The 72,089-nt window shown below is 34.0% G+C and overlaps 1 protein-coding gene across 1 annotated transcript; it reads left to right on the top strand.

Annotated features, from left to right (window-relative positions):
* The first annotated feature begins 30,126 nt into the window (after positions 1-30,126).
* On the top strand, positions 30,127-31,744 carry LOC149528812 (protein S40-5-like). Its single transcript, XM_089810801.1, has one exon. It carries the CDS (start codon positions 30,752-30,754, stop codon positions 31,355-31,357), a length of 606 nt encoding a protein of 201 aa, XP_089666927.1. The 5' UTR covers positions 30,127-30,751; the 3' UTR covers positions 31,358-31,744.
* The last annotated feature ends 40,345 nt before the right edge of the window (positions 31,745-72,089 follow it).

Here is a 72,089-nt window from a genome sequence, read left to right as displayed (position 1 = left end):
TGGTGTCAAAAGCCTCTTCAACTTTCCTTTTCTTGGGATTCCCTGACACATCAGCAAAATCCTCCTCCTCATTTTCACTTTCCCTCCCCTTCTCCTTCTCATTCTCATCATCCTCCCCCTTCATCTCTTCCTTTGAGTATATGTCCTCATCATCATCGTTATCCTCCTCCTCCTCTTGACGCTCAAGCTTAGGGGGAATTGGGGGGTAATCCTCTGGGGCTCTTTTTGTAGGGAATGTGAGCAAAGGGCTTCTTTTCTTCCTTGGGGGCTTTACCTTTAGAGGAAACATTGCCCTCTTCTTCCAAATTTATGCTATGCACATCCTCAAAATTTGAACTCCCAATTTCCTCAAATGCATACCTAGTATCACCTAGAGATTTTCCCCTAGTTTGAGTCTTCAAATACTCATAAACCAAGAGTAATCCCTCATGAAGGGTTGGGTTAGCAGTAGGTTTCCTCTTAAAACCCTCGATACCATTGCTCATAGAGGTGAAAAGATAAAAAGGAAAAGAGATTTTGATTCCATGCCTAAAGTGGTTAAGCAAAACAAAATGATGCATTCTGATCTTGTCAAATCTAGGGTCCAGGGAAATATATTCAATGATAATCCTAAGGACATGCCTCCATAGCTTTTTAATTGGCTCCATATCATAATAGGTTTCCACCTTGACGAGCTTATCTAGCTCCTTTTCATCCTTTACAAAAACTTTGATAGCATTTGTCAACACTTTTTTGTCTCTAAAGAAGTTACTCCCTTCCAAAGGGATCTCCACAACCCAGGCTATCAAATCCACATTGACATGGTGGGTGACCCCATTGATTTGGACTCTCCCATTTTTCTAGGAGTCTACCATAATCTTGGTGATCCCCACATCAAATCCATGGAGCTTCTCTAGGAATCTAGTGATTTTTCCCTTTTCCAACTTATGCCAAACCTTCAATTTCTCCTTCCATTTCTCTGCCTCCCCTGACGGCTCCCTCCTACTCCTCTCCCCTTCCATGGTTTCCTTAGATTCAATAAGCCCCCACCTACTCGCAGTTTTCTTATAGACCTCGACCTCCTTCAAGCTACAAAACTCAAAAATGTTTTTAAATTTACTAGTTTTAATGGTTGTATTCAAAATAACCCTCAAAGCATGTCATATGTACACGCTATCATATTTTGAAAAGACTCTCACATAATTTTCATTAACTCCCACTCTGACGTGCAATCTTACAAATCTTCCCATCATTAATTTTGGATTTCTTGTGTACTTCCCTAGATGTGATCTTATAGTATTAAATTATTCACTACCGCTAGAAAGTTGTCATCATCCTCAATTTTTTATGACCACTTCATTGGTGAACTAGTCGGCAGCTAAATTGGCCTCCTTGTACACGTGGCTGATATAGGTCTTGTTGAACTTACCTAGGTCAGACTTTAACTCCTTAATTACATTTGCAATTGTCCAAGAAGGCCTAGAGTTACTATTGGGAAAATTTATGATATTTAATGAATCCCCCTCCAGCCAAAGGCTCTCAATCTCGAAAGCCAGGGCCATTTTAACAATGTGACTAATAGCACTGGCTTCTGTGAAGTGAATTTTCTAATGTCCAAGTGGGTTGGAAAAGGCCAAAAATCCTCCTCCATAATTATTTCTGATGATGCCTCCACTACTTGTAGGGCCAAGGTTCCTTTTTATAGCCACATCAAAATTGGCTTTGTACCAATTTTCAGGGGGGGAAAACCACCTGGCCTCCTATCTTTTCCTATCCCTGTCCTTTTTTCTTTTTCTATTGTTCCCGCCTTTTTCAATATTTCCTTCTTTAGTGGTGATGAAATTTTCCTTCATTAATCCTTCAATTTTCTCAGCAATAACAAAATTAGGGGATTCCCTGTCTTTGAAAATTTGATTATTCCACTCTTCCCAAATACCCTAGTAGAAGTGCAAGAGGGACCAGGAGTAGATAAGTTGAGTGATCAAACCTGAGTGTGAACTCTTCCATTAGCTAAAGAATTCTTGAATGTTGGCTAGGGGACACCAGCTGACCCCAAAGTCCCTGGTCAAGAGGTTCCAAACTTTGAAGGAAAAGGAGCATTGAATAAATAAGTGATCGACCATCTCCAAGTCATGCTTACATAGACTACACATGTTGGGGATAAACTAACCTCTCTTGGCTAAATTATCTAGAGTAAGGATTTTGTCTTGGAGCAAAAGCTAGAAGAAGGTGTTGATTTTTGGGGTAAGGCAAGAGTCCATGCCTTAGCCCAGATGGGTTTCTCCATTTTGTCCCACATTGAAAAATACCTAGAGGCAATAGAGTATTACCCATTCAGTTATCTCCCTAGATGACTTCATCCCTCTTGTTATTTATGGAAATAGCATTCAAGCCAATCATCAAATAATTAAGGTCTGGGGTTATCATAGATAGGTCATGCCAACCATTACTTGTCCTGTAATCATTGGCATTCATACCATATCTTCTTATGCATGGTTCTACCCATCTACCATAATTTGGGTGATCAATAAGGGGTCCCTAACTCGTTCAGTCATCCTACCAAAATAAGATATTCTCACCTTTCCCAATTTTCCATTTAGCCTTGGACATAGCTAGGACTTTTGTCTTTAGGATCCCATTACATATGTACGATCCTTAAGGAATCTCTATCTCATGAAGGCAAAAACCAAGAGACTATCTTCTCATGTATTTCTCAATCATAATTTCCCTTCATTCTCTAGTACTCTAAAAAATGCACCATATCTTTTTGGCTAAAAGGGCATTATTGAGATGTTTGAGTTTTCTAATACCAAGGCCCCCATAAAATTTGGGATGGAAAACAAGGTCTCATGCGACAAGATGATATCTTTTGTGCTCTTCAACCCCTATCCAAAGAAAGTTCCTCTAAATCTTCTCCATTCTGTCAGCTTGTTTAGATGGGATCCCAAAAAGGCTTAAGGCATAAGTAGGGAGATTTTGGAAAATTGACTTCACCAAAGTGCATTTTCCAGCCTGGTTGAGGGTAGCACCTTTCCAACTGGGTAATTTCTTGTTGAATCTATCAATGATGCTATTCAAAAAGATTATGGGGGTTTGGAACCCAAAGGCATTCCAAGATAACTTGTAGGAAGAGTTCCAATACCACTTCCTAGGATATAAGCAATTTTCCTCTATCTTTCCAACAGAGTATTGATGAAGTAGACTGAACTCTTATCCCAGTTAATAACCTAGCCAAAACCCCTAGTATAGGTATTCAGCAATCCCTTAAACACCCTGGCCTCCTTGACCGTAGCCTCTCCCCCCAGAATAGTATCATCCACAAATTGTTGATGGGTGAAAGAATGATGACCAGATGAAGGCTTGAGACCTTGCAGGCTCTGATCTAGTCTTTTTCTTGAAATTAGCCTTCCCAAACAATCAACCAAAATTATGAAGAGAATAGGGGAAAGGGGATCACCCTGTCTCGGCCCTCTTGAAGGGAAAAAGAAACTTGATTATTTTTTATATAACTAATGTGTTTAATTATTTTGAATTATTTGTCATTTGATCATTTTTTATTTGTGCTTGTTTAGATGTAGAAATTCCTTTAAGTGTATGTTTATCTTGACCTCTTGTGACCACATTAGAATTTTTTAATTTTTTATTCTCTTCAAACTCCTTTGAGATTAAATGTGCATGATTTCTTTTGGACTCCATTAAGAGTAATCATTTTTTATTTGTGCTTGTTTAGATGTAGAAACTCCTTATAGTGTAAATTTATCTTGACCTCTTGTGACCACATAGAATTTTTCAATTTTTTATTCTCTTCAAACTACTTTGAGAGTAAATGTGCATGATTTCTTTTGGACTCCATTAAGAGTAATCATGTTCACCTTTTATTCACTTGGTTCTATCTTTCGTATGACATTGTCATCATTTTAATAGGCATAGTTGATTTTGTTTCATTTATTCTTATATGACTCACCTTTTTCATAGTTAGACATAGGTGTTTAAAATGATTTGTGATAGTTGTTGGTAGTGTGTCTATCAATATCACCTTTCCATTATCTATCAAATATTGAATGGTGCATTTGAGTTTCATACAATTGTTAATTTTTTTAACTTTGTTTTGATGAAAGTTGTACTACTCAATGTCATTCCACCACTTGGGTTTCACTCTAGGTTCCCAAGGTTTTTCTTTAGGAGGCATTACAATATTTTTGTCAAGAAGTGATGTGAGGACCAATTCTAAGGTATCTCCCAATGGATTGAATATTACTTTGGGTTTGGATAACCAAGAATCATTTTGAGGTTTTTTGTTGTTGTTGTTCATGGGTTTAGACCAAGTTTTTGTTAAGGCATTGTTGTTGTTGCTCACACTTTTTATTTCTTGTAAGTTTGAAATCAAATTGAACACTTCATGTTTTGATTTTGAGTTATATATGTCCACAACTCCATCATTAACTATGTGCTTATTTTTGTTCCAAGGTTCCCATTTTCTTTTCTAAACTTAATCTTGGTTGAATTGTCTTTGTTTTCTTTGTAGATGGTTATTTACCCTTTCTTGACCATGATATTTTCAATCTTAACTGCACTTTCAACCGTTTTGTTAATAATTGAGGGACCTTGAAGTTGTATTTTGTAACTTAATTCAAGAATTAAGTTGTTTACAAAGATTTCCATATTTTAACTTTTAGGTGAGTCCCTTGCATAGAATAAAAATAGTTTTCTCCATGCTATAAAAACTTTAGGAATGGTTCTCCACTCTATTGTTTTAAATTGCACAAATCAAGCATAGTTATTGGATGTTGTATGTTATATGAATATTGTTGAATGAACTTCTTGACTAGTTCTTCAAATGTCTTAATTCCAGATGGAAATTTTAAGAACCATTCCATAGCTTGACCAATAAAGTTTCTATAAAATAGTCTCATTGAGTATGTTTGTTTGTGCCTAAAATCCATGCTTAGAGTGCAAGATTCTCTCACATAGTGTTGTGGATCCATGTTACCATGGTGTTTATCATATTTAAGTATTTCCACATGTGGATGAAATAGAACCATGTGTAAGTTCTTGTCAAAAGTAAATGGACATATATGTTCTACTAAGGTGTATTATTTAGTGGGTTTATCTTTCTCTTCCTTCAAGGATTTTAGTTCATCATGGAAAGAAATTTTCTTGTTAAGATTTCAAGACGCATGAGTTCCTCTTTTTTGTTATGTTGTTCAACATCAAATTATTTTAGTAATTTAACTCCCATAGATGTAAGATTTAGGAAAAATATCTCTTTGTTTTCTTCTATAGTTCTTTCAAGGATTTTTTGAAACTATTTTCTTGTTTGAAACTTGAATTAGTCTTCTTTAGTTGGTGCTTCATCACTACTCTTCGAGTGATGGCTATTATTATACCAATCATAGTAAGACATGTTGCTAGTAGATGTTGGAGTTTTACTTTAAGTAGTTGTGTCTTGATTGGTGTCTTGTGGAAAAGGATTATGTGAATATCTCCTTGAAGCCTCTCCTTGTTCAACGGAAGAGTAAATGGGTTTCTCTTCATTAAAAGGATTAGTTATCTTGAGACTATCTCTCTTGGATCTTGTAAGTAATATCGATTGTTGTATTTCCAAAACATAGGTCAAGTGTATAGTCTCCACAAATTTTAATTAAGGTTTGATCTGCCTTCAAGCATGTTTATCTTTAGGTTTTGATAAAGTTTTATGACACAAGGTATGTTTATGTGTCAAAAAGAGTTTTAGCTTTAAAAGGGTTGGTTACCTAGTTTATGACATGAGAACTAAGATGATTGGATTTAAAAATAATATGTGCATAACTTGAAAAGTTTTGTTTGATTTTTGATAACATTTTTAGGGTACACTTGAAGTTTGACCCGATAAGACTTTCAGATTTGGATTATGGCAAGATGGATTAATAGAATTGCCAAAAGGGCACTAGAATATGCTTTTTTTTGGAAAAAGAATTGTACAAGTTCTCTAGTTCTTAGAAGTGACTAACAAAAAATATGTAAATCAAAGGAAACTCTCTTTCCCAAAGGTGACTTTACAAACCAAGGGATACTTTTCCGAAAGACTTTCTTCCCAAAGGTGACTTTCCCAAACCAGGGGAGACTTTTCCCAAAGTTTACAAAATTGAGGGAGACTTTCCTCCCAAAGGCAACTCTATGGGACCAAAAATGACTCTATGTAGGAAAATGGACCAATTTTCCAAATTAAGGACATTTAGAAACATTTTTTTAAGTTGACGATCTCAATAGGTTCAATGATAATATCTCAGTATTTTGCAAATGTAAGGTATGTTAAAAATAATCCAACCAAGGACAAATAAACTTGGAAGGATGAGTGTGAGGTTTTAAAAACTTGACTTCAAAAGAGAATGCTTCAACCCTAGAAAGAAAATGGTAGAGAAGGCATAACCTTTTCCCACATATTATGTGTATATGTTCACCTCACATAGCCATGTCAACCCCTAAAGTGCACCTGTGTTTTTCGTATTTCTAAGTTTAATAGAAATATGTTCAAAGGTTACCATGAAATAGAGGCTAGTACCATACTTTCCTTCAAACGCCCAGGTGTATACCTATAGTGAGTTATTGAGGAGAAATTTGTTGATTTTTTTAGATCATTGGAAATGTAATAGCATTGTCATTCAACTTTGGTATATGTTTTCCAAATGATAGCTATATATTATTTATATTGGGAATAAGTTGTGAAGGCACATGCCCCTTCATGGGACATGTCTATTCATTAATATTATAATTAATATAATAACAAATTTAATCTCTCTCTCATATGTGTGTGTGTGTGTGTATCATTAAATATATGTATATATCATTACTATATTAATTTTCCTCATATAACAATGAACATATATAATTATATAATTATATAAGTTTATTTGACTAAAGCTATCAAACAACACTCCCTCTTAGCAAGGGAAGATAAACACAAGATAGATATTACACCATCAGTAATACTAGGAATGACTAAGGATATCTTTGATCAAAAGATATCCACCATTTTGATATCACATTTGGTATTATGAGTATTGGCCTTTAGAATATATAATATTCACTAAATACTCTGAGTAATGGTCTCTAGAAGATCAACACTTGATATTCACCATGTACTCAATAAGGTAATGGTTTGCAAAACATCAACATATGATATTCACCACTTTGATATCATAATTAAGTATTGGTCTCCAAGGTATCAACATATGATATTCACCATATACTCTTTGAATAATGGCCTCTAAAATGAGATGCAAGATAGTCACCAAGTACTATGAGTAATGGCCTCCAGAACATCAAGTCGTATGATATTCACCATGTACTTTGTGTAATGGCCTCTAGAAGATCAATTTGCAAAGCATTCACCATATAATAAAAATTATTTATAAGGTATGTGCACATGTATTCTCATAATTCTTACCATATAAATATCCACCATGCAAGGTATACTCTATCATGATCTACATCAACATTGTAAGATATCCATCTGTTAACCCTAGTTCTGAGTCACCATTGTAACTTTCTAGTTCCTCTTTACAATCCATAATCTCACATAATGCAAGTCCCTCACATTTTCTTATTTTCAAAATTCACTATGCCTTGCATATGGGAGTTGGTCTTGTGATGCCTTTTTGTGAGTATTTCTTCTAAATCGCTTCAAACCTCTTTGAACCTTGGTTCAAAGTAGTTCAAAGCAGTTCAACCAAAGTTTTTTGATACTAACCTTTTTTTTGCAGGTGGTACCTACTAAGTTCAATAGAGATGTTTATTTGAACAACTTCAAACCACTTTGAACCTTGGTTCAAAGTAGTTCAAAGCAGTTCTATTAAGGAGGATTTTGCACATGAATATTAATGATTCTTAAAAGATGGTGGTTCCCAAGAGATTAAATAAGGTGTCAAAGTAATAATTCAAAGGTCCTCTCTGATTCATCATTGCTTGATGTGAAGGTCAAGTTATCATCATAATTAATGGTAAGGAAAATCTGTCATTTGGGGGCTAGATTGGATGTCAGGAGTTTATAATTATTACAAAGACATTCACGTAAGGTGATTATTTAATGAAGGAGTCATGTCACAATTTCAAGCATACATGTGAAGTCGCAATAATCTTTCCATGAATACCTCATTATGAGGCGCTACTTTCTCTAATATGTTATCTTGCTTTTAAAACACCAGTTTCTCACTTAATTATTTTATCATATGCAAAGGTGAATTAGAAGTAGAGCAACAGTGAAAGAAGGGAAGTTTTTTGGTTTTCTTTTAGCCGGTTACAAGTGAGACTATAAGAAATCTCTTGTCCTTTCTTCTATGTTGTTACTTTGAGAAACAAGAGCAACGTTGGATGTTTCTTTCCTTTTGTTTAGAATGAAGTATGTTCTACATTTTTTTGGGAATATTTCTAGTCTTGAGTGTAAAAGACTTGTCATTTCCAACACTAATCTAGAAGGGGTCATGGTTGAGAAGCTAAAGGAGAATTTTATTGATCAAGCTAATGAGGTTAATGGTTGTTTAGAAGTTTTGATGAGTGGTTTACTCGAAGATGCTACTTTTCCCACCACCTTTTTAAGCCCTGAATTGCTTCAAGTGTGCATTGACCACTATGATGTGAGAACTAAGAGTATTTTGAATAGAGACAAGGAGCCAATATTGTCCATAACTAGGGAGACTATCTCATCAATTTTACATCTATCTGAGTGCACCTTTGCTACTTTTGACCTTACCTAGTCTCTGGTTGAATACCAAGAGAACCCAGACAAGTAACATAACATGATGGCTTGAAAATGGATAGAGACAAACTATAAAGGTTGTTTAGGGTTGCCCAAAATAATCACTAAAGATCACATGAAGCATCATGTCAATGACTTAATAATTTTCTTACACTAGGTTAAAGGGTATGTTGATGTCTTCCTCTTTGAAGACTAGATGTATTGCTACATAGATATTATTGTGACAGGAAAATAGTTTCTAGATTGGGTAGAATTAATAGCTAGTTCGCTAAGGAATCAGCTTAAACATTCTAAGGTATCAAGAGAAGACTTCCATATGTCCTCCTACTTAACCTATTGCATTGTATGTGTTAGTAATATTACTTCCCTTCCCTATGAACCTTGGAGTGAAGATATAACTATTTACCAATATTGCCCCCTACTACAAAAGAATGGAGTGTTGGAGGAATTCAGGAAAACACATGATTATGATATTGCTATCAGGATTTAACTGTGTGATTTTTGAGTCAAAATCATTGACCCATATTTCATGAGTAGTGATTCAACATGAATCCATCTCTCATGAGAATAAATGGAACACTTAGCACTCATTGGATCTAGGTGATGCTCACAAGGGTGAAGCACTAGGACTTCCCAGGAGGTCACCCATCCCAGTACTACTCCAACCTGAGCGTGCTTAACTACAGAGTTTCCTCCATAGTTAAACCCAAAGCTTGCAACCCCATGCATTGCAAGCTTTGTGTTTAACTATGGAGGAAACTCTGTAGTTAAGTGCGCTCAGGCTGGAGTAGTACTAGGATGGGTGACCTCTCGGGAAGTCCCAATGCTTCACCCTTGTGAGCATCACCTAGATCAAATGAGTGCTAAGTGTTCCATTTATTCTCATGAGAGATGGATTCATGTTGAATCACTACTCATGAAATATGGGTCAATTATTTTGACTCAAAAATCACACAGTTAAATCCTGATAGCAATATCATAATTTGACTTGCTATGGAAATTATCTCCTACTTATCAAAACACATGATGTTTTGCTAGAAAGTGAACATTTGAACCTTAGAAAAGCACCAATATTGGGGATATCCCTAGAGGCCCAAAAGCTAATTCAAATCTACTAGAGATTTTTCATCCAATTTCCTAAGTTTCCATAGTTGCGAGTGGGGGGGTTTGAAGAAGAACCTATGAAGCTACGTTGCTATGCATTAGACTGTTTTATTATAGCCGAGATATGTAGACAATTATTTTCCATGATTAAGGATAACTTACCTCAGGAGAAGTGGGAATCTATTTTTCCTATCAAACTTGGTCATTTAGCTTGCAGTAATATGATTAATGCCTCTATGGTAGGAAGTAACTTGTCCAGCTTTAACCTCAGATTCTACTAGGGAAGGATAGATTTTGATAGCAAAAATTTCACAGCAAAAGTGCTCGACCTTAAGAGTTAGTCACAACCAATTCCTCATTTAGAAGATTTGTGGGAAAATTGCAATGATGAGAGAGAGGTGGTTAAAAGAGATCATTCAAGATTAACACTTCCTCATATTAATTCCTGAAATTGAAGTTCAAATTGGAGGGAATAATTGAGGATGGTTCAGATGTTGTTGAACAAGGATGAGAAGAGGCAAGTGAACAAAAGCAACTTGAAGTGGACTACAACTGAGATGAAGAACATGATATAAACCTTAGAACTATATCTATTTTAACCTATACAGATAACTAGTTAAGGAGAAGGAATGTGAGATTAGTCAACAAGAAAAAAATTACAAAATCCCCAAAGGAAATTTCTTTCTCTAAAACATTAACTTCTAACATCTGAATTTCATCTCATGTTGCAAGTGATACTTCAACTTCCAAGAAGCAAAAAGAAGCAGCATCCCCTAAGCAAATCACAGCTCCTAGAACTAGGTCCCAAACCAAATCTGAGGAACTTGCACAAAAGAAGGTTTAGAAAGAGAAAATGATGACTCAAGAATAAGACCAAGGAGAAGAGCTCTCTTTGTTAGATAATCAAGATAGTGATGTATGATGAATAAAGGCCTCAAACTTGGAGCAATGTAGTTTCATGACTCCCCCCAAAGGAAATCAAGGGATGAAAACCACTTCTACCATTCCACCCTGGCTATCAAACATAGTGAGCAAGAAACACAATCTTTAACTTGTGCCCATATCTATTAAAGACATCATCACAAAATATGGTGCCTATGGTTCTAAGAGCAAGAAGATGAAAAGTGATGTGTGGTTTATCAAAGACCTTGTGACTGGCAAGGTGATAGTAGAGGTGGCAAGGAAGATTTTGGGGAAATTGATGCTGAAGATTTAAAAGTTACATCTGTAGAATCGAGAGCTATCACCAAAGATACCGGTAATCACTTCTTCAAATTCTTAGCAGATCATATGTTGACTCAATCTGAAAGCATCAGAAAAGAAATGAAAGAAATGAAAAGGTTGGTAATCACCATGGTTGAGTATATAGATTCTTTGATAGATTCGGCCGCTCTTCCATTGATTCAGACTCCATAATTCATCAGATAGTCAACAATTGGTCAAGAAAATGCAAAAGGGAAGATTACTCTTAGAAGAAATGCATGAATGGGTAAGTTCCATAGTCAAGGAGGGAAGTAAATTTATCTTGGATTTCACTACCATGTGTGTAGAGGGAGAAGCATTATTGAGTGAGGTTCAAACCCTCATGCTGATATGGGAGGCAGATCAAAGTTGGTGCTAAGCCATTGTGTTTCAAGTACAAAAAGTTGAAAGATATGGTGTGTCGAATTTTCTAAGTGACAATCCCATGAAAACTGTAGACTCGTGCATGAATTTCATCCTTAAAAACAATATGGGCTGGAAAGATTGGATCTACAAGGGAGCCATCAAATAGATGCAAGTAGTAGAGCTCAAGGTTGTTGGAATGCATAAAGAGCTATTGAAGGATATGTAGATTGTTAATCCTACGAGTATCTTACAATTTGATGATAGCAACATGGACTTTGAGGTTTTAAACAAGAGCTTCAATGACATCATGACTGAGATAAAGGATAGTGATACCCCTACTTCCAAAGACTTCATCACCCTAGCTAATATCGAATTGATGTTATACTTGAACAAGGATCTTATGCCAAGACAAACTCACAGGATCAAGGAGCTCAAGTGGTAGAAAGATGCCTATAGATCGAAGCTACTCAGTTCAAAGAATCCTCACTCCCATGCAATGCAAGAATTTGCAAGCACCTTTAGAAGCTAGAAGTTGGTCAAGCAAACCATGGTGGATGGATAAAATCCTAGCGAGGAAATTTAGTTACAAATAGTTATCTTTGGCATTTTGAATTTCAAAATTTCTTTAAAATTGTTTCTTTTTTTTTAACTATTTTCAACTGAAATTTTGGGTTTTGATGGAGGCATTTTTGGGTTTGTAAAAGACTATAAATACTGGAGCATTTGGTGAGAATAGGGTTAGCTTTTAGTTGCATAAAAATACTTTGATAGTTTAGTATTGATAAAGTTTCTTTGATGGAGATAGTGATAGATAGATAATAGTGATATATGTGAAGGTTGTTTCTTAATGACCTTGTGCTTGGGAAACCTTTTTGAATATATATATCTATCATATTTTACTGTGTTTTGAAACTTAGATTTTGAGTAGAATCATTTGTGGTTACTTTGAGAGCCATGATGGTTAATATTGCATGGCATCTATTGTTGTTTCTCTTGATGTTTGTATTTGTTTCTCTTTTGTGAAAATTAGTTTAAGTTGATGTAGGATTTTATTTCATATTTGAGTCTTGTTCAATTGTGGAAAGACTGTGAGTTTTTTGATTTGATGTTAAATTTTTGAAGTTGTAAAGCAATACCTCTTTACCTAAGAGTATGTGAGAGCCCCTCAAACACTTTCCATCAAAAGTGTGCAATTTTTTTTTTTTCTTTCAAATTCATTGATAATTTATTCATAAAGGGAGTTGTACCTATAAAAATTCAGAGGGAAATGATTAACACAATGCTTACCCAAATGTTGTGAACATTATTGTATAATAAAAATTACAACAAAGAATATCATCATTTCCACATGACCCATAATAGATCTAAAATAAATATGGAATTAAAATCCACATGCAAGAGAATAGACAACATACCCACAAAAAATTGTGACACAAGATATACCCTGGGAAATGCTCATTGAGGGAAAAGCCAAGCCTCCAAAAGCATCCATCACCATGTATTATTTAGAAAAAACACCATTGCAATACAACCATGGAAACCTTCAAAGCTATAGCCACAACCAAGCAATCCATGTGAACAAGCATGAATCCACACATCCCATGTCATGCTTCCAACCTTCACAAATGCTCCCTTGGCTAACTTGTTAAGCCTTGTCCCACTCAACTCTTGCATTTTCACCTTTTTGCCTTTTCACACAACAACTACCCTTGTGGTTGATTATGTAGTAGAAAGTCCCACAAAACCACCAAGTGGTATTACATAAACCATGTGCTAAAGCCATGTGTTACCTAACCCATTGACCCCACATTTAATATTGGAAATTTAATTCTTTTCCCCAATATTAAACAATTACATGAAATATTATCACAATATTACAATACATCTCATTAAGTATATTCCATGGGAATATTTTCATGTTGTACACCCATCTAGGTATAATATTACATAATAAAATAAAATAATACAATATAACAATATTATGCAATGTGTGCAACACCTATTATCTCAACATATTGGATTTTTAGTCTTGGGCATAGATTGAATTATTAAATTTTGTAGGAAAAGACAATATGTTCACTAACATCATCATAATAGAAAATTTAGTTATTGCAAGATCGTCAACTTATAATAAATTTTGCAAATAAAAGTGACATCATTTGGAAGTTGCCACTTCCTCATTTGCATAGGGGGTAGGATCATTAATATCAAATAGTCATGTCGTATCTTCATGAATCACAATCCTCTTGGCTACCACAATTTATTGATCACTGGAAAATCCATCTCAACATGATTAACTCCCTCTGAATCAATATGATGAAGATCACTAATGGTTGATGGAATCACATCCTCTATTGGCTCCCCTCTCTTTCAAGTATTCTTCTAATAAAATGTCATACTCCCTTTGAATCTCAATCTCCCTCTTTTCTTGTGACAACATCCTTGGAAAATATCAAGGAAAATAATTCTTATAGTAATAAGTATTATAATCACATATATAAGATTATCCATTAATCCAATCATGATACACAAGGCTATGGTTTTGGTCTCATGTACCAACACAATAGGATCAATATTTCATCATATAAAACTATATATAATTATATCACATAAATAATCAATAGTTCCTCATAGAAGATTATATTCAGTGTCACATTTATAAAATAAATATAAAATCAATCACATTAAATTATGGAATCTTATATTTAAATTCATTTTCATGTTAAAATAAGGAAACTTAAATGTATGAATTATATTGGGGTTAGATGCACTTCACCTATGGTGATTAATCTTGTTTCTTTAGTAATATCTCTCTTTAGTGGACTTGTCAACTGATTCAGATGGTTTGGAAATGTTGGGTATGTATATGACTTTAATAGGGATGGGACCTTATGCTTCTCTTAGGAATAACCCTCTCCAATCACAAATTAGTAAGAAGTCAATTAATGGAAAGTGGCTAAGCTTTGTTTTTCATGAAAGATTTGTACCTACATGCTAAACACTCACACAAACCCATGATATGCCTTTTTATTTGACTTTTCCTTCTATATTTGACTTTTTCCAACTAACCAACTAATCAATGTTTTTGGTTAACGCCATATGTAACAACTTTCACGTTAAGGGCCAGACTCATCTTTTGTATCATGGTGCACTTGTAGGGTGATATTTGCCAGACCTTTATAAGATACCTTCTCATTCATCTCTGACACACACATTAAGAACCAAATACTTGGCCTCTTCTCTAGAATTTTTTGTCATCTATATCTTTTATTGAACCACAGGAGCATACACCTTAGCATAAAAAAGTAGTTTTCAATCCTTGATAAGCTTACAGGTGGGAGAGTCAATCAAAAAAAAAGAAATTTACATAATAAATCATAAACTATTCAAACTAGATAATAGACACATTAAGGATACACCGCACACTATTTGATAGTAGAGGAATAACATCAAAGATAAACAATTAAACATGGGACTCAACAAATTATTGTCATCTTCATGTTCCATCACCCAATCACAATTGGAGGAATAGAGAGAGACTAGAATTATAAAGTAGAGATTCTCGACTACTAATTGTTATCCGTCTCCACGTGATCAAAGTATTACATCATATTATGTCACACACTATTATACTAATTTGTATTAAGGAGGTTCTTTTTAGTATCAATTACATAGTGCTTGGCATACTCCTCTAGGTATAGTGTAACCTAATCTACAATATTTTGAATCGTCAAAGTGATCCCCTTATCAAATCTTAAACACTCATAATGATGTGTGTAAGTGGATAGAATTATAAGTTCATCTTCCCACTCACCAATCAAACTATACATGTACATGATACCAACAATGAGTGTGTCATGGTGATTTATTTGTCTCATTGGTGATCATTGTTATGAAGTGGTTCCGATATTTGGTCATTGTGGTAATATATACTCTAGTTATACTTACCTAACGTATTGCATACTAAGGATTTTTGGTTTGACATATATGATGAGAACTCTCCAAAAATCAATTATCCTATGTCCAATCTACCATATCAAGCTTTGCACCAATCTTTCATGCTAAATAAATACATCCAACTCTTATTGCACGAATTTATAATGTAGTTGTTGTTTCTCTTTATAAAATGTATTTGAACACTTTCATACATTTGTAGCCTAGCTCTAATACCATGTTGAGTTTTCAAGATCATTGCAAATGTAATAGCATTTCCATTTAATTTTGGTATATGTTTTCCAAATGAAAATGATATATTATTTATATTGAGAATAAGTCGGGAAGAGATGTGTCCCTTATTCGTTAATCTTATAATTAATAAAATAAAAAATCTAACCCCTCTCACATATACATACATGTATACATACATACATACATACATACATATGTATGTATATATGTATGCATGTATGCATGTATGTATATGTGTATTTGTATATGTATATGTATATATCATTATTATATTAATTTTTTCTCTAATAACAATAAACATATATCTCAAATATATGAATGTGCACACGCGCACACACACACACACACATTATATCTCATATATAATTATATATAAGTTTATCAGAATGAAGCTATCAAGCATCAACAATATTCTTCCCCCTCCTTATACAAATATTATGCCCCATTTCAGAGGTATACTGGGTATCAACTATCTAATTTTTTTTAATAGGATTCTATTCACATTAACCCTCGATGGTCTTGCAAGAAATATTAAGGCCTCTCAGCCCCACCAACACTTGAAAGTGTGCCCCCTTAGCAAGAAAGGAGAGGAGTGGCACCACTTAGTACAATAGATATGCATCCTCAAGATATGTGATAATCTTTAATCAAGAGGATGAAGTTAACATGGCTTTAGAGTCTTAGAACTCTACAAAAAATTATATTATAGTGGGGTAAAATCACTAACAAAAGGTGTGCTCCCACTTGGTTCATTCTTGGATGTTGTTCCTGTTGGAAATATAAGAGGAGTTACCAAGAGGGGAGGGGTGAATCAGTAACTACTAAAATAAATCCTAAATCCCTTAGATGTCAAAACAAAACTCTGATTAAATTGTAATCTAATGTAACTTGGTAAATACACATTCACTCAACATACACTAGCAAATGTTGTAACTCAATAAAAACTAAAGTAACTTGGTAACTGTTGAACATGAAAATCTTTAAGATATTATTTGTGATTAATCTTACTTTAACTTAGTTACATACACATAAAAGAAATAGCATGAACACAATTGACACCAAGATTTAACGTGGAAACCCAATTTGGGAAAAACCACCAATTGCAACTAGTTACTGATTTTCATTCTTTTGAAGTGAGCCCTATTAGGAGCCAACCCTGTTATAGGTTACAAAGCACATTGTTAGGTGTGACCCTATTAGAGGATTTAATCACCTTGTTAGGAGTGGCCTTGTTAGAGTCTTTAGACACTTCAATAGAAATGAAACCTTGTTAGAGGATTTACAAATGGTTGTTAAGCCAACTTTGTTAAGAGATTTAGATCACTATTTAGATCACTGCTACAATGGTTAGAAGGTAACAATGAGATGAATTGATTTCTTATACAACTAAATTGTTGATTATAGATCTCAATTTTGGCTTGTATACTTGATTCTTCCTAATTGAATGTATCTTTGCAGCTCAACAAGGATATTCTACTTATCCTTTTAATTCACTTCTTCTAAGCATTATCAAATCTTCAATTATGTTCCACACATTCAATCCTCAACTTGACCTTATATTTATATCTTACACATTGTCAAGTCATATTGAGTACTAGTTAGAATAATTAATATTCATCTTCTTAGTCAGCTAGAACCAACAAACAAATCAATTGAACTCAATATGCCAAAATAAGAAAATCCTTTGTTAGCCGACCCTACTCGGTAGATACTAACTCAAAAGAGATTTTCTTGTGTTAACCAAGAGAACTCAGTTAACACTGTATATTCAAAAATTTTCTTTGGTAACTGAGTGAGCTCGGTTAACACTAGTTCCATCCAACATTTCCTTCATTAACCTAGTGAGCTCGGTTAACACTCAACTTCTGCAAACTTTCCTTTGTTGCCAGAGTGAACTCGGTAGACACTATCTTTTGAACTCAACAAACTATTGAATACTCGATAGACATAGGAAATTGTCTTCAATTCTCAAGTGATCTTAGCATACACTGACTAGAAATAATACGAAATTTTGTGTAACATCAAAGACAATACACAATTAATCAATTGTTTCCAACAATCTCCCTCTTTAGCATTGATAGCAACACAACATGTCATAATGCAATAAAATTTTAGAGCAAGAATAACCTAAGGAACATATCCTTAGTTTCATTCTGATTCTCATCCATGAGAACTCCCTCTATCAGTGTGAACTCCCTCTGCCTTTAGTTCCTCCCTCTGTTAGCAAAACTCTATCTTCAACATCTTCTTTTGATAGAAAACTTCCCTTCTTTGACATCTCTTTCTCTTTATCTTTATAAAATTTCTATGAGATATGATAGTAAACTTCTCCCTCTTTGAAATCTCATGTAAAGACAATATTCAGTGAATACCAATGTACCTTATGTACTAATTCATTTGCAATGTGCCCTTATCAATACTGCATCAACTAACTAATCTTCAACATGCTCTAGTTGATGCATCACTAAACTTCATCTAGTGAGATTTAGATAGGGGAATGACCCATAACTTACCTCTTAGATATAGAAATGCATCCTTAGATAATGGCTTAGTGAATATATCTATAATTTGTTCTTTAGTATTCACATATTCCAATCTTACCTCTTTATCTTGTACCAATTCTCTCAAAAAATGATATAACAATGTGCTTGGTTTTGGTATGAATCACATGATTCTTTGGTATATTAATTGTACAGGTGTTATCATAGTATATAACCACTAGATCCTTGATTTCTATCTTCATACCTACCAATAGTTGCTTGAACCAAACAACATTTGAACATTTAACTGATGTTGTCATATATTTTTCCTGTATTGTGGGTTGAGAAATATAATTTTGTTTCTTACTTGTCCAAGACACTAGTCTTTTACCAAGAAAGAATGCTCCACCACTAGTGCTATTTCTGTCATCAACACTCCCTACCCAATCAACATCTGTGAATGTTTTCAAATCCAAATTGCCTCCTTTTTTGTACCATAAACCATATTCTTCAGTACCTTTCACATACCTCATGATTCTCTTTATTGTCATCGTGTGATTTTCTTTGGGATTTGCTAAGAATCTTGCCACCATACCAACTGCTAATGCAATATCAGGCCTTGTGTGCACTATATACTACAATTTTCCAATCATTGATCTACATGTGGTTTGATCTACCTCCTTGCAATCATCATTTTTGGAAAGCTTGTGTCCAATAGACATAGGAGTTCCAACTAGTCTTGAATCTTCCATTCCAAACTTCTTTAGTATTTCCTTGATATATTTAGATTGAGTAATGTAGATACCATCTTTCTTCTACTAGATCTACAATCCAACAAAGAATTTTATCTCTCCAAACATGGACATCTCAAATTATTTACTCATTTCTTCTAAAAATACTTTATAAAGTCATCACTTCCTATGAATAAAGTGTCATCCACAAATATTTCTGCCAACATAATCTTCTTGCCTAGTCCTTCTTTGATATACAAATTGTTGTTATCATTTGTTCTTTGAAAACCAATCTTTATCAAGTAGTTGTGAATTCTTCCATACCAAGCTTTGGAAGCTTTCTTGAGACCATACAATATTTTGTGTAATTTGCAGACCATATCTCTTTTGCTAAGATCTACAAAACGTTCAGGTTGTTCAATGTAGACTTCCTCATTAAGAATTTCATTCGAGAATGCATATTTTACATCCATTTGATAAAATTTAAATAATCTGTGTCTTGCATATGCTAGTAAAGTACTAACACCTTCTAATCTTGCAACATGAGCAATTCACCACAATCAATACCTTCTTCTTGACAATAACCTTTACATACTAAGCTTGCTTTATTTCTAGAAACTTCTCCATCTTCATTTAGCTTATTTTTGAGTACCCACTTTGTGCCAATTATATTTTTATCCTTGGGTCTTGGAACAAGAGTCCAAGTCTTATTCTTCTCTTTCTATTATATTTCCTCATTCATAGCTTCAATCCAACCTTCATTATCCAAAACATCTTTAGCATTTCTAGGTTCAAATTCAGCAAGCAAACATGTACCTTTCAATTTGTTTCTTGTTATTGTTCCATCTAACTTGTCTCCATGATCTAATCAGGTGCATGATACCTTTTGACATATCTTGCTAACACGGGTACTTTGTGTTTGGATTTTGTTCCACTAACCTCTACATGATCTTCTATATTAAGCTCAAGTCCCACTATCTATGACTCAAGTCCATCAAAATTAGTTTTCTCTAGCAACAACTCGATAGCTTTTGACCATGACTTAGGTCCTTCAGGCTATGACTCAGGTTGCACTGGATGCAACTCAGTAGCTTTTGGATATTTTGGAGGCTTTGAGGGTGAGGCCTCCTAACTTCCAAATAGATTTTGCACTGTATCATGTTCAAAGTAAACAAATCTTTTGTAATCCTTAGGTTCTTTGTTGCTCTCTTCTTCACTCTTTTCTACAAACTCATCAATTCTCACATGTGCACTTTTTATGATTTTATGAGTAGACAAATTCAAACACTTGCATGCTTTACTTCTACAAGAGTATCCTAGGAATATGCCTTCATTACCTTTGACATCAAATTTACCTTTCTTGGATTCTTTCAAGATATAACATTTTCTACCAAATACTTTCAAGTAACTTACATTAGGTTTCTAGCCATACCATAGTTCATAAGGAATTTGATTTGAGTCTTTCTTCAATTGTACTATGTTCAAGGTATGCACTGCAGTACGGATTGTTTCCTTCCAATATTTGATTGCAACATTCTTTTCTATCATTAAGGTTCTTGCACAATCCATGATGGATGTGTTCCTTCTTTTAGCTATACCATTTTGCTAAAGTGTACCAGGGTTTGATACTTGTCTCTTAATCCCTTTTTCAATGAAGAATTTATTGAATTCATTGAAAATGAATTTATCACCTCTGTCTGATCTCAAGCATTTTAAATTCTTTCTAGTTTCCTTCTCTACTCTTGTCAAATACCACTTAAATTTTTAAAAAGCTTCAAATTTTTTTTTTAGATACATTACAGTCATCATTCTAGAATAATCATCAACAAAAGGAATGAAGAACTTATCTCCACTATAACTCTCTATTCCAATAGGTCCACACAAGTCTATATGAACAAGCTCTCAAACTTCTTTAGAATGATAGTTTTTTCTTTTGAAACTAGTTTTTTCCATCTTACCAATTTGAAAATTTTTGCATAGACCCATATTAGGTTTCCTCAAGCTAAGAATACCTCTTACTCTTCTATTTTTTCTTATCTTGACTAGATTATCAAAGTTCACATGACATAATCTTTTGTTCCATAACCAGCTTTCTTCTACTTGAGCAATAAAACATGAACTTTCACTAAGATTTAGGTAGAATAGATTACCTTTTGTTTGTTTGCTAGACCCAACCAGATTACCTTTTCCATCCAGCAGTTTGGCCTTCCCATTCATTAATTCTACCTTGAATCCAATGTTATCAACTGTGCCACACTTAGTAGATTATAATTTAGTCATTCAACCCAATAAGCATTGTCACATCTAAGTTCACTAGTTAATGAGATACAACCTTTTTCCTTTATGCAACAAGGTTCATTGTTTCCAAATCTCACACTACCACCATCATAATGTTCCATGTATTCAAACTTTGTTTTATCACCAGTAATATGATGTGAGCAACCACTATCAATAATCCATGTATCATTTTTTCTAACATGAGTGGTAAGTGTCATTTTATCTCCTTCATCATCAGATTCATCTTTTACATCAATATATACCATTTCATCTTCACTATTATTAGAATCGTTAGCCATAAAACAAGGTTTCCTACCTTTGTCCTTGTAGTCCTTGTAGTTCTTGAATTCCTTCTTTCCTTTGAACTTATTTCTTTTCTTTTCTTCTCTACTTTCTTTGTTGGGGCATTTTGTAGTGATGTGACCAACTTCTTCACAAGAAAAACATATTAGAGGAATCTTACCTTTGTACTTTCCTCTACCTTTGGAATATTTCCTTGCAAGTAGGGCTTCAACAACTTCAAATCATTGGATGAATTTTCTTCCTCTTCTTCACTTTTTGATTGATTGGCTTTTGATTTCTCACCCCTTTTCTTGAGTGAAAGCTTGGCTTCAAATGCAGACTCAATACCTTTGGAACTAGGAACACAATTATCATAGTTATCCAACTCAAAAGTTGTCAATATTGCTATTTGGATCACATCTCATCTCTTGAATAGCAGACACTCTAATTGCATATATAGGAAGAAGGGTTCTGAGTACCTTGCTTACAACTATTTTTTCATCAATGTCTCCTCTAGATGCTTTGATTGTGCTCACACTTGCTTTATTTCACTCAACATATTTTGCAATGTTTTCATCTTCTCTCATCTTCATTTGATCAAACTGTCCTATCAGACTTTTGGCTTTAGCTCTTCTTACATTATCATCTCCTCCATAGACGGATTTCAGTTTGATCCACATATCATAAGCTATAGTGCAACTTTTGACTTCATCAAATTTATCATAATTAAGAGCAAAAGAAATGTCAATCATCATGATGTTATGATTTTTCTTTTCAACAATTTCTTGAACTAATAATGTTTTAGTAGGAGTCTTGTATTCACTATCAAGATATTTACAACTTGAATCACTAATAGTTGCAAAATGTAACCTCATAAGTGATTTCCATCTTGCAAAGTTATCTTTGTTCAACTTGGGAATCTCTCTTCTGTAAGACATCCTGATCTTTAGCTTAGATCCTTGAAAACTTCTCTACAAGCACAAAAAGCTCTGATACCAATTGTTTGAAATATAAGAGGAGTTACTGAGAGGGGAGGGGTGAATTAGTAACTACTAAAATAAGTCTTAGATCCCTTAGATGTCAAAACAAAACTCTGAGTAAACTATAATCTGTTGTAACTCGGTAAATACACATTCACTTGACATACACTAGCAAATGTTGTAACTTAGTAAATACTGAAAAAACTTGGTAACTACTAAACATGAAAAGCTTTAAGATATTATCTATGATTGATCTTACTTTAACTTAGTTGCATACACATATAAGAAATAGCATGAACACAATTGACACCAAGATTTAACATGGAAACCCAATTTTGTAAAAACCACCAATTGCAACTAGTTAATGATTTTCACTCTTTTGAAGTGAGCCTTGTTAGGAGCCAACCCTATTCAAGGTTACAAGACACACTATTAGGTGTGACCCTATTAGAGGATTTAATCACCCTATTAGGAGTGACCTTGTTAGAGGTCTTTAGACACTTCAATAGAAATGCCACCTTGTTAGAGGATTTACAAATAGTTGTTAAGCCAACTATGTTAAGAGATTTAGATCACTGCTACAATGGTTAGAAGGTAACAATGAGATGACTTGATTTTTGATGCAACTGAATTGGTGATTACATATCTCAATTTTGGCTTGTATACTTGATCCTTCCTAATCGAATGTATCTTTGCAGCTCAACAGGGATATTCTACTTATCCTTCTAATTCGCTTCCTCTAAGCATCATCAAAACTTCAATTATGTTCCACACATTCAATCCTCAACTTGACCTTACATTTATATCTTACACATTGTCAAATCAACTTGAATACTACTTAAAATAATTAATATTCATCTTCTCAGTTGGATATAACCAACAAACAAATCAATTGAACTCAATATGCCAAAACAAGAAAATCCTCTATTAGCTGACCCTGCTCAATAGATATTAACTCAAAAGTGATTTTCCTATGTTAACCAAGTGAATTTGATTAACACTGTATATTCAAAAAGTTCCTTTGGTAATTGAGTGAGCTCGATTAACACTGGTTCCATCCAACATTTCCTTCATTAACTAAGTGAGGTCGGTTAACACTCAACTTCTGCAAACTTTCATTTGTCGCTCGAGTGAACTCGATAGACACTATCTTCTGAATTAGGAAAACTTTGGAATGCTCAGTAGACATAGGAAATTGTCTTCAATGCTTGAGTGAGCTCTACATAAACTGACTAGCAATTATATGACATTTTGTGTAATATCAAAGACAATACACAATTAATCAATTGTTTCCAACAATTCCCTCAATGGTAGGCCCACTAAAGGTGACTTGGGACTGATTGGTTTAGATTGAAGAGTCTAAGTTTTTTATTCTCCTAAAACGAGAATAGAATACTGTTTTATCCTCTTCACTTCACCCAAGCACACAAAACATGTTCATCATCGAGGAACACATGATCATGACAACATCACAATATTCTAGGTTTCTAATTCTCTCAAAGAGAGAAGAGCATAATCCCCTCAATCGTGAACAAATCAATCCCAATAATTTCTTTCCTTGCTCTCAAAAGCATCTATCTTATACATTGGTCTAGGTTTCTAATTTGTCCATGGTTGTGACCTCCATGTGACAAAGAGAATACTCCCCTACAAACTTTAAGACAATTAAGGGATTTTAGCAAGGCCTATTTATACTAGTTCTTAATAAATCAATTAATCAAGCACAATGTTTCAAGTCTCCAAGACAACCTACACACAAATCATGAGTATCTTCAATGTTTCAACTTATGGTCTTTGACAAGCATTCTTTGATGTCATCCTAAAAGAACTTGTTAGGCTAGTATCATCAAACATTCAAAGCAATCATTAGGGGATAATGATAATCTAATTTGAAGCCAAATACACATAAAAAACAAGACACTTATTAGGGTTAGCTTCAAAAATTGATCAAATCATCATCAAATCCACAAGCACTTGTTAGCATTAGTCCAAAAGCATCTAAATCATCATATTATAAAACCAAAAGATTATGTGATTTAATTGAAATTGAATCCACAAATAGTCTAAAGAAATCTCACCAAAGGTGGCTTCCTTTCCTGAAGGCAACTACCTTTCCCCAAGGAAACCTTATTTACCCCCTAAAGGAGATTGCCTTCCCCAAAATAAATTGTCTTCACTAAAGTTGACCCTCTGTAACTAAAGGAAACCTTCTCCAAAACCAAGTGACACTCTAGATCCCAAAGGAGACTTGTAGACTCAAGAGGTAACTCTAGATTCTAAAGGAGACTTGTAGACTCAAGAGGCAACTCTAGATCCCAAAGGCAACTTGCAAACTCCAGAAATGACTTTGTAGGTGTTTTTCAGATAGAATATAGAATAAAGGTCAAAGAAAAGATGAAGAAAGGTTTGTAAGGGGTCTAGCCCTATCGTGGGTGCCAAACTTCATTGTTTTTCTTATCTTGTTGTTGCTTGGTCTCTATTGTAAAACTGTCATAAACATAACTTATATTGCATTATGAAAACATCATCAAATGTAAACACACATAAAGCATTCATCACAGTTTTGACATTGGGATTTTACATGGAAACCCAACTTGGGAAAAACCACCAGAAACATGTCACTCTTTTGCACTCTTTTGAAGTGAGCCCTGTTACGAGCCAACCATGTTAAAGGTTACAAAATACATTATTAAATGTGACCTAGTTAGAGGATTTAATCACCCTATTAGGTGTGGCCTTGTAAGAGGACTTTGATCATTCTATCAGAATGTCACCTAGTTAAAGGATTTACACACACTATTAAGTCTTCAAATGATTGTTAGGTCAACCTTTGTTAACTAGATTTCAATACAAACTATTTACAATGATCAGAAAGAAAATATTAGGTTTTGATCTGTGATTACAACTCACTGTTGCAGGTTCAATCTTTGTTTAGTCCTTATGCTGGTTTACTAATAAGCCTTCCATTGACATCTCTGATCTTGATTTTCTTGGACACCCTTCAAGAAATCAGTCTACTCTTCTCATCAACACTTAAGCCTTCTACTTTGATTCACTTATCAATAAAAGCATCATATCTACAAGTTTTCTCCTTTAACTTCACATTTGCTCACACTCTTATGCGATTATGATCCACCTTTGTATATATGTGCAATGCACTTGCACTTATTTTATCTCCTTATTTCCTTATTCATCTCCTCGATAATTTGTTTGAATCTCTACCTCTTTAAATAGGAAATTATCATATTACTATTTTCTATTTCCATCATAGATCTTAGGGTTTACAATTAGATTCAACTTGATTCAATGTATTTGTCCATCTTCTTGATCATCCCCTAGAAACTTCTCTAGAATCTATCTGTTAGGTCTTTACCTAATCTTCTCCTTGAATTTAATGATCCAACTCATCAATCTTATCTTCAACATGGTTTACATCTCCTAAGAAATCAATCGAGTCATCTTGATCTTACGATTTCTTTGAATTTATTCTCTTACTGTTACTTGACAATCTCTAAATTTTGACACTCAATCATCACTGAAATACTCGGTTGCTATAGAGATTTATAGCTCAGCATTAACTAACTTTCTCAGTTGATACTAATGCTTAGTCAACACTAGATTTTCTTGGCACTAACTATAGTTCGATTAACACTAGAATTACTTAGTAGTCCTTGGTATTCTACTCTTATGCTCGACTTGGCTTAGTTTTCTTGACATAAACAATTACTTTGCTTTATCAAAGTCTATCTAATCAAATGTCGATTGTAACTCCCTTTTCATAAATTCAACCTTTCTTCTCAGTGTTATAGTTATGAACAACTTCTCAAATCCTCTTCATCAATCAAATATATATGGCACTTAGATTAGGTAACAATATGTCTTATCAATAGATTTGACATCAATGACAAAACAACAATTGTTCCAATTGTAAGTTTCCAACATTACATTAACCAATTTGTGATATCTAATCCTCTCATAAGTTTTAATGGGGCATGGACTCCCTGGCCCTCTGCAAATATGCTTTTTTATTTTTTATTTTAGCCCAAGTGGCTCTTTGAACTCTTATTGTTTATGCTATGACTTTGGTTATACTGGTATGTTTCTAGACAATACTTGCATTTTCTCTCATTTCTTTAGTAGTACCTTGTATGATAGTGTTAACTCTCATGTGTATGGCTTGTTCATCTATGGCATATATTTTCCTAGTTAATAACTTTTGTTGTAGGTTGGTTTTGATGTTAATCAATTGTTAGTGTGTTGCAATTATATGCCTTTGGGATTTTACTATAAGGGTTCAATACCCTAGTTTTTATTACTGATTAATATATTAAAAAAAAAATGAGATCCTCAATACCCTAATAGGAAATACCTAGAAAATCAACCATAAAATACCCTGATCATGGTTATACAAAGATGCTCAGGACAATTACCAACTCATTTAGGACATATCGACAGAATCCTAGTTTAGACAAGAAGGCCTATAACAGTATCATACAATCACTTGTAGCACAAGACTCATTAAAAAAATTAGAATCATCCACCCAACTATTCCTCCATCATGTTATCACTTTTTTAAAATTAAAAGGTAGATTAAAATTTTAATATAAAATTTATGAAAAAAATTTGTGATACATACAAAAGAGATTATATGTCAAAATGATATTATATTTCTATTTCAATACAATATTTTTTTTTAAACATTTATATTAAAAATAGATTTATCATAGTCAAGAGCCTATACCATAATTGTAACTGGTGCCTCTCGTGTGGGAGATCTTAGGTTTGAGACTATTTAAATTGACATATACAACACATACTAATAATTAATCTGTATAAATAATAATAATTAATCTAAGCTTCTACTCACTATGTGTCTATTTTAGCACAAAGAATGATTTAAAATGTTGATAGAAAAATAGAAACATAATTGACTTTAAAAATTATTTTTATATCAACTCAAACTATATTTTAAATTGAAATTGTACTCTCCATTTTCTTGTAAAATGAAATACAACTTTAAACTTGACCTTATCTAAACTATAAATCTCTAAGACATAAAAAGAGTTTTCGTTTATCAAAGAAAGGAAAAAGGCAAATAATTTATCAAAACCTATGATAGACCAAACTTTGTAGTTTCCTCATAATTATCCATAAAAATTAGTTTCCCTAAGCTAACGCATTATCCCATATCCCTCAAAATAATCATCTACCAACTTTGAGAAAAAAAAAACACTTTTAACATTAAATATTAAATTAAATTACTTAGATTCACAAGATCCCTAGATATGAGAGTTGGAAGAATTAGAGCAACTACATCGAAGTATATTGATTGTTAAACCCAAATACAACCACAAACATGAATTACCTAGTTTTCTATCAATTGTGCATTAAAATATTCTCTCAATTACATTGTTTCTCATGGCAAATCACATGTCATGAGTTGTCACCTTTTAATTCTATGATTTCATACTCCCAAGAAATGTCATATATATCCTAATAGAAATCCTTAGGTTTAAAATACTATACTTTATATGTATTAATAATAATTCCAAGAAAACTTCAACATCAATAGAGGAGGAGTCGTGCAAGCAACCAAGTTGGTTGCATGGCATTGATATTAACTATGCACGTCTTTTGATACTTCCAATTCTCTCATTTGTAGTGGAAATTTCAAACAACCAACCATAATAAACCAAGCACTTGATAAATTCATTTTAATTGTTCATGATTGGAATAAAGTAAACATAGCCCAAGTCATTGGCCCAATAATCTCATATTTCTTTTAACCTCCCCCATCCTCTCATAGGTGGAATGTAATACAAATCCCCACTTTGCTTGCCACTCATGTCTTTAAAAGAATTGGTTGTGTAAACCCTATAATGGGTGCACTAGATAAGGTCATAATATTAAATTGTGTGTTAAAGTTTTGAGGCCTCTAATCCATATATTTTGGGATTCTACTAGAGAGTATGTTTATGATTATCTTTTGTAGGAATATATCTTTTATAAAGATGAATGATTGTAAGAATTATTATAAAATGCCTAAACTTTTCAAGTGGGCCTTGGGTCATTTTCAATATGTAGACAATCATGTGTATGTAAATAATTGGGAGCTAATAATGTATGGGATAAGGTTTTCTTTATTTGGAAGCTAATAATGTATTAGATAAGATTTTGTTTAGTGAAGGTTGGGAATAGAATGGTCATTAGATTAACTAGGAGTAAAGCTGGGAATTTTATATTAAGTTTTTAATCTATTATTTTAAATAGTATAAATAATTGAAATAGAAAAGTGGAATTTTCAACAAAAAGTTAAGTCAACTGGTTTATGTCTATAAAAATCTTTAGTTGTTGTTCAATACTAAAGACTCTCTAGTGTAACTTGAACTCTTAACTACTCTATTTTTGTCTCCCCTTCTAAAGAAAAACCAATCACCCAACACATGGTATCTTTTGTCTCAATCTAATTGAGTATGAATATTATTATTCAAACTAAACAATTTATTGAAAGAAGAGTATTGGTTTTCATCTTAAACATATTTATCATGAGCTTATTCCCAAGCATGACGTTAAATGAAATTATTAAATATCTTATTTTTGAAACTCCAACCTTATTCTAACTCTCAAATTCAAACTTGAAAAGAAATTAATTTCCAAGCTTTAGTTGCTAAAAAAAATTATAAGTTACCTTAATTCTAGCCTCTCACTTAATTATTCTACACTCTTCCTAAGTATGACAAGAAAATAATATTGGAACGTCAATATAGTTGCTCCTTTTGACATGTTGGCTTTTTGAAATCTCTCTTCTATCTCTAACCATTCTCTTCACTAAAAACCTAGTCTATTTGAAAATTTACACTAATATGATTATAACTTATGAGTGAATTAGACATTAAATAACTATTAGTCTATGACTATAACATTTTACTATTTAAAAAAAAAAAATTGTCCTTGTTCTCATTTTAAAGTTGTTTAGAATCTTTACTATCCTAGACTAGATTATCACATTTTCACTAAAGACAAACCAAACCATAATGCACTACAAGCTTCTCCAAAAACAACCAACTCATAAAGAAAACTAAATAAATATAATGCTCAACATGCAAGCTAGAAACTACTTGTAAAAAGCCTCACCAAATATATTGATTCGTCACCATTAGAACCTCAAACATAGTTGTAGTCAAATTTGAATTACATGATCAAAGAGGAAATCAATTATAACATCATACACTTTATAGAGATAATGCAAAGAATGGTCTCTAAGAAAATTTCAAGTATCTTATGCTAATAGTTGGAGAAAATTATATTTAATTATGTTAAAATTGGAAACAAGGTTATTATTATGCTAGTTTTCTTGATATTTGAAGTCTATTTAATTATATTTTGTGACCTTCTAATTATTATGTAATAAGATCTTCTATATTTAAAAAATAGTTTGAAAACCAAATTTTTATAAATATAATTATGTAGATATTGAGATTAAATCTATAAGATAGTGGAAAATAATATTACATCTTAATTAGTATAAACATAAAAATAATAATAATAAAAAACAAATATTTATTCGTCATTTAGGAAACTCTCATTATTATCACAAACGACAGTTTTTTTGGACAAAATAGAAGAAACAAAAATAAATGTAAATCTAAAATCAATTAAAAAACACATAGTAAAGCCATCACATCTTGACTCAAAAGTAGAAGCATTTGGTTTTTCTGGATGACTTCCCTGTCCTAATCCTAATCCTAATCCAGTACCTTCCTCATCCATCTTTATTTAAAGGAGCGATATTGGATGGGAGGGATATTAACGTGAATAGTTTGCAATATGCTCTGTAGCATATGCCCTTCATGAATGAATAATAGAGATCGTTGGTGTAACAATACAGGAAATGTCGTGAGTATTTTCCTTCATTTGCTGCACATATTGGGTTGGCAATCCCTTCAAAGCTGCAAATATTTAGGCTGAAATTTTGAAAAACTTTGTCCTTAGGTATATTCTGATGGTAAGAGAATTCCTTGCACCTGGACTGGTTTGGCTAGAAACCTAATTAAGCGTCATATTCGAGGAATATGCATTTAGATTGATGAAAATAAGTAGCTTGAGGATTGAAAATTTGAGCGCGGTTGTTTGGATAATTAGAATTGAGATCGTCTGGTGATCTTAGAAGGCCAGCTTCAACAATTGAAGATTAGGGTTCTTGAAATTTTGAAGAAAACCGGGCAAAGAGATTTGAAAACATCGAAATCAACCCTAAGAAACTAGTTTTTTTTTGCATTTGGGGAGGTTGGGAAAACAAGATTGGCCTCTTTTGATCACTTGGGTAGGTTCATTTACAGAAAGTAGGGGTTGGATCATAGGAGTTTTGAAGAAGAGATATTTGGTTCCATGGAGCGAGGCAATTCCGTGTTTGAAAAACCTAAACCTAAGAGGATTAGCGAGATTTCAGATCATAAAAGCAAGCTTTGGGGGTTTCAGAGCTCCAACAATAGAGAGAATGGCGAGGAATTTGATGAGTTTACGGAGGAGGATGTATGGGGTATTGCTGAAACGGAGGCGAAACAATTGGGGGGTTGTTATGAAAATGAAAGCATGGGCAATGCAGTAGCCAGAAAGGGTAGTAAGGAGATGAACACGGGTGTTAGTTCAAGTAGAAGAATGAAAATTCCCAGAGGGGGATGGAATCATTATGATGAGAATGGCAGTAATCAAATAAAGTATCAGTCTGCTCCTGTGAATGTCCCTGATTGGTCTCAGATACTCAAGAGCGAGAGTTGCAAGCAAATGAATGAGGCAATGGATGATTATTGGAGTGATGACGACAATGGGGATAATGAGCAAAGGATCCCACCTCATGAGATTATTGCCAAGCAGCTTGCGAGGAGCCAACTAACTCCATTTTCAGTCCATGAAGGAGTTGGAAGGACTCTCAAAGGTAGAGATCTCAGCAGGGTTCGAAATGCGGTCTGGACAAGGACTGGGTTTTTTGGGTGAACAATTTTTTTGGCAATTTTGAATCAAGTCTTACCCTATGTATAGTTATATAGTTATAGAACTATTCAGGGACTTGGACAAGAATTCTGATCATGTAGGTTTTATAAATATTTATAAACGACCAGGATGTCTTCCAGTGAGAAAAGAAAATCTCCCACTCGATTCGAATCTTGGTCTATGAATGATTGTGAGAAAAATGTAGGAGCTTACAGTGAAATGCAGCAGATTTTGTAAGTGTAATTGATGTGAATGACTTTTGTGTTTGAGATCAATAAACATCTCTTTCAGATTCTCAAAAATACCTGATCTCTTTTGTCTCTGTATTGTACAATAAGAAATACTTGAATGGATTTGAAATAGAAGCCAACAAAGGCAATTTTTGTACTATTTCTTCCCACGAGTTCATACTTGTTCTTATCACAGATAATATACAAGTCTGAGTCCATCTATTGGGCACTTGAATGGATTTGAAATACAAGCCAACAAATGCAATTTTTATGCTATTTCTTCCAACGATTTCATACTTTGTTCTTATCACAGATAATGTATCTATGTATGAGTCCATCTATTGGGCGTTTGTTTTGCTCAAAAATTTATTTTTTTAATTTAAGCCTTAGTCCATATTGATATATATAATCCAGAGCTTTAAGAGCTTTAAGAAGCTATCTTTCTGAGATTAAGCTCTCTGAAAAGAGCTTTCGTACAGGAATTCACCAGCTTCAAAATACATTCATAATAATTTAACAAACATAACTCCCACAACTTTTCAATGCATATAACAGAAACTATACTTATTCGCCAATGTGGTTTAAGAGCCAACTGGTGAAGTGGAAGTCTGCAAAATGAATGGTCAACACATTGAATCTCGTCTATCCAGTGCCTTATTAGTCCTATAGTTTGTTCTCTTGCGACAAGAGGAAGACAGACTACCTGGTTGAACAAAATGTCATTCAAGTAGTACTCTGAGACATGCATATTTCTCTTGGAATTTGAGACTCATAGGCACAAGTTACTCCGATCAGATATGAGATATACCAATATTCTCAATCATGCACTACATTCTTTCTCCTTTAGATTCAAGATTGGAATCTTTACTTCAACTATTTGCATTCAAATCCTTCCTAACAGTTGATGTGATTTATAGCTATCTAAACTATCAGTCATCTTAATTTGGGTGCTATGGATTGGGCAATCATCTTAAAGTTTGGGCAATAATTCGAAGGATTATAAGTTATATATATATTATCAACACACAGCTTAGAACTTATAATGAGTAGAGAGTTCTCCGAGTACTGTGAACTTGAAAACAGTGAAGAATGTGAGCAGTCTTATTATACATTCCTCGAGTTACATCCTGAGTAAGATTTGGGATCATATTCTACAATTGATGATTGTGGAAAAATATTAGAGGACAAAAACCTCATTCCAAATAACTAGAAAGCAATATCAGAAAAGTGTGTCCTGGATCTTATCTTCTAATATGTAGTTCGTGTTTCCTAAAGCTATAAAAGCATTTGGCTATCAAAATATCCAATTTCAAACTGTAAGCTCTCTTGCAGAAAGATACAGGTCACTCTAAAATCCAAATTATTTCCATTATTCTTAGTTTCTATTTAATGCTGTTAACTTGGATTCTGGTATCAATACAAGAGAATTAAAGTTGGACTTTGTTTTCATGTACTGTTCTTCACGCTCAAGGTTTTATTTTCTCTCTCTGGAGACAATCAGATCGATCATCCTGTTGAAAGTACTTGTTTTCAGGTTCTATTGACCTCATTTGTGGCTATTAATGCCTTGCTCTCTTTCTTATACTCTTATGGAAGTTAAGTTCTTCAGAGTTGGAGCAGCTTGGCAGCTTGATATGTTCACTGAAAAGCCTCCTCCGGTCTTAGGTTGCAGTACCCTTGGAAGCTTTTCTGAATTGATTCGCCTTATACTTTTATTGCTGCCCTATTTCCCATGCACTTGGGGTTATTATATGTGCAGGAAAAAGGACTTTACATTTAAGTTCTTCTATCCATGTAATCTGTATGCAAGGTTGAATCATCCATGGTCTAATAGTGAGATGGAGATTGTGATGATGATTGATCCAAGGCTACTCTAAGGTCTATGGTACATTGCAATGTTTTTGTGTCTTGTAAACCAAAGGATGATGATTTCCTCAATTTATAATCAATCCCTTATCTAAATTAGTGATAATCATAGTTGCATTCCCTTCAATGCTTTCAAAACAAATGACATTTCATTTGTAGTGCATTTCCACATTCAAGGGCTGCTACACAGAAAATGTAGGTTCTCTAGTCCATTGTCCATACTCTGAAGATCCAGGCCTTGAAGGATGATATGCATCACTTTCCCCATTGAATAAAAGCTGGTTCACATATTTTGAATGAATACTCTGTCCGATCTATTCATCTCTTTCACATCAAGAATTTATTCTATGATACAATTCATCTAATCCATTTGTGAAAGAGACCCATGTGGCATCATGCCATACAGTTCATCTTATCCATCCAGAAAAGGACTATTTCATGTCAAAAATTTATTGTACACTTCATCTTATCCATCTGACAAATATATAAAGGACGTCTTTTGATTGAAAAAGACATTATCCAATAGGACAGTATCAGCTAACTTACAAAACCAGCAGCCAACTCATTGTTTTTGAAAGTATGTGAGTAAAAACAGGATAAGGAAGACTTTTATTTCAGCACAGCACATTTTCAATGTCAGAAAAGTTGTCAAAAACCAATGCAAATCATTCGTGAATGTCAAGTAGATATCATAAGATGGATAATGAGGTATGGTGTCTTGTCAGCTTGTATAACAAGTCCAGATTCCGTGATCACCTACCCCAAATGTTTTGATTTTATTGAATGAAGCGTACACAAGATGTTTTATTGGAAAAAATTCTGCCAAAACAATACGTGTCCAATATGGGACACTCTGACTGCTTCATTTGGTGAATTTATCGGGTTAGATAGAGAGTATGGCAGCCTATCTTCCAAAGCTTTTCTTCAATTTTTTTTAATATTGAAAAAGGTTAAGAGTACAATCAGATATAAAAGAGGGCAGCAAGAGCTGTAACACTAAAACGCCTGTCAAGGAAGGGAGCTGAGAACAATAAGTTTTCCTCTACATTTCTATCTGGACAGGAGGAACTTAAATAAAATAAAATAAAATACTGTCATTCTTGTAACTCAAAGTCATATGTGTTGTAATTTTTAACTAGGAAGTTTGGATTTTTAGTCTCGTACAAGTTTGGAAAGATTATTTGCCATGAGTTCAATGGCTAAGGCATAGGACTTATGAGCTCAAATGTCTTCTATGGATTTGAACTTTTGATGGCTACATCACTAACAAGGTATTCCTATCACAATACTATGTACGTGAAAACAAGTGATTCAAAGTAATAATTTGCATAATGTAATGCAATTTGATATAATTTGAATCGTTTAAGAAGATAATTGTACATTATGTATGGATTCTTGTCATAAGATATGTTTTATCTATTTTTGAAAAGATAGATTTTAATATAATTATATAATTTTATTCTAAGATGGATTCTTGTCATAAGATATGTTTTATCTATTTTTGAAAAGATAGATTTTAATATAATTATATAATTTTATTCTAAAATAATTAAAATATCAATTAAAATAAGTCTAATATATTTTTATTATTATTTATAATTTTATAAGAACATGTAAATAATAAAATAGTTTCAAAATTAATAAAAATTTATCTTTTATCTAATATTCCTCTATATATTAACACGTGTAGGCAAGAGCCTAGAACACAATGGTGGTTTTGGCTCCTAATTTAACAGTTTTGAAAATGACCAAAAAACTAGACGAATGCATCTAAGGCTAGCAAATTTCTATGACTGATACACTTGACTATAGTCTTGGGCCAACTATAAGGCATAACTCCTTTTTCACCTCAGGCTCTGCAAAACCTAGGCGGGTGAACCTCAGATCCAATTAATATGGTACTAGTGCAAAACATATTCCTGAATCTATTCAAAGCAGATAAAAGCCCTTATATCTCCTAATGACTCATGCAACAACACAGATCTACAGTAGCTAGATGCAAATCTATGAACTTCATAAGCTAAGTGAGGGCATCACATTTAGGTTCTTCAACATACAAGGGAAAGAACGTTTGATTAATAATGTTGAATTCAGCAAAACCTCAAATATGCAGCAGTAAGACCTAATGATCCTGAAACTGATCAATGCCTTAACCATTGGGCAAATCCATGAATCAGAAACACACATATGGATATCTGATACCTATTTGTATCTTTAGATATCTGGTCTATCTATTCAACTTCAAAATAGACATCAATGTTCAATTTAAACCTCATTCTTACATGATATCCCCGTCAGTAACCTCACAACCTTGTTGATTTCCTTGAAGCATTTATGTAGCCCTTTGAGTCACAGACAACAATGAAATAACATACAACCTTAAGGGACTGCAACTACAACCTAAGCTCTATGTCAAAGATTATAAAACATTGGAGATCATTGATGAAGGAGACAAGATTCAAGATGAAACTCAACCATCTGCTGATCTTTGTATTAATTTCCTTGAAATTATACATTCATATGCATGAAATGAAAACACAAAAAACGCCTAATAGATCCAAACTATCTGTATTATCCTTCCTAATGCTATTCATACAAGAGAGAGAAAGTGTTGAAAGAATGGTTTCACAATAAAACACTAGAACCCTGCTGGTATCACCCAAAGAAAACTGCCAACCCCTTCAAAGAATGAAAGATATAGGAGAAGATGAATTCCCGGATCTGATCTATGTCTGACATGTTTCCACTTGGAATTCAATCTTCTGTAACTGAATAACCTCTCTCTTCCTTCTCCTATTTTGATCTGATTTGGTTTCATCATTACTTGCAATTAATTTGAAAATATCCTCTGATGAATGATGAAAACCTTTTGAGTCACCAAAATCTGAAAACCCACTAAAAATGCTGGTGAAATTCGAGTTTTTACTGACTTAAAAGTGATTAAAATCGACCCAAACTACATTTCCACTACCTTTAAACCACATTCCAGTCATTTCCTTGTTAGAAAATCAGTTCTGAACTTCCTCACCTAAATACAGTTACAAACTAGAAACCTGAGAGAAATCCTTCTATAACTCGAACAGATGGCTTCCTATGCAAAAAAAAACTCCAGAATCAGAGAGTTCGTCTTCTCTTGATTTCGACGATATATACTACTGCTATGTTCGCCTCTTAGAAACCCCCAAAATATTAGTTTGAAAAATACTCCCCTGGTAGGGCTCTATGACTTGCAACTGAATTTTAAATTCTCAAAACATTTAAAATCTTCTAAAGTTCATACTTTAGACTTAATCTCCCTTTGAATTAAAAAATAATAATCTGAATGCACATTCATTTGAAAAAATTATAATTATATATATATATATATATATATATATATATATATTATGATTTCCAAATTTTCCCCTATCCTTTGAATTCGGGGTCAAACCCCTATTGACCAGATGCCATATGGCAGTGTTTGATTGGCCCGAACCCATGCATCATCTACCACGTCAGCGCCACTGGAGCTCGTTGCCATGTGGCGCATGCCCGCAATCTCGCTTTCCTTAAGTCCTGAGCACTTCAATCTTATAGGGATGCGCACGTCATCGGATCTACCACGTGGTAGCATCTTGTGAACCCATTTGAAACTGCCCCTTTGGTGCCACCTCATCGCACGCGAGACCTGCTTGCCACATGTTGAAATTTTGCATTCCTGCTTTGTTTAACCGACGAGCATCTTCTTCTTGCAGAATTGCACCATCCGCACGATCTTGACACATGGCACGATCTTGGCACATCTCTATTTTTGGTGCCATGTCAGCGCACTTGCATGTTCATTGGTTCAAAATCATGTTTTGAATGACCTGCTAACTGTCTTCCATGTCCAACGCACAAGGGGTCCACCTTGTGACTGACGGCTTCCAAAAGCCATTCATCTTGAGACACTACGCCTTTGAGTGTAGTTGTATTTAAAGATTTAAAAAGATCTTCCCACGAGTAATGTGGGATAAAGGTTTTAACCTCTTCCCATCTGCTTCCTTTATACAAGTCGTGGCTCCTTTTATAAGTATAGACGACTACTGTTGGGTGGCTTGAGCTTCTTTCTTTGTGTGGAGCTTTGTTGTAGCAAGAGCCTCTTAGCATGGGACAATATGTTCTATCCTATGTATTTGCCGGCTGCTCTGTTTTCAGACTTGGCGTGAACCTCCCTTGGATCTGCGTTAAGCTCATGTTCTTACTCTGCCCTACACTTTGACTTCTATGGTGCCTCCTACAATTGCGTGTGGTTCCCTTCTTTAATGATGTGTTTTTTATTGAGCCCATTTTCTTCCGAATGTGTTGGGTTTGCTCCCAACATCCCCTGCATTGACTTCTTTTGTTGTATATCCATGTGGGTTGCTCCCTCTCTATCGCTAACATGGAGTATCCTATTGGCATCTACTTCAGATAGTTGTGGCTTCTTGTTTTCATTGGTCTGAAGCTTCCTTCCTTGGTTTGTGGCTTGGGTTTGTGTTGATCTCCCCTGCGTCTTCAAAGTTTTTGACCACTGTTTTTCCTTCAACACCGTGGGTTGCCTTCCTTACATGATCTGTCGCCTTGGACACCTCCCTGCATTGAAGACTGCCTCCACTGCCAAGACGTGGTGTTCCAGACTTCAAAAGATGTTTGCTACTGAGTGTATCGGGTTCCTAATGCTTGGTGGCTCCTCTTTGACTTTCTTTTGATTGCGGCCTTCTTCATACCTTGTTGCTCATGCATTGAATATCCTATAATGATTTCGATAGCATTGTAGTAACTTGAACGCCCACTTAGTTTGAAAGTCCTCAAACTACACTATCACATGTGGCCAACGTGTAAAGACTGCTTCCATGAATTCATCAATAATTGATACAAACTCTTCTCCATCAAGCCTATGGATTGGCAACCCCAGATATATAAAGGATCTTCAAGAAGATTCTCATTGTTTGTACCATAGTCAATCATCACAGGAAGCACCCTTTGAGGATTTATGCTTGTAGGTACAACATATAGGTCCAATTTTCAAATTGCAATCCCGACTCCCTGCACTCCAAAATCTCCAAGCCTTAGGATTCTACTTCCATTTGTAACCACAATCATATCAACCTACTCTGTAGGCCAATTGTACACCATTGGCATCATTTCTCCTCGATTAGCAGCACTAAAATACATTCCTCTTGGACGTCAAAACAAGCCACTATAGTTCTGGCAGACTAACCCTACTGCAAGAGTATCAACTATCGATGCATATTCCTCAACGTTGTCAATCAAAACCTTGTAATACATTGACTCATTCTTGTCATGTAATCTATTGAGGATCCACCACTTAGCTAAAGCAGTAGTATCTTTTGGTCCATCTTTGTCAGTGTCTTTTAGTCTTTTCATATCAATCATGAAAGAGTCAATTTGTTCAATTATGACACTTTTGGCTGCCTCTATTTCGAGTGTTTATTTAATTTCAATAACATGGTTACTTTTGTGTTTCTTCCATCAATTCCTTCAATACCCATCATAGCTACAAGATTTGTGCCTTCAACTAATAGATTGTACTTTTCTTTCTCAATTGTGCGTTTCTTCCTTTGGCTCCCCAAGCACTTAATTTTTTTAAATAGGGACTCCATTAAGACTAAATCACCTTTGCAATTCAAAAATTCTTATGGCCCCTACTTGCATGAAAAGCCATATCTTGATCATAGGAGTCGGGTCACATGGTAGCCCAGCTAAAAAAAAATTGTTTTTAAGCGACTGACTTTTCAAATTGATTCAATGAGCATCTGGCATTGATTAAACTTGAATTCGAGCACTAATTGATCATTAAAACTCATTTCAAATTTTATCTACAAAGTGTGATTTTCTGCTAACAAGGCCTATTAGCTAGCTTTAAAAACTAACCCAAACAGATAACCGAGCTCTGAAATCAAACAAATTGATTCTCTGTCCTGCACACTTGCACCCTATCGAATCTCGTCTCATGAAGAATGCAGGGTCAAAAGATATTCACTGTCAAAGTTAACCTCTCAGAACTGCCTGCAAGAAAACATGTCAGAAAACACTAAATTGGATTCAGAATCGGCTTCAAAAACTAGGTAAGTTGACACTTGGGAAAACGAAAACTGGGGCATTGGTTCTTTGTCATGAGAACATTATAAATTTTCAATTTGGGCTCATGAGGAATAACAGGGCACAAATGTGAGATTAGTCAAAGTAGGCTACTTGGATTTTGCAAACTGAAAACATTGACACAAAACAATTTTTGCAAATGGAATTGACCTAGAAAAGTGTGCATACAGATTCATCAAGGCTTGCAAACTGACACACTTGTAGTATTTTCAGAGGACAACACATTGATACAATCCATTCAATCTCACTTATCATAGATCAAGAGATATAACATCATGAACAAAGCTTTCAACAAATTTGCATATGTTGACACCAGTAAAAAGTTAGAAATTGCATCTGGAATCACATTTGAAAACTGATCAAATGGATTCGTCATAAGCTGAAACTTGAAACATAACAAGTCTCTAGCGTTTGTAATGCAACACAATAGGAATTTCAACATTTTGGTCAACTAGTCAAAATTTATAACACGTCAAACAGGGCTTCCCAAAAATTTGCACAATTACACAAAAGCATGAAACACTAATTGACCAACTTTGAGGGATTCAAAACCTAATCAAACAAACTCGAAACGACTCAAAATCTGAAACATAGGTTCTTGGATATAGACACTAGATACTCCCAAAGTGGCAAGTCATAAAACATTTATGGGTGCGAGATATTCACTTGCAAACATAGCCTCCTATCATTGTTTGACACTCAGGTGAAAATGCAGATTTGGAACTAGCTCAAAACAAGACTTCACAAAATGGCTCAGAATGTCAATTTAACTTCATGGAACAAGTGGATGGGCTAAGTGGAAGGTGTTAGAAATATTAAACACCTCAGGGGCCTCAAAGGTACAACTAGGTACATACACATTTATGGGTGCTTATGGGGCTTGATTTGACTCAAAATTTCAAATAGATGCTCAAAATGAGAACTCAATTTTGAGCGTCAACAGGTGGATAGGGCCACAATAATGGTTCCCACTTTCCATCATGAAGAAATCAGCTGGAAAGTGGGAAAGTCATATTTAAGAGGCTTCAAATGAAGTCAAAACTTCTTTGAAGTCCCTCTACCAGGGGCTTCATTCGAAGCCCTAAAATTGGCTGGAAAAGTTTAAATTCGTCATTTTATCTTTTTTGTCTCATTGTTGCATGTATAAGTTGGTGGACCATGGGGCTTAGAGAAAAGTCTGTGACATCATAGCTTGCATCAGTGTCTTTGTCTACCATTTTTTACCTCTTTGGAGCATTCAAGTATGTATTTGCTTCATTTTTGTGTTGTTTATGAATATTTAATTATTTTTAATGAATATTTAGTTAATTTTAATGAATGTTTAGTTAATTTTAATGAAAGTTTAGTTATTTTTCAATGTATCTTAATTAGTTTTATGTTTAGAAGTTGTTGTAGTTAGTTTTATGTACATAGATTTGTACTTTTTTATTATGTTGGATTCTTTTTAACACTACTATAGTTAGAAAATATTGAAAAAAAAGAGAGTTAAAAACTATAGTTGGAAAAAATAATAGGTTTAGAAAATGAAATACTCTAGGACTGTAACATAGAAAACAAAAAAAACAAATCTAGTACTAGGTGGATAGAAAACAGAAAATAATTTAACTCTCTCTCTCTCTCTCTCTCCCTCCCTCCCTCCTTACTCTCTCTAAGCTCCCCTCTCTCTCTTTTCTCACTCTCCTCACTCTCTCTCTCCTCATTCTCTCTCTCTCTCTCTCTCTCTCTCCTCACTTCTCACTCCTCATGTTCTCTCTCTTCACTTTCTCTCTCCTCTCACTCTCTCTCCACTTTCTCTCTCCTCACACTAGATCTCTCCTCTCACTTTCTCTCTCCTTGCCATCTCTTTGGTTTCTCTCTCTTTTCCTCACTCTCCCTAATTTCTCTCTCCTCTCTCTCTATCTCTCTCCTCTCACTCTCTCTAAACTTTCTCTCTCCTCACTCTCTCTCAACTCATCTTTTTTTGTCCTCACTTTCTTTCAGCTCACTTTCTCTGTCCTCACTAACTCTCCTCACTTTCTCTCTCCTCTCACTTTCTCTGTCCTCACTCTCTCCTTAGTTTCTCTCTCCTCTCACTCTCTCTTCTCTCACTCTCTCTCCACTTTCTCTCTCTTCTCTCATTCTCTCCTCTCACTTTCTCTCTCCTCACTCTCTCCTCACTATCTCTTTTCTCACTCTCTCTCCTCTCACTTTCTCTCTCCTCACACTCTTTCCTCACTTTCTCTCTCCTTACAATCTCTCTCCTCTCACTTTCACTCTCCTCACTCTCTCTCCTCACTATCTCTCTCTCATTTTTGCTCTCCTCACTCTCTTAGTTTCTCTCTCCTCTCACTCTCTTCTCACTCTCTCTCTCTCTCTCCTCACTCTCTCCTCTCACTCTCTCTCCACTTTCTCTTTCATCATTATCTCTCTCCTCTCACTCTCTCTCCTCACTCTCTCCTCTCCCTCTCTCTCTCTCTCTCTCCCCCCTCTCACTCTACTCTCTTTCTCTCTCTCCGTACACTCTCTCTCCTCACTTTCTCTCTCCTCTCACTTTCTTTCTCCTCTCTCTCTCTCTCTCCACTTTCTCTCTCCCCACACTCTTCTTAGTTTCTCTCTCTCCTCACTCTCTCTCCTATTTACACCTAATCTAACCTATTAACCCCTAATAAGACATAGATTAAGATGTAATATGACTTATGTGCCCTTAATAGGATAGGTCTTAGGGCCTAATAGGAGCTCTTAATTTAAATAACATAGGCCTAATAGTCCACCTCTTAAGTTGTATTAGGACAGGTTTTAGCATTTAATAGGGCCTAGTTAACATTTAATTTGCACATGTTACCCATGTAGATGGCATCACATGATAGAGATTAGGGTCAGGGATAGGATCATGGTCACCCTCAGGATCAGGGACATGGACATGATCGTGAGCAGCCTCAAGGTCAAGGACAAGATCATGGGCATGGACATGGTCAAAGGCAAGGAGAGGGACAGGGGCAAGGATAGGGAGTGTGTGTTCATCCTCACACTCCCAATATGGACACTATATTCCATTTTGTGTCTATGGAGATGGCACAACTCAAAGAATTAATTGATAGATCTATTGATCATTTATATATAGGTATTTGTGAGTAGTGTAACGCCCTGCCATGTGACCCAAAAGAAGTTAACCTAAAGTTTTACTAATTTTGTCAAACATTTTTTTTTTAAAGTTAAAGATAATAACTTAACAACAATAGTTGTAACATGGTGGACGCAATTATCATTCACATAAACACATACCATAAAACAAATTACAATTCTTAAGGGTCCCATGACGTTGAATCACATTTAAGTTTAATCAATAATAAATCTAATATATAATAAATCCACTTCAAATAATAATATACCAATATGAATCCATTTGAATAATATACAATTATATATGATGTCACTTCGCAATAAACAAAATGCACAATCATCCATTGTACAAGTCACAAGGTATGAAAGGCTGAAATAATATACATTATGAAATAAATTACATCATCTCTTAAGATCTTATGAAATCAAATATGATACAATAGTACAACCATCTGTCATAGAATTACAAGAACAGATAGAAAGGAATATCTGGACAAACACATCCAGCAACGACATCTGACGGTCAGATCTCAATGATATAAGAAAAAGCACTACCACCCGACCTCGTGGAACCCAAAAAGGTCCACTCCTACCGCCTTGAGGAGATAGTCTCAAGTCCCAAATAGGATAACAAACTCAACAATCAAATCCAACATCTAGGTTCAAGGAATCACCTAAAAGAAATCTAACTCAAAGGTACCAAGACACAAGTACCAACTAATCCTAGAGGCAACACATACATGTAGGAAATCTACTATGCAAGTGGGCTAGTGTCATCGCACGAATCAACGCTAGGGTTTCCTGGCTAGTCTTTTAATCCTTTGGCCCCTTAGTGACTCTATGTGGCTCTAGTATCCTTTCGTACTAGCAAAGCATACTAACGAGTCAACTCTAATGTTACCTGACTAGTCTTTTAATCCTCTGGCCCCTTAGTGACTTTCTGTGGTACCAAATTCTTATTAATTCATTTTAAACCCATTTAATGAAATGTTATCACTTTTTAAATAACCTACAATGAGTTACTTGTGAGCCTCTTTAGGGCCTCGACCTCCATTGCAAGCCACTTCCCAACATGACATACAAATAACCTACCCTAAGCTTAGTAAAATCAAAAGATCATAAAAGACCACATACTATACATCAATTCTTAAACAAGCAATTGACAAGTACCAAAAATCAATGAATATAATCATAGATTCCTCCAAAATGATCATCCTAATAGGACTGATCCCAAAATCAAGTATATATAAAGCAACCCATGTCATAACATGACATCACCAAGAACAAATCATACAAACACCTCAGTCTTATACAAGCGACTAGAAAGAAATCCAAAAACAATTGATCGAAGACTCAAAGGTTATATTAGATGGGTCACACCATTCACCTAAGTTTCACACAAGAACGCTGGAAAGCAGTAAAAATCAATGCATCAAAACATCTCATAGAGCATACCAGACACATTACCGTGGTTGAGTATAAAAGATCAAAATCAAAACATCATCATGACATCACAAAATAAAACTCCTGAGCCTCTGGTAAACATCTTGACTAGCCAAAGCTAAGTCAAACTCGAAAACCCCAACACCAATAAATCACACGTCACATAAAGCACATACAAAAGTGAATTTCATAATTCATTATGTTTTGAAAACCCTAAAGTTCAATATTTACTAAAGGTTTTTAGATTAAATCACAAAAAAATTCTATAATGGAAATCAATTTTCTCAAACAAGAGTTTCAACTCAGAGAACTTCTAAAACCAAAAACACAACAGACACACAGAAGACAGGAATTTGAAGAATGAGCAACTATTGCACAAACCTACAAGTTCCTACCTAGATCTGATGCTAAAAAAATGAACGCACAAACACGCAAAAATCTTCCTTTTCCTTCGAAAACCCTCTTTCGAAAATTTGCTTCTCCAAACCTGTGTATCTAGAAATGAGCTCTAATTTCCTTAATAAAGAGTTTTCCCCAAATCAAGCGTTTGGTCATGCAATCATGTGAAAACTCTATCTTTAATTACTATATTTTAATTATCATGCACGCACTTTATGCAATTTAATTAAAATAAACTTTATTAAATTAAAGCTTTCTCTCCCTTATTAAATCATACGACATTTTTAATATAATATTTATTAATTAAACTAATAATATTCTATAGAGTTTATTAAAAATAAAACTATTAAATAAATAATTATTAAATTAAAAAATATAAATACGCCTAAATTAGAACTTTAATCAAATCTTTTAAATTTAATTCTTTCATGCACATTTAAAGAATTTTTTAATGACAATATTCTTTTATATTTTCTTTTCCTCCGCTTATTAATTAGTGTAAACGCTATTTATAGCATAGTTTATTATTTAAATTAATAAGAATAATTAAAACTCATTATTTAAATGCAACTCTAATTTAATAATTATTAATTAAATAAACATAATAAAACAATATTAAATCTTTAATCTTTTAATTCTATTTCTATCCAACTTCTTAAATTAGACTTTTAGAATAAATATTTTAAATTGAAGTACATATTTAATTAATTTTTAATTAATTAAATAAAATCATATTCTAATCTAGGCAAGAGCCTACAACACAATGGTAAATTGGGAGCCTTTTATTTGGGAGGTCTTGGGTTCAAACCTACTTGAATTAAATAAATAATTAATCAAATAACATAAAAATTAATCTTGGCTTTGGCCTCTTACCTATAAAAAAAACCAAAACGAAAAATAATCATTTTCTAATCTTTCTTTAACCAATTTTCTAAATTTAGACTTCTAAAATTAGACCTCTAAATTTAGATCTCTAATTTAGACTTTTTATTTAAAGTATAAATTTAGTTAGTTATTAATTAATCAAATATTAACATATTTTTTTTTTAATCAAATAATATTTATTACTCAACTAATAATATTATTTAGAGTTTATTATTAAAATAAAACTCTTAAATAATTATTATTAAATTAAATAAATATAAATATCCTAAAATAAGAACTTTAGTTTAATCTTTTAAATTTAATTGTTTTATTTAATTATTTTTTCAATTAATTAAATGTAATTAAATATTGAATTTTTTATATACAATTTTCATGCAACAAATTTAAACAATTTAAATTAAATATCTTTATTAAATTAATTTTCTTTCTCACTTTAATTAATCATAAGACATTTTTTAATATCATATTTATTAATTTACCTAATGATATTATTTAAGGTTTATTAATTAAAATAAAACTCCTAACAAAATTATTATTACATTAAATAATTATAAATATGCTAAAATTAGAACTATAACTTTATTTTTAAATTTTATTCATTTATTTAAGTAATTCACGAGACATTTTTAATAATATATTTATTAACTTAATTAATAACATTATTTAGAGTTTATTATTAAAATAAAACTCCTAAATAATAATTATTAAATTAAATAAATATAAATACGTCAAAGTAGAACTTTAATAAAATCTTTAAATTTAATTCTTTTATTTAATTAATTTCTCAATTAATTAAATATAATTAAATATCAAATTTCTTTATAAAATTTCCATTAAATTAAATCATTAAATTATCTTTTAATTTAATTTAATTATAACAAAAAATTACCACATACCCACAAAACTAATAATGACAACTCAACTGAAGACAAGGACAAAAATCAAATTCCAGGGTTAAAATCACAAATTCACGTCACTTGACGAATTCAGATAGGTAAACTAACTCAGATACTTGTCCTACTTTCTAGGACAATTGGCTTAGGTTAGGATTTGGACTCAAGAGTTATCTCATCACCTATACCATTGAAATACTACGATAGGGTACGTTCATCCTAGCAATTTGGGGAAGTTGATACCCAGTACCTGCAATTTGCATAAAATCCACAAATGTACAAACACAATATTCTAAACTAAACAAGCAATGGCAGGAAGTGGTTCATCGTGTAGATCCCAACTAGCAAGTGACTACAACTCGCTTCTTCAACCACATTAGAAACATCAAACATAAAGAAAACATACATGCACACCATACACATGCAAGTATGGGGTAAGTATCCATAGAATCCACATAAAAATCATTCATCTAACTAACATCATTAAATAACTAAAAGTCACTAAATGAACATATATATCATCATTGAAACAACCATGAAATAACTGGAATAACTAGTACTAAAGTAACTCAACACATATATTAACTAAATATGAAATACAATTAATCAATTATGGTAATCAACCACTGCTAATCATAAAGCATGATTAGGAAACTGCCCTAAAAGAATTTGGTACTACAACAAAAAAGTTGAGTAGGGGTAGGCGTTACAAGTAGATTTATCTGTGTCTTTGAGATCTTGCTAATAGACTTAGATCATAGACTACATTCACACCGTAGTCTTTTTACAGAGCTTAGAGCAGAGGTCTTGGGTGATATGTCCTTAGCCCAGGTTTAGAGTGTGTTTCCTAAGGAGATTATCAAACGAGAGGTATTCTTATATTATGAGGTTTAGGCCCAGGTGAAGGGATATCAAGTTATGAGATGCATTATTCCATAGATTGCATGCATGATATACCCTCAATTTCTTGCAACACATGGTCGTTATCCCAATAATGACCAAATACCATTATATTTTGCCTCGTAGTTGTACGTAGAGGTCTTTTTGGGGCACAACGTCAACTATTTAAATCTCTTGAGATATTATGGTCATGGATGTGGCAGAGTTGTAGATTGTAATGAATATCATCCAGCTGGTTGACCTTGACAGTTGGTGGGTCAAAAGACTCTAATTGTGACCCCAATGATGGTTGCTACTGTAGATAGAGTTGTTATTGCTTCTTAGAGGGAAGAAATTGATAGGATAAGATACTTGGAGCTATAGCTAGTAGCATTACATCTGACACTTTGGGTAGATATATTATGAGTAGACCCAGTCGACTGAGATAATCTTTAGAGGCATCATCGAATACTGCATCTACCATGTTGAGTGATGATGTTTATAGAGCTACACATCTTCCTACTCTAGGAGATATACATGGCCTTAGTGGGGAGCATAGACATATGGATAATGCATTATATTTTTTAGATGATATATTATAGGCATATTCATTACTTGCTAATATTCAGAGGATACCTATTGAAGTTGATGAAAGATCAACCCCACAGCTCCCAAGAATCATCTACATGCAAACACTTGTCATAGAAAGAGAGAAGAAAAAGCTATGGAGGTTGAAATTGTCATATCCATAGATGAGACATTCTTGATGAGAAAAAAAGAGTTTTCTATTATAAAAAATGAATTAATAATTTACAAAGAGATCAATCCTTATAAAAGGAGATCAAAACCCTAACAAGAATCTAACCTAGGTTGCATAATAATAATTAATAAAAGAATTAATTATTATATGCCTAAAGTTTAGCTTAAGTAAACTAGAAATAATAAGTGACTTAATAATTAAATCAATATGATTTAATTAATAATAAAATACTTTATTAATCTAACACCCCTCTTAAGATAAACTTAGGGAGTAGCTAGAAACCTAGAAACTACTATCGAAAGGAAATTTGGGTCCCAGCAACAAGGCTTGGTGAGGTACCCAATCACAACCAAATCTCTATGAAATAGAGAAATAGAGAAAACTACATGGGAAAAACCCTACTCCAAAAATAGATGGAACGAATGTTCCAGAAAATAGAAACAAAAGGATGATCATGAAGAACACAACTAAAGCATGAAGTTGCAAACACTGTCAAACTGTTGATCTGAAGAAACTCCACTATATAGAACATGACCAGGTAGAGAAGACTAAGTCTGAAGAGCTGATCAATCGAAGATGGAAGGTATCTTCATGGCCTCCAAAAAAAGGAATGAAAGAATGTCTATATGGGAAATGATCCATCTCATTGAAACACATAGGTATCCAACCACTGCAATCGTCTAGTATATAGGATCAAATACTAAATACATAGCTCACTCAACCAAACCAAGAAAGCAATAGAACCAACATAAACCCCCTATAATTTTGAGAGGTAAGACATGAACACTAGAACTAAATGCAATATCTCGTGCAGAAAGAACTAGGAACATCAAGAGTGCAAAAGAAGTACAATTACCTATAATGGCATGTGTCATTGACACATCATGAGGCTAATGTCGTGGAAGGAAAACTCACTTGACAAAATAAGATGGAAAATATGGCCAACATGAAACCCCTCAAGGAACTTTATAATGTAGTGTGAGTACAACAAAATACAACGATGTGCAAGATCCCAAAATGCAATAAAGTGACACTTTATCTCAGTGTGTTTGCAAAAATACTACAAAAGGATGTCAACAAAGATCACAAGAGACACAAGGCTAATACAATAGATAGTACAACCCATGAAAAATCATTTTAAAAAATATAATCAATCCTTAGACTTGAAACAACCAAGATATCCATCATAATGCGGAAAAACAAAAAATTGAATGGGATGTGCCTGAAGTAGAATATGGAAAATAGAATGTCTCAAAACATGTCTCTCGAAGTGCAAAATAGAACTCCTAACTTTGATAGACAAGATAGGCCAACAAACAACATCAAAAATTCAAATAAATTACACCATCACGACGAGCTCATAATCAACTTTTCAACAATATCTCATTTACGAAAAAAATATAGTTTGGATGAGCAAGCTATGGCCAAAAAACTACATTTAGGTCCAAAAAAGTGCTGGAAAAGCAAAAAAAGTTGTCTCAAGATCTGTGCTAGAATGCCTCAAAAAATGTGCACACAACACCATAAATTGCATTGGGATGCATGTCAGTTATGTACCAAAAATATCTCGATTTACATGATAAAAAAATATCAATTTGTGTGACCAAAAATCTCAATTTGCATGCCAAAAATCTTGATTTGCATGCAAAATCACAAAAACACCACCTCGGGAAATGTACCAAAAAATCTCAATTTGCATGCCAAATTCAAGAAAATTGCTACCTCGAGAAATGTGCCAAAATTATTGATGTTTAAAACAAAAAATCTCAATTTGTGTGCCAAAATTTTTTGAAAATCATTGCCTCAAGAAACATGCAAAAAAATAGAAAATCACTGCCTTGGGAAACATGCCCAATCTAGAAGCAAAAATTTTTAGCCTCAAATTCCAACTATGTCCAAATTGGTCAAATTTTATATGAAAATAAGAGTTTTTGGGTGCTCTCAGCTCAACAACAATGTTCGTTTGGTCTCAAAGTGATCCAAAAATTAGTGAACCCCCAAATTCAATACAAAATAACTGTGAAAAATGAAACCCTCTGAAAGAAAAAGCACAGATCTGAAAGACAAGCCAAAATTCTCATAAAAAGATTAGGGGCATGAAGATCTAGAGCTTTGATACCATGTTGAAGTTGATGAAAGATTAACCCCACAGCTCCCAAGAATTATCTACATGCAAACACCTGTCACAGAAAGAGAGAAGCAAAAGCTATGTAGGTTGAAATTGCCATATCCATAGATGAGACAGTCTTGATAAGAATAAAAGAGATTGTTATTATCAAAAATGAATTAATAACTTACAAATAGATCAATCCTTATAAAAGGAAATCAAAACACTAACAAGAATCTAACCTAGGTTGCATAATAATGATTAATAAAAGAATTAATTATTATATGCCTAAAGTTTAGCTTAAGTAAACTAGAGATAATAAGTGACTTAATAATTAAATAAATATGATTTAATTAATTAGAAAATAATTTATTACTCTAACAATACCTTTACAAGATGTTGCAAATAGGATTAGAGATACACAATGGGGTGCATAGGACTTTGGTGATCAACACTTAGCATAGCACTCGACACATGTGTCAGCTCAGCACCCATCACAACACTTAGATGCACAACACTCTACTACAACTCTAGTTGAGGGGATACAAGTTGCAGATATTACTATTACTACTGATAGACTAGACATTCTTGAGGAGCAGTTGTGAGAGTTGAGTCAGATTGAGGTTGGCACTTGGATGGGATCATATATGGAGATGATATTTGGTCATAATATCACTAACTCTACACCACTTCCATCTCAGTTGGTTACCCCTTTGCACTCTTCATTATTATAGAGGATTGACACAATTGGAGATGTAGTTTCTATTGATGACACTACAACGTGTGTCATGGATGACCCTCTTGCTCTTGAGACCTAGGTGCCTCTTTTAAATTTTGTTTTTGTACAAGAGTTCAATTCTATACAAAAGTATATATACATGTACTTATATTTGTGAACAAATAATATTTCTCTAGACATAGGTAACCAAACCTAGTTCTTCTAGTGTGGGATCCGATCGTGGAGGGAGGAGAGACATTATTGATATGACACATACTACTGGTGGGAGTACATATATGATGGATATGATACCCACTACTGCTCAAGTGAAATTTAAATTTACAATTTTAAATTAATTTAATTTTCACACACACACACACACACAGACACACACACATGCACGTATGTATGTCTAATAAATTGTTATATACTAAATTTGCAAGGGTCGGTTGATATTTCACAAGTACATGATGCTCATTAGTCTCACTGAGAGGGTCGGTTTGTTTGTATGTGCCTGGATGACTCTCTAGTTTAGGATGTATGCACAATATGTTTAGCTTATCATCTATCTTTTGAGAGAGGCATATGCACATGTTTATGGTTTGACATTTATATATGTATTAACATGTATGTATGTGTTTTGGTCCATTTATGATACATGACATATTTATACGATTCATATGATTATACATTTTATATATGTTTCTAGTTTCTGCTCCATGTGTTATATCTCCATAGTTTATGATTCGACATGTGATCTAGATCTATATGTTTCTAGTTTATGATTACATGTCATTGATAAACATTTACAATCTTGATTGAATTACATAGTTTAGATATTATTTAAATGTGATTGATTACTTGTGCAGTCTTGATTCAACTTAGGTTATTCAATATGTTATAACTTGCACATGATTAATGAAACATGAACATGCACATACACATATAAGTCCTAAATATTAAATAAGTACATATAATACACATGAATTTAAATAGGACAAAACATGAGCCAACCTTGGGAAATAGTGAAGAGTCAACTCAAAAATGCTTGGCAAGTTAACTAAAAAAAAAATTGGCTTATGGAAAAAGTATGGTGTTTTCCTAATCAGTCACCACAAATCAAAAAAATGAGCCATAACTTCATCTTGAATCAAGAACTCTAGTGCAGGAGCCTAACAAATTTATATTTATTACCTTTAGACATTTCCATTGATTCAATTACATGGAATATCACATAAAAACATATGGAATTACATTAAATAATTAAAATATTTCTAGGGATCATCTCCAATATCTTTAAGACTAGGTGCTCCTACTCCAGACTCCTTATGCCTCATTTTCTCATTTTCCTTAGACTTGTACTATATATTCATTTTAGTAATGTGTTTCCTCACTTCCTCATGAAATTTCCGCAACTATTCTGAAAAATGTTCATCTTTGGCACTCATTTTCTCCCATTTGTCCAACTTCCTTATTTTAGAAGTATTTATGGGACTACTTCCATATATTATTATCAAATACAATATTCTAAAACTCATCCAACAAATCTATAGGTAAATCTTCCACTTTCTCTTTACCATCTTTTAGAACTAAAGAAAAACACATGTTCATGGCTCATACCTTCTAGGAACTTCCTTTCATCAACTAAACATATTTTTCCATTGTACTAGGTATAATTTCTTCTTCTTCATTCTATGACCTTTTGTCAAACTCCACCCTTGTCAGAGAATAGGTGTTTGTATACCTATCATGTATTTCATGAAAATCAAACTATCAGGACATTTCCAACAATAAATGACCAACATCCATAGCATATTATCATAGAACCTCATCATGATAGTTTCCAATCTTAAACTTTAGCAAACATTGTTCATTAACCAAGGCCTTATGATCGATTTGCAACTAAACAATCCAATAGGGATTTGGATGCCTTTGTTTGTATAAATTTAATTCTTAGCCATTTCCTCATAAAAAATATTATATGTGCTACCATTATCAATCATGACATTGCATAATTTACCATTACATTTGCAAGTGGTGTCAGACACATTCTTCATTTTTTTGGGTTCATTCTCATCACTCAACAATGATCTTCTAGTAACCAAGACTTCTCCTCTTTTAGCATTTTCTAAATGTGATGATTTAGAATATTCATCTGTACATTCAACTCATGCATTTACCTCAAGTATTTTGTTGGTTCTCCCTTTATGTTGAGGACACTCATAAGCTCTATGTGACCCTTCTTCTCCATAATGGAAACATGTCCCACAAAACCCTCCTCTTCCTAGTGCTTGACCATTTTTTCTTCCTCTTTGATCCCTATTATTTTGATCATGGGAATGGTTGAAAGTATTTCCCCTCAAATTCTTGCTTCTATTGGCCTTATTATTCCTTTTATGGTTTTCATTTTGGCCTCCATAAGACTATATGTTGGATCTTCCATGATGACCTTGTCTACCTTACTTTATTTCAAAATTCTTGTTCAAATTGTCTTCCATCTTTAAGGAAAATTATTATTCCTCTTAAATATTACTCATTCTAACAATATTCAACTCCTCATGAATACTTGGCCTTAACCCATTAAAGTAATAGGCAACTTTCTCCTTGTCAGCTTCCACATGGCTTGTTCTGACGAGGACTCAATTTTACTCTTTTGTATACTCCTAGATAGATCTTCTTGCTTGAAACCTTCATTTTCTTCAATAGATTGAGCTCATCATGGGAAAGAATGAATTATTTCTTCAATCTATCCATCATTTGATCCCATTTTTTTTTTTTCATTTCCCTTTCTATTTTTCTCTAACTTAATCTCCTATCACCAATTTTTTGCACTACCCTTTAGCATGGCCTTCACAAATTTAACCCTCTTGGGATCTTTGATATCTTCACACTCAAAATATAATTCCAATTCATTGATGTAGTCAATTATTTCATCTAGTTTAATATTGTTAGAAAGTAAAGTCTACCAAGATAACTAAGAGGGGGAGGGGGTGAATCAATTATGCAATCAAAACAACTCTCAATATCCTTATTAATTCCAAACCATGTAAATAATAGATACAACAACCATAGAAAGATCATCATACATAATTTTTGGAATTCTTTAGAATAACTTGTGGGGGGGGGGAGGGTGTGAATTAGTTATCCAAGGTCTAGATGTACAAATAAAACTTTTCACAGCTTAGTGAACCCATATCCATTAAACATATTTAGCATGCATGCATCCATTAGATCATACATTCACTTAAACATGTAGGTTACTATCAAATCAACTTTGCAAAAATGTAAGCATGAAACATAATAGATTCAATAACACATTTGACACATTGATTTTACGTGGAAACCCAATTTGGGAAAAACCACCAGTAACATGTTACTTATGCTCACTCTTCTGAAGTGATGCCTTGTGAAAGGCCAACCCTATTAAAGGTTACAATACACACCATTAAATGTGACCTAGTTAGAGGATTTCAATCACCCTGTTAGGAGTGAGCCTTGTTAGAGGACTTTAGATCATTCACTTGGAATTTCACCCAATTAAAGGATTTACAGATGACTGTTAGGTCAACCTTAATCCAAAGGATTTACCCTAGATTGGTACAATGATTAGAAAGCAATAGTAAGGCTTGATTTGATAACAACTTGCAACTCACTTGTAGATTACATATCTTTGTTTCAGTCCTCCATTTAGCTTGGCTTTCACACACTTTAGCTTTGATAGCTTGTTCACACTTTAAGCATCCATACCCTTAAATCTCTCTACTTTGCATTGCTTTCCAATAGCAGTCTCTTATGTTTGGTCTCTGATGAAACAATACCCTAGACTCCTTGTCTTCCTTAGGTTCTTGCACATGACAACCTTTGTTTTTGACTAGCCATCTCTATAAATAGAAAATTAAGAATTTTTTATGTTCAACCTCTATTGTCCATTTTAGGGTTAGGTAGGATTAGGTAGGATTAGGTAGGATTCAATGAATCTACCCATCTTTTCATTTTATTCCCTTATAGAAACTTCTCCTTCAATCCTCTTTGAATTTTCCTCAAAATGGTTTACCATGAATTTTGTGCCACCAACTCATCATAGTTATCTTTTGCATGCTTCACAAAATTCAAGAAAATAGAATAGTTGGCTCAAATTCGTCAAATCCATGATTTAACATGAATATTGGCACTTAACATCAATATGTTGTCACTTGGCTTCCATACTATTCTTCCACTCGTCATCAACTAGATCACTCAGCAAACACTAAAGTTTATTGGTGCTCGACATCAACTAAACTTTACTCGGCTTACATTGTATTACTTGACATATACTGAAATTGTGACTTTTCTTAGCTCCAACTGATTTTTCGCTCGGCTTGCACTAGCTTTTCCTGGCACCTACCTGTCCACTCGGTCAAGCTTAGGAAACTCAATTCTTCTAGAATTTGTTAGTGTATCCAACCTATACAACCTTAAGTAGATAATCATGCACTATATCATCATTGTGCTAACTGATCTTTTTACTCCTTTTTACATACCATAACTCAACCTTTTCTCTAGGTGCTTTTGTTATCTCATTTGATCAAATCCTCTTCATTAATCAAACAAATGATAGTGCTCAAAATTAACTAAGCAGTTGTCTTAGCAACAAGTAGCAGGTTTGACATCAGTGACAAAATAATGATTGAAACATGTTGTCATACTTGTATCAATCTATTTTCAACAATCTCCCTCTTTGGAATTGATGGAAAAATAGTACAACCAACAATAATACCAAAAAGAAAATAATTCCTTGTATTGAAAATTTTCCCTCTATTAGCAGCTTTCATCTTCTGTATAGGTTACAAAATTCTATCCAATCAACAAACAATCAACTCATCCTTATGACGCCCTCTTGATCACTTCATTTTTAGGTATTTGTCTTTGTCTTTATATCTCCCTCAACACTATATCCCTCTTACTAGGTAGATGTATGTCTTTTAATCATCAAGTACACTATCTCCCTCTGAGTAGATATTTCATTTTGTATTCTTTCCTTCATTTTACTATTAAATATCTCTCTCTTTGACAACAATGCCAAAGACATGTCATCTTATCATGTAGATATGAACATTTACATTTTCTCCCTCTATCACCTAGCTTGTGATTGATCTATAACTCTAGCTCTTTGATTACTCTAGGTAGCTCCTAAAGTAAATTTTTTTGCATCAATGTGTAACATATGTCAATCATCTCAATTGATGCAAGGCACTTCTCATGCTTCTTAGATAGCCTTGGATAGGGGTATCACCCCTAAATTACTTCTGAGATCATACTCATAAGCATCCCTAGGTAATGCTTTTGTAGAGATATCAACTATTTTCTCTTTTGTATTCAAATATTCCATCTTCACCTCTTTATCTTGAATTAACTCTCTCAAGTAATGATACTTGGTTGCAATGTGCTTAGTCTTTGTGTGCATCACAGGATTATTTGGTATATTTATAGCTCTTGTATTATCACAGATTTAGTGATTTCCTCCTTCATACCTTTGAGTAGCTATTTGATCCATACAATGTACAATTTACTATAGTAGCAACATATTCGGCTTTACAATACATTAAGATATGTAATTTTGTTTCTTGCTAGTCCATGTAACTAGCATTTTTCCTAAGAAAAATGATCCTCCACTTGTGCTCTTTATGTCATCAATATTTTCAACCCAATCAGCATCAGTGTGGGCTCTCAACTCAATTTTCATTTTTCTTGTAGTATAGACCATAATCTTCTATACCTTTCATTCATCTCATTATTCTCTTAACAACCATCAAATGATTCTCCTTGGGATTAGCAGATAATCTTGCAACTATCCCAATAGATAATGCAATATCAGGTCTACTATGTACTACATATTGCAATTTGCCAATCATAGACCTTTACAATGTTTGATTCACCTCATCTGAATCATCATTCTTTGACAATTTATGTCCTATCACAATATTTGTGCTTATTGGCTTGGAATCTTCCAATCCAAAAGTTTTTAGTATCTCCTTTACATATTTTGACCGAGTGATGTATATACCATATTTCATTTGATGTACTTGCAAACCCACAAAGAACTTGATTTCTCCAAACATTAACATCTCAAATTCTTTCTTAATTTCATTTGCAAAAGTTTTACATAAAGTATCTTGACCTCCAAATATGATATCATCAACAAAAATTTTAGATATTAAAATAGCTTTACCTTTCTCTATCTTCAAGTATAGATTATTTTTATCATAAGTCCTCTCAAATCCAATCTTCACAAGATAATTATGAAGCCTTTCATACCATGCTCTTGGTGCTTGCTTCAAACCATATAAAGATTTGTGTAGTCTACACACCATATTTTTGTTGGTAGCATCAGCAAATCCTCCTGGTTTTTCTATACAAACCTCTTCTTCCAATATGCCATTCAAAAATGCAAATTTAACATCCATTTTATAAACTTTGAAACCTTTGTATGCAGAGTAAGAAAGCGAAGTTCTTACTCCTTCCAATCTTGCAACAAGAGAAAATGTTTTTCCATAGTCTATCCCTTCTTCTTGTACATACCCCTTGAAAAATAATCTTTCCTTATTCCTTGTGACTTTACCATTTTCATCTAACTTGTTTTTGTATACCCACTTGGTGTCAATCACATTTTTATCTTCTAGTCTAGGAACTAAAGTCCTATGTCTTATTTTTTTCAATCTATTCAATCTCTTCTTTCATGACATTACTCTAGTCAACATCTTCTAAGGCATCTTTTACTGACTTAGGTTCATGCATGCTAAGAAAAAATGTATCATTTATCAACCTATTCCTTGTCATTGGTTTTGCATTTTTTTCTCCAATAATTTGTGTAGCAGGTATATGTCTTTTGACATACTTTGACAATCTTGGGTCTACTCTATTTTCTCATTTGGTCTATCAACTTTTGAATCACTATGTACTTCTCTATCAGGTAGTTCAACATATATTTCATGTACACTAATTTTAGAATCAGAATGTGCCTCAACCTCATTTTTTAACTCAACACTTGATTGTAGGTCAATTCCTAAATGCAACTCGACATTCATAGCATGTGACTTGGTAGTCACTGAAACTTGTTTTTGATTTTCAACTTCTTCATCAGCAGGGATACCTTCATAAAATTATACAAATGATTTGTATTCCTTTGGTTCCTTCATAGGTTTAGCCTCATCTACTTTTGTATATTCATCAAATTTCACATTTTCACTTTCCACAACTTTGTTAGTGTTAGTATTTAAACACTTATAAGCTTTACTTATTGTGGAATAGCCAAGGAATATAGCTTCTTCACTTTTAGCATCTAGTTTACCATTCCTAAAATCTTTGAGAATATAATACTTGCTTCCAAATACCTTAAAATATTTTACATCGGGTGAGTATCCGTACCATAGTTCAAAAGGTGTTGAATGAGTACCTTTCTTGACTTGCACACGGTTCAAGGTATAGGTAGTTGTACTTACAGCCTCTCTTTGGTATTTCAATGCAACATTTTTCTCCATCATGAGTGTCCTAGCATAGTCCATTACAAATCGGTTCCTCCTTTCAACAATTCCTTTTTGTGGAGGGGTTCTAAGAGAAGATGTCTATCTTTTGATTCCCCTATCATTACAAAACATCTCAAACTCATTTGATGTAAATTCTCCTCCTCTGTCAGATCTCAAACATTTAAAACTTTTAATTGTTTCCTTCCTAACTCTTCCTATGTACCACTTAAACATTAGGAAAGCATCATATTTCTATTTAAGAAACATAATTGTCATCATTCTAAAATAATCATCAATAAATGGCATAATGCATTTATTACCTTTGTAGCTTTGAACATCAATTAGTCCACACAAGTCAGTATGAACAATCTCCAAAATTCCTTTAGAGGTATGAGTCTTTCTCTTAAAACTAGACTTTGTCAATTCGCCTAATTGACATTGTTTGCAAATTATATTGTTAGGTTTCTTCAAATTAGAAAAATCTCTAACTCTTCTCATCTTACTGATACTAACCAAGTTATCAAAATTAAGATGACATAACCTCTTGTGCTATAACCACACATCATCAAATTCTACAACTAGACAAGTAGCATCATCCGTGTCAAGATAGAATAGATCAACTCTAGTTTGATCACCTTTTCCCATTCATTTTCCATATCTATCATATATCTTAGAAATCTTGTTCTCAAACTCAACCTTACAACCTAAACTATTTAGTTGTAACACACTCAACAAATTATAGTTAAGTCCTTCAATATGATAAGCATTGTCACATAAAATCTTTTCTATGAGTTTGATAGAACCTTTTCCTTTTATCAGACAAGGTGCACCATTACCAAACCTTACACTATTTCCATCATAATAATTTAATATAATGAATGTACTTTTATCTCTAGTCATGTGATGTGGACGACCATTGTCAGTGATCCATCTTTCATTCTTGTTCACACAAGACACTACTGTAGTTATCATGTCATCATCTGAATCATCCTTCATTACAACATACACTACTTCATCATCATGATCATTAGATCCAACTTTGATTTCCTCTTTAACAATGTAGCAAGACTTCTTGCCCTTGTCTTTGTAATCTTTGTTGTCCTCATCTCTTATACTCTTGTATTTGTATCCACCTTTGTAGTTCTTCTTCTCTAGACATCTAACATGTATATGACCAACCTCATTGCAATTGAAACACATGATAGGTAACTTAACTTTGAATTTTCCTTTACCTCTATGAAATATCCTTGCTAGTAGTGCTTTACATTGTTCTACATCCTCCTCATCTGTATCACTATCACTAGAAACATATTTTACCTTTTTCTTCTTCTTCTCATTAGGTTCCTTCAATGACAACTTAGCTTTGAAAGAAGAGTCAACATTGCCAAATTTGAAGTTATCAAAATTAGATATCTCAAAAGAAGAGTTCCTACCTACCAGACCTTCAAGAGTTAGATTAGAACCTGGTATACATCTCAGTTCTTGTATTATAGAAACTCTAATAGCATATATAGGCAATAGATAACCTCATCATCTATCTTACCAATAGATCCTCTTATAGAATTAACAACATCTTTTATCCCAGAGCAATATTGAGAAACATTTTCACCTTCTTGCATTCTCATATCATCAAACTTACCTCTGAGACTTTCAGATTTGGCTCTTAAAACATTTGCATCACCTCCATAGATAGTGTGTAGAGCATCCCACATTTTATTTGCACTACCATAAACCTTGATTTCATCAAACTTGACATATCCTAGGGAAGAGGCAATCTCCAACATTTTCTTCTTGTGTTATTTCTTCTTTCTTAGATCTTCAGTAGTTAGGGCTCTAGCAGGATCAACATGCTCAATAGTGATGGTAGATTGTGCATGATCTCAAAGACCTCCTAGGTGTAGCTTCATCAAAATTTTCTATGCAAGAAAGTTATCTCCATTAAACTTGGGTACCTCTTGACATCTTGATCTTTTGCTTCTAGTACCTTAAAACTAGTCCTCTTATGTAGATGGCTCTAATACTAATTGTTAGAATTCTTTAGAATAACTGAGAGGGGTGGGGGGTGGTGGGGGTGGTGGATCAGTTATCCAAGGTCTAGATGTACAAATAGAACTTTTCATAGCTTAGAGAACCCATATCCATAAAACATATTCATCATGCATGCATCCATTAGATCATACATTCACTTAAACTTGTAGGTTACTGTCAAATCAACTTTGCAAAATTGTAAGCATGAAACATAATAGATTCAATAACACATTTGACACAATGATTTTATTTGGAAATCCAATTTGGGAAAATTCCAGTAACATGCTACTCATTCTCACTCTTCTAAAGTGATCTGTTGTGAAAGGTCAACCCAGTTAAAGGTTACAATACACACTGTTAAATGTGACCTGGTTAGAGGATTTCAATCACCCTATTAGGAGTGAGCCTTATTAGAGGAATTTAGATCATTCACTTGGAATGTCACCTGGTTAAAGGATTCACAAATTATTTTTAGGTCAACCTTAATCCAAAGGATTTACCCTAGACTAGTACAATGATTAGAAAGTACTAGTAAGGGTTGACCTAGTAACAATTTACAAATCACTTGCAGATTATAAATCTTTGTTTTAGTCTTCCATTCTACTTGAATTTCACACACTTCAGCTCTAATAGCTTTTTCACCCTTCAAGCATCCATACCCTTAAGTCTCTCTACTTTGCCTTGCTTTCCAATAGCAATTTCTTATGCTTGGTCTCTGATGAAGCAATACCCTAAACTCCTTGTCTTCCTTAGGCTCTCACACATGACAACCTTTGCTTCTAACCAACCATCTCTATAAATAAAAAGTTAAGATATTTTTTCATTCAACTTCTATTATCCATTTTAGGTTTCGGTAGGATTAGGTAGGATTCAATAAATCTACTCATCTTTTCATTTTATTCCCTTCTAGAAACTTCTCCTTCAATCCTCTTTGAATTAGCCTCAAAATGGTTAACCATGAATTATATGCCACCAACTCATGATTGTTATCTTCCAAACACTTCAAAAAATTCAAGAAAACAAAATAGTTGGCTTAGGTTCGTCAAATCCATGATTTAACATGAATACTAGCACTCAACATCAATATGTTATCACTCGGCCTCCATACTATTCTTCTACTTGTCATCAACTAGATCACTCAGCAAACACTAAAGTTTATAGTGTTTGATATCAAGTAAACTTTACTCAGCTTACAGTGTATCACTCGACATACATTGAAATTGTGACTTTACTTGGCTCAAACTAATTTTCTGCTTGGCTTGAACTAACTTTGCTCGACATCTACTATCCACTTGGTCAAGTTTGGCAGACTCAATTCTTCATACTTGTTCTTTTAGACTTTGTTAGTGTATCCAACCTTTGTAACCTTAAGTAGATAATCAATGCACTATATCATCATTGTCTTAATTGATCTTTGTACTCCTTTTTACATGCCATAACTCAACCTTTTCTCTAGGTGCTTTTGTTATCTCATTTGATCAAATCCTCTTCATCAATCAAAAAAATGATAGTACTCAAAATCAACTAAGCAATTGTCTAACCAGTAAGCATCAAGTTTGACATTAGTGAAAAAAAAATGATTGAAACACATTATTATACTTGTATCAATATATATTCAACACATAATAACACTAGATTTGTCAACTAGGGAAATCCTTGATCAGAGGGAAAACCCCAATTGGGATGGTACCTAGAAAATGATATACTAATATAAAAGTTCCTTGTTAGAGGATGAACCCTATTATGAGTCAATGAAATACATTCAATGCAAATAAGTTCTTGTTAGGAGAATTTGAATGCTTGTTAGGAGATTCCAACATAAAAGATGAATATACCAATAGAGTAAATCATGTTGGCATGTTTTCTAATGAGAGAGAACTCTAGTACATTCTAGATTAAACTTGTGTGTAGGCATAGAAGATGATTATACCAACTTGAGTTTGAAGGATTTCTTGTTATTGGAAGTGTTATGGATTCAATAGGCTATATTAAGCACTAGATATTTTATGGTTTTCAATTGTTTTAATTTATTTATTAGGGCAAGGTCTATTTTCCCTAGATTGTGGGCAAAGTTATTACAATATGTGGGAGCTTCATTTCTTGAAAGATATTTCTAATCAAAATTGATAAGAAACATCACATCTTAATACAAATAGAAATAAAAATTTGGGAAATACCCAGTCAATAGGAGCCCTTGTATTCATTTGCAAGGTATCCAAAGTCTCCAGGCAACATTTCCAAGCTACTAGTTACAACTAAGAGTCTAGATTGAAGGAAAATGTAAGGAATGGGTTGTCAGAAATAGGAAATACTAAGAGCAGGGGTGAATCTATATTTCACAAACTTTTTCCCAATTATGGATATCATTAAAAAACTTATTACTTGCATATAAAACTAAATTGATTATGTTGAATAGTAAACACAACCATAAAATAATACATCACATAACACCATATTTAGTTAACTAGGGAAATCCATACCAATGTAAAACCCCAATGGAGATGCTACCCACAAATGATCCATTAATATGTTCTAGTTCTACAATGTACGCCCCATTTCCTAACAGGAATGGGGGCCCCCTTCTCTTTATTTTTTGGGCTTTTTGAGTCCCTAGTCCAGGATCCAAGCCATTTTGAGATTATCCCTAGCCCCTAGTTCATGTTTGAGTCTTGATTGGAAAAACCTAGTTGACAAGAAAGAGAGATTTTGATGAAGGCCTTTTTTGCAAAAAATGAGGCACACCAGTGTACCTCATTAGGTGCGCTCATGCACCAAAATCCATTGAAAAGAAAGAAAAGGGAAATTTTGATGCGTAGATGCATAAGACCACACCTGGGTAGGTGTGCACCTATGCAATACCCGAGAGACCCCATGCCTATATATATTTCCCACCCCCCACTTCCTTCTTCAATTGGCTTTTCATTTTCACATCTCTAGACTCTGACGCCATAACCCCCGCATCCACAAGGTGTGCCCAAACCCTGCTCCAAGCCTTTGTCATCACACCCCCCTTTTTAGACCTCTGTACTAGGTGAGGTGTGCATCCTGCCACCTGCAAAAAACACAGACAAACCAAAACATTAAGAAACACCTATTTTTTCCTCAAACATAAACACAATTTAAACACCAAAATAGGGTGTGCACTTGCGCACCTAACTTGGTTTTCTAGTGTGCACCCATATGCAAAGTTCAAAACAAAGGCACACACCATGATAAGGATGGTGCACATTAGTGAACATCCTTGGGTGTGCTAATGCACACCAATTTCCCAAATACATTTAAAACTTTAAAATACTCAAAAAATAGGGGTCTTGGAACATTTAAGGTGCGCACTAGCACACTTGATTTGGTGCACTAGTGCACACCTTATAATTAGAACTTTTTTTTTATAGAAATATGTGCATTTGGTGCACCTTTCAGGTGTGGCAAGTGTGCTATATGTGGTATTCTTGAGGTTAACAAGTTTTAGGTATTTTTAGAGTGTCTAATTGTTTGAACTTTTTTACATGTTAGTTTGAGGTCTTAATTAATTCATTTTTCTTCTTCAACCTTGGACTAATGGATGTTCTTTTTGTGCATATATAATGGCATCTTCATCAAGTGAGAAAATGGCACCAAAACTAGTCACCTTCAAGTTCCAAGGAGTTCCTCTAGCAAAATCAAGGTTTCATGATGATTACTCAAAAATCAAGGATAAGGAATTGTGGCACACAAATTTGGGAGAATTCTTGAAGATATGTAATAAACCCACTGAGAGATCTGCAATGGTTTCCACTTTGATTCATTTAGGTTTAGTGAATGCAACATCTCACCCAATATCAGTGCAATATTTAGAGCTTGTTGTGACACTTGCACAATATTTTATCCCAGAAGAAAGGGTGGTGAAGAGTGTGATAAGAGACATTGTTCTTGATCTACAACCCAACAACATCGAGAAAGTATTTCATCTCTTGAGGGCGGATCAATTTATTAGGTTAACCTATGAGGTAGTAGAGAGATGGTATAGAGATCACTTAGAAGAGGCTTCCTAGATTATCCAATCTTCTTATCTTATAGAGAAGACTCCTATGGGCAGGACAACTAGTAAAGTGGACATGACAAGGGGATATATGAAGGAAGATATTGAGTACTAAATAATACTTTTGAGTAGAGTAATGGGTGTGCTAGTAGCCAGACACTTAAATATCTTCATGGTACATTTTATTGAGAATATCAAGACGATGAAGATGTTACTTGACTAGGCCACCGCTTTAAGTGAAAACTTGTGTGAATAGTTGGAGGTAGTTAAGGACAAAAGGAAGTTCTAGATGACATCCTACCTGATGTACTTATTAGCCACAAGGGCAAAAAACTACCTAGGGTTATACAAAAGAGGCAGCATGCAAGACCCCAATGCTTGGCCATATATTGTTTATCCACAATTGGTGGAGAAGAGACTCTCAAGGTAGAGTAAGGAATACATAATTGTTAATGATGCCTTCATATTCACCATAATTAGATTCATTGAAGGATATTATGAGAAGAGGTTATTAGAGGATGCCGTGGCATAGGTAACAACACTTGCTGCCTATTACATTTAATTTAGAACATTCACATATCTAAGGGTAGCTAGTACCACAATCAATCCAAAGAAGCTCCCAAGATATCCTAGTGATAGACTTGTTCCCTTAGAGATTTCCCAAGAACTCTCATCTGCATAGGACTTGGTTAGAGAACAACGTAAACAATGTTGGGCATGGTCTCTAATCATAGGGCCTTTTCAAGTGAAGCAGAAGTAGGATATTCCTTCTTTTGAGTGTGAGAGGGATCAATATCCCTTAGAAGAGTAAAATTCTTGATGGCTATGTTTTGATCATATTGGAAGAGTACAATATTTGGCAAGAAAAGAATTCACACATGAAGAAGCTATTGAAGACCATTGGATGAATGCAACAAATTATTACGATATCCGTATTAGGGATTATTGTAGGATGACTTTGTATTTGGTAGAAAAATCCCTAAAGATAAATATTTTGTTGTGGATATTGCAACAAGACTCAGGGAAGTTGTTCGACCCTTTCTTCAATGAAGATAAAATTGGGGAACAACCCATTATGAATGCTGAGGTTGACAAGGAAGAGAATGATGATATTAATCATCAGGAAAGGCATGTCATCAAAATTATACAGGATTGGATTAGGAAACCATTTAAACTTGATCCAATACCTAAGATAGTGGTTTTCCATGCATAGGCCCACCCAGCCAAAGGTAGAGGGAAGAAGGTCACCATCCCTACCTTCGCAGCTCAGTCAACCATTAGGCTTGAAATGGTATACTAACTTGATAGACTAGTTGGATATTATCACCCTTAGGAGAGAAAAGGAAATGAAAAAAGAAAGAGGAGTTCTCCTCAAAGAGATGAACCAAAAGAGGGTGAAATCCTAACACCTTCACAGCAACAAGAAGACAATGTGTAAGGGCCAGAAGATACTGGAGCTTTGAAAGTCTAAGTAGACCATCAAGTGCCACCAACTAGACCCAGCCAAGTAGAAAAAAAGGTCTAAATTCAATAAGTTTCCCCTTCTCGATAGGCATAACAAGTACCCCCCTCTAGCACCAGTTATGTTGAGCTGTCATTATGCATGATGCTAAATGGCAGGAATTCTTCTGAACTCTTCTCTTGAAAAGTCAATCTTGTGAATCAACTCCAAGGTTCCAGGTGATCTTGCGACCTACTAGAATCCCCTCAATTGAAGATAAATGTTTTTATTCAAAGGGAGGCCTTTGTTGGTTCATTTGATTTCAGATGAGATGTAGAATCTATTTGCTGCTTCAAAACAAAACATGCAAAAAAGAACTACATTTTTGTACTTTTTATGTTTTCCAATGAATGCAATCTAATGATGTAACTAATATGAATTCCTAATTTAACGAGGGGTAGTAAAGCAAATAACAAGAACTTTAAAGAAAATAACATGAAAGTAAAATCTTAATGGACATAAGCTACAGAAAAAAAACATGTCTACAAGTTAAGCTTTCAAAGAAATTGATGGGTAACCAATGAAAATAGGAGCAACACTTCCTAGATTCCATTGATGCAATCATCAATGGGAAACTTAATAACCATATGGTGTTTCACTCTTCATCAAATCACAACGCCATGGAAAGTGTGCTCATGTGAGACAAAGAGTTATGTAGGCACAATTTGTTGATTTCTTCTTGAGCTAGATACATCAACGAAATTCATCAAACCGTAGCAAACACCAGAACTAAAAGATAACACAAAAAAAAACAAAGCAATAAAATTTTAGCTCAATCACAATTCCATGAACATAAATTCACAAAACAATGACAAATTTAGTCAAGAATCACTACACTCCAAATGTGAGCACCAAAAGCATAATATTATTGCAAAATAACGGTGGCCCCGATTACATATTACAATCGTATATTTATAAGAAATCATCTCCTCAATTCGTGTTGAGAGTAAGAGATATCTTCATGTAATAATATGCTTTTAATTTAATAAAACAAACTAATTATGTACAATCTAACAATCTAATTGGTGTTTAGTAGGACTCCATCCATTTTTATATTTATTAATTAGATGCATGAGCGTTTACATGTCATAAAACAAAGAATTTGAGAGAAGATAAGAAGAAGAAAGCCTTTAGTCAAAGTAGCAGTATTTGGAAGTGTCAAAAATAGAAGCTCAACCTTCACTAGGCTTTAGTTTCAGTTAAACTACTATCAAAAATGCATTTCTGATGCATGCAAAGCTCTAATCTTGGAATTGGCAGTTAATTGTCGGTGCACCTCTGGAAAAATGCACCTGGAAAGAATGCACTAGCGCACTTGTGCACCTCTCCAAAAATCTTCCAATGCTTTGTGCTAAAAAGTGCACCGACACACCAATCCACCAACACACCAACTCACTAGCTCACCAACTCACCTCGAAGGTCAAAAATGCAAAAATTTCACCAAGTGTCAAAACTAAAATTCTAGCTTCTGGGTTTTATTCCCCTTCATACTAGGGCTATGTCTGGATGCTTGCTCTTGAATTTCTCAATAATATTGATGAGCTTGGCGACATCTGGTAGGTCTAAGGCATTATACTCTTCCTTGACCTTTTTTCTGTAGTTATCTACCTCTATTCGGGTTTCAACAAAATCCTTGAGTTTGGTATCTACCTCTAACAAGGCTTCTTCTATTCTAAATGCTTGTTGAATATCCTCATCACTAGAAGCTTCTTCAAAAATCTTCTTGAATTTCTCTACTACTACCTCTAATGGCATTAATTTCTCTTGTGCATCAACTTTGAGAATGTTGAGACATGCACCCTATAATGTTTCTCTACTTGCAAAATTTGCTCTTGGGCTTGGTCCTTGAGCCTGTGGATCTCTACATGTAATGTTTCCATTACTTTATTAATATCTTCTATCTTTTCAATCCAATCATCAATTAAATCCAACTTCTCTATTGTATATCCATCTATAAGCAATCTATAACTCTACCCCTTTATGGCTTGTAGTACCTGTAAATCTTTACCCCATGCATGTACTTCATCCATGATATTGAAATCATGCTCCAAAATTGCTACCATTTTATCTACATTTTCTTGCATAGCATGTAGCAGCTTCAGGTTTCCTTAGATGATAAGCACACCCTTTTCCTCAAAATTTTCTTGTCATTGTTGATAAGAATTCAAAAATGGATCCAAACACACTCCTCCCTTATCTCTCCTTTCAAGTGTTGTAGTTAAAGAATCTTCGAGATGTTTGGGATCCAAGGGACCAACCACTTTGGCTAAATATTCTTTTAGGATTTCATTTTTCCTACAAAGTGTCATTAGTTTTGCCCATTCCTACTCCAAACTCCTAAAAGCCTCCTTCATTCCCAGCATGAACATCAACTTGGCTGTACCTAGTGTGGGCCTCCCAAGCATAACCTCTTTGATCTGATAATGTCGGGGACCCAAATCTTCTATTTCTGAATCAGGAGAGGGATAGTAACTTATACAAATAAATCTTGATTTTGGTCACTATTGATGAACATCAATGCTCTTGCTTCTCTTCAAGGGGACTTAGGTTTCCTCATAACCTCAATCAAAATCTATTTTTGATGCATGGAAAGCTCTAATCTTGGAACTAGTAGTTAACTGTCGACGTAACTCTTGAAAAATGCACCTAGAAAAAATGCACTAGCACACCTAGACACCTCTGCAAAAATCTTCCAACACTTTTTACCAAAGAGCACACTAGCAGATGAGTGCACCAACTCACCAGCTCACCTCAAAGGTCAAAAATGTAAAAATTTCACCAAGTGACAAAACTAACATTCTAGCTTCTAGTTTTTATTCCCCTTCATACTAGGGCTATGTATGGATGCTTGCTCTTGAATTTCTCAATAATCTTGATGACCTTGGCTACATCTAGTAGGTCTAAGGTATTATACTTGTCCTTGACCTTTTGTCTGTAGTTATCTACCTCTATTCGGGTTTCAACAAAATCCCCAAGTTTGGTATCTATTTTAAATGTATTTTTTACCCAAGGTTCATCTATGGAGAGACACAAATGATCGAATACCACATTAAAGTATTTAAAGAAATTTGCAATAAAAAATAGATTACCAATGCAGATTTGGTCCTTTGTTTATTCCCTTACTCTTTGGGGGAAGTTGCCTACAATTGGTATGTCAATCTACCACCTAGATGTATTGGAGATTGGGATACCATCAAAAAATTGTTCCTAGAACAATTCAAAACTTTTATCAACCGATAAGTGATACATCAACAATTCATATCAATCAAAAGGGATCTAGCTGAGATAGTTTTGTGCTTCAATCATTGCTTTCATATGGCATATCACAAATTGGAAACACCATACACTATACCAGTTGAAGCAGCTACTCAGATTTACTTAAATGCTATGGACCCTCCTACTACTATCTTTCTAAGAAGACTTCCTGTAGCAAATATTGATACATTGGAAAAGGTCTTTGTAGAAGCAATAACTTTTACTAAGCAAGCCAATCCTAATGGAGGAGGATTGATGCTTCCAACCCAAGCTGTCATAGCAATGCTAACATACCTTGTCGAAATAGCTACGATGCCTAGCCCATTCATACCTATGAATCTAGTTCCATTACAATAGGCACCTGCTCCGCAAAACCTCGCTCTAACATATCTAGGGTATGAACCTCTAAAAGCTGCCTTCTTTGAGAAAAAGATAGTAGTACCTACTGAAGTGGACAATAGCTTTGTATATGAATTTGGTTAGATGAAAAAGATGATGTCACAAATGAACAATGAGCTAACTCATCCAAGGTTGTCACAGGGACAGAATAATAGTTTTCAAAGGAACAACATTGGGCCCTACAACAATAATTATGGTCAAAATTATAATAGGAACTTCAGTGGGAACAACAATAGTGGGAACAACAATACAGGAAACAATAATGCAGGGAACAACTTCAATCCTCCTGAATGTAATAATGGCTTCCAAAGATAGAACCAATAGTGGAATATCCATCTAAACAATGGAAGCATTCCTGCAGACAATAACAACAACAATGTTCAGTTCATAGATATCAATCAATTTGACGATGGTCAAAATGCATCTAACAATGATGGTTCATATTATGATGGAAATCAAAAAATAACTCAAAATCCACAAGTAAACAACAATGTTCCTCTTGTGAAATTTAATGCTATGTTATTAGAATCCTATGATTCTGCACAAAGTACATAGGTAGAGCAGCTAGTCAATGAAGAATTCTCATTCCCATTTAGCCAAGAACCTGACCTTCAGCATAAAGAGATGTTTTCTTTTCACAATGACAATCATAATACATACAACTTGAGAAGTAGAAAGGAACATCTAACAGATAGAATTCCCCCAACACTACAACCAACTCCTCTCGATCCAAGAGTGAGTAATAATTCAACACCAGTTAAACCACCACATGGAGGACAACAAAATTAGAACCAAGGAAGTATAACAAAAATATTGAAAAACCCTGCTTGGTCTACTGAAAAGTATAGTGTCGTAGAAGACCTAAAATGATCAAAGGCCAACATGTCCATGTTTGACATGTTGTAAAATTATCTACAACAATGAGAAGCACTTGTGAAGACCTTGGATCATACCAAGGCACCCCCCACAATATGAGTAATGCCTCTCAAAAGACAACATCCCAAAAAGTTAATACTACAGAGGCATTTCCCACTATGGTTTAAGACAAGGTTGAGGTGCCCCCATTTTTGCTCAACATTAGAATATATGGGAAGAATCTTCACAATTATCTTATTGATTCGGGAGCTTCATGTAATGTCATGCCATTTTCCATAGCACAAAAGTTAGGAGTTAACCCTCAACCTACCAATCGAATAGTAATATAGTTGGACAAAATAGAGGTGAAGGTCATAGGTGTACTAAAAGATGTGTGGATACAGTTAACAGTCGACGCACAGATTCAAGATGTTATTGATATACATGTGGTTGATATCCTAGAAACATATGGATTACTCCTAAGTAGAGAATGGATGAAGTGCCTAAGGGGATGGGTTTCCAAAAATTTTACCTAGCTTTGGTTACCATGGAGAGGGTTGAACAATCAAATCAAAATAGATGTAGAGCCAAAGTTAAAAAAGATGATTACATAATATAATGCCTCTAATGAGGTAGCCTTTTCACAAATAGCTTTAGGCTCCTAAAAAGTAATGATTTTTTATACAACTTCAACCAAAATATTAGATGATCAAGATATGGATTCCATAATTTTAACCCCAAAAGATGAGGTCATAACGCAATTCATAGACCATATGATGGCTAATTTACAATGTCTAGGAAAAGAAGCTAACCCTAATATCCTCCTCCTCCCAAGATTTTGTTAGTTACATAAAGTTAGCCATTTAGAGTTCGAATATTGATCATGTCAAGAAACAATTGCTAAGGTGTTAACACAAATGATGGGAGTAAAGAAAGTCAATGATCCACAAAATGAACCCATAGAAAATCAAAGTCTTACAAACATGTCTGACATTGTCAAAATGATTGAAGAGGAAACTGAAGATCTAAACATGTCATACAATGATACTTCTTCAGATGGTGGAGGTTTGTCTTCTCCTCCACCCAGAATGATCAAAGTACAAAGAAGAAGATGGTACATAAAAGGCCAGGGATAGACTTTGGTAGTAGTCCACCTAAACCTAAAGTGGATGAAATCAAAGAATTGATAGATTAAATTCAAGACAAATAGGAAAAACATATGCTCCTAGTTTTAAAGAAAAAAAAATGAAAAATTAGTAAGCCCACCCTATGAAAGACTATAGTGGGTACCCAAGAGACAATCCTTCCAAGCTCGGGTAAAGAAAAAACTAAGGACAAATAAGCATAAGGTTAGAAAATCGAAGGAAATCCCAATTTGGACACTTCACTTTGATGGTTCCAAATGAAAATTAGGAGTCAATGTAGGTATTGAGTTGATTAGTCCAAAAGGTAAGTCCTTGTATGCAACATATCGATTGTAGTTTAGATGTACTAACAATGTTGCAGAAAATGAAGCATTGATTCGAGGACTTCTTTTTGCACTTGAGAAAGGAGTTACAACTCTAATAGTCAAAGGAGACTCTCAGTTGGTTATTCAAAAAGTGAAATCATTATATTATTTAATGATAAGAGGTTGCTTGCCTATAGAAAAAGGGTATGGGATCTACGAGATGATTTTGAAGCTTTGAACATAAAGTCTATTCCAAGAAGGAAAAAAATGGTAGCATATGCCCTCACTATTTCAGCAAGTGCATTACAACTAGTTGAAAGAACAA

The sequence above is a fragment of the Cupressus sempervirens genome, chromosome 11 (assembly GCF_028749045.1).
Source record: "Cupressus sempervirens isolate cs-2001-9-10 chromosome 11, ASM2874904v1, whole genome shotgun sequence".
In the NCBI taxonomy this organism is placed as follows: domain Eukaryota; kingdom Viridiplantae; phylum Streptophyta; class Pinopsida; order Cupressales; family Cupressaceae; genus Cupressus; species Cupressus sempervirens.
This window is presented reverse-complemented; position numbering and strand designations above follow the sequence as displayed.

What these genes read in the sequence shown, in the direction of transcription:
- LOC149528812 (XM_089810801.1), top strand. Translation starts at nt 30,752, where the DNA reads ATGGAGCGAGGCAATTCCGTGTTTGAAAAACCTAAACCTAAGAGGATT.